General features: G+C 41.2%; 1 protein-coding gene and 1 long non-coding RNA gene across 2 annotated transcripts; both read right to left on the bottom strand.

Moving 5' to 3' along the window:
* Positions 1 to 408: 408 nt before the first annotated feature.
* On the bottom strand, positions 409 to 39705 carry LOC117526195 (golgin subfamily A member 7B-like). Its single transcript, XM_034188243.1, has 5 exons — positions 39633 to 39705; positions 38838 to 38963; positions 1246 to 1398; positions 1076 to 1177; positions 409 to 1002 (listed from the first exon to the last, which is right to left on the bottom strand). Exons 1-5 carry the CDS (start codon positions 39642 to 39644, stop codon positions 919 to 921), a joined length of 477 nt encoding a protein of 158 aa, XP_034044134.1. The 5' UTR covers positions 39645 to 39705; the 3' UTR covers positions 409 to 918.
* Positions 39706 to 44345: 4640 nt separating this feature from the next.
* On the bottom strand, positions 44346 to 47101 carry LOC117526238. Its single transcript, XR_004565237.1, has 2 exons — positions 47046 to 47101; positions 44346 to 45131 (listed from the first exon to the last, which is right to left on the bottom strand). It is a non-coding gene; the product is annotated as an uncharacterized LOC117526238 (long non-coding RNA).
* Positions 47102 to 50867: the final 3766 nt, after the last annotated feature.

Genomic DNA, 50867 nt, shown 5'->3' with positions numbered 1-50867 from the left:
TAATAAATGGAATAGTTTTGACTGTGGTGAATGTTTGGTCTGCAAAGTAAAGGTCAAACAAGGTCAACGTCCATTGGATTCTAACTATTCCTTTTTAAAACACAGCCAGTAATTTGCATCACTTTCTACCAAAATTAGAGCAACTTTACAAACTGAAATTGATCGTTGTCACTGTTCTTGCTGTTTTACCCCATAACTCCAGAACATTCAGGCACAGATTGTCCAAACTATACCTTTTTTAAATCTTTATGATCAGACAAATAACGTGGTGTACTTTTCAATATGATTGGAGCATCTCTTAATTTAGACCCCTGTGTAATTCTTCAATTGGCCCCTACCTTGCTGCCTACTGAAAATTCAAATGGCCAATCTTTTTTTTCCTTTTTTTAAAAGAGTAATGTCTAAGGAGTATTTGTGCCAAATTTGGTGCTTGTATCACCATTTGCATGATTCCTCTGTAAATATTCTGTTGTCTGCTGCACTGCAGGCAGCACACTTAACTTAGCCGTTAGCACTGTTGCCTAATAGGAATGAAACCAAAGTTCTGGTGGGGGTGGGTGTGGTCAGAAAGCAGTCATATGGTCAGGGTGTGGTCAACATGGGGTCAGGGTACAGATCTGCGGCTGCTGATTTGAAACTTTGGTTTGACTTGTCTCAGTGTTTCTTGTCTTTCTCTTTCCATCTTCTTGTCACCTCCCACATTTCACAGATCGCTATGGTAACTTCAACGAGAACAGGAAGCTACAATCACACAAAGTACTACATGTGAAATGAAGACAGTCATAGTATAATGGAGATAAAGAATCCGGGACAGGGATGTGGTGTTGGAAAGTACTGGGACCGGAGCAGCATCATTGTCCTAAATCCTCCTCTGGGGTTGTGAGGAACCAGGCTGACCCAGTACTGGACTGGATGCAATCATCGAGCAGAGGTACCGGACACAGAGCTGCTTCCTGAGGTGGATCCACTGGAGCCTCGGTCTTCATAGACGGAAATCTCGATCTGCGGACAGAGAAGTTAGGGAGCAGGACTCTGCCAGTAAACTACAGAGAAAATCTCACAGGACAAAGGATACTACGCGCATTCCATGTTCTATGGGATCAGTAAGGAGCAGACCTCGGGGAGCATAGATCTTCTGGTTCTGGTCCTGGATGTAAGTGGCCGTCTTGGTCAGCACCTGAAACACAAACAAACAGTGAGGGGTCCGTGTTGGCCCTCTGACGGACCACAGATGTGCCCTCTGACCTTCTCGTAAGTGGTCTCCATGCACAGGAAGACCAGATAGGCCGTCACACAGGCCAGACAGCCCTCGAGATAAGAGTGGCTGCTGATCGTCTCGGCCTCGGCATAGAAGCTATTCAGTGTCTTCACAGTGTCCTCAAAAAGGGTCCGCTCAATCTGCACACAGATTAAAAGGTCAGAAACTTAACTTTTAATTTTATAGTTTGGTGGTTCTGTGGCCTAAAGTTAAAGAAGGAGATCATATGCTCAGTTCCCAAATCCCCACGTTGACATCCAGGGACATCAAGTGATCCTGGATTAGAAACCAGAACTTCTCCCGCAAACAACCCAGATTTGGTTCTCAATTATTCCAACCCGTAGCCATCTGGGTTTCCTTTCTTGCAAACTCATGTGCTGTTTGGGTGTTTGTGTGTGTCTGACTGTGTCGGGCTGCCTCGAGTCACGACTACATCGACTACTGAAACCATCGACAACTAATTTAGTTATCCATGAGTCGTTTATTTTATTTAAGTCTTTGCTTTTCTTTCAATTCATAGTTTTAGGCAGCGAGTCGTCCAGCCGTCATCTGGACGTTCAAATTTCAAAAGATGGCTGAGTCAAACAGTGGCCGTCTTGTTCAAAGCCGTCTAAAATGCACAGTTTACTGAAGCAGCTGTCTGTGTGTGTGTGTGTGTGTGTGTGTGTGTGTGTGTGTGTGTGTGTGTGTGCGCGCGCGCGCAGAGTCAACCGGCTGCAAACTGTGAGCGAGGGAGGGTGGGGGATTCCTGAACGGAGGTACGAGACGTTACATTCTGCTGAGAACCATCAGTGCACATGAGACAGCGAGCACGGAGCAGAGAGAGGATTTTAACCCGAGTGAACATGTTAAAAAAAAACAACCAAACTGTGCAGCTCCCTTTACTTCTCTACCCGCACGGTTCTGATGGCACCGTCCTGTTCACACCATGTGCACATCATATACTGAATTTATGAGATCATGAGATGAAATAAACGGTCAAATATCCTTAAAAAATGAGAATATATAAATGAACTGAGCAAAAAAAAAAAAAAACCCTGATGTGGAGAAGCTGATGTTCAGAGGCACAGATCACAAAAAGCAGGTGAGAACTCTGAACTTTAACAGCTGTTATTTTCCAAAGGTATTTATTTGTTCAATCTTGAGCTTAATGTCATGTTTAAAAGCACAAAACGTGACTGATGAGGAGAAAAAAAAATGACTTCATCACACTAAAATGAACTGGAGTCAGAATAAAAATACAAGCTGCTGATTTTTGTTATTTTCCAAAGTTATTATAAGCTGCAGCTATATGTTTTATTCATTTCAAAGTGAGTTACCTCTTATTTTATTCTGATTTATTTATACAAAAAATATGGGGAGTCAAATCAGCCTGCATTGTTCTGTTCAGTTTATATCAAAGTTTGCCTGCACATGTCTGTGTATTTTTTCCTTCTTTCTAAGAGTTTGGTGTTTGTTCTACAAAGTTTTAAAACACAATAAAATGTTCACACTTTTCTTTATAGCAGTTCTGTAATTTCAGAAATGCAGCAGAAACAACCACAAACCAGAAAAAGTTGGGACTATATGTAAAATGAAGATAAAAATAAAAATGTTGCACTATTCCCGGTTTCTCCACTCACAGAAGCCAAACGTTCTTCCAGAGTTGTGTCTTGGTGGCTTCCCTCACTTGTCTCCTTCCAGCATGGACATTTAGTTTTTGAGAACTGCCTACCTGACACAGATTTACTATAAAGTACCACACTGTTTGTATTTCTGAATGACTGATGTAAATGAACAGTCTAAGAAATATTCACTGATTTGGAAACGTTCATGTTTTCATCCCCTGATGTTTCTCGGAAAATGCTGCAGACCTTAAATTAGGAAATTACATCTGATCCAACTAGTCGACTACTCACCAAAATAATCGTTGACTAGTCAACTAACAAAATAGTCATTTGTGGCAGCTCTAACTGTGTGTCTGTCTGATTGTGTGTCTGTCTATTTCTGTCTGTGTGTGTGTCTGATCGTGTGTCTGTCTGATTGTGTGTCTGATTGTGTGTCTGATTGTGTATGTGTCTGATTGTGTGTGTCTGTGTGTGTGTCTGTCTATTTCTGTGTCTGATTGTGTGTGTGTCTGATTGTGTGTCTGATTGTGTGTGTGTCTGATTGTGTATGTGTCTGATTGTGTGTCTGTCTGTGTGTGTATCTGTCTATTTCTGTGTCTGATTGTGTATCTGTCTGACTGTCTGTCTGTGTGTCTGTCTGATTGTGTATCTGTCTATTTCTGTGTCTGTGTTTGTCTGTCTGATTGTGTGTGTGTCTGATTGTGTGTCTGTCTGTGTGTGTGTGTGTGTGTGTCTGATTGTGTCTATTTCTCTGTCTGTGTTTGTCTGTCTGATTGTGTGTCTGTCTGATTGTGTATCTGTCTATTTCTGTGTCTGTCTGTCTGATTGTGTATCTGTCTGATAGTGTATCTGTCTATTTCTGTGTCTGTCTGTCTGATTGTGTGTCTGTCTGATTGTGTGTCTGATTGTGTATCTGTCTATTTCTGTGTTTGTCTGATTGTGTGTGTGTCTGATTGTGTATCTGTCTATTTCTGTGTTTGTCTGATTGTGTGTGTGTCTGATTGTGTGTCTGTGTGTCTGTCTGATTGTGTGTCTGTCTGATTGTGTATCTGTCTATTTCTGTCTGTGTTTGTCTGTCTGATTGTGTATCTGTCTGACTGTGTGTCTGTCTGTGTTTGTCTGTCTGATTGTGTGTGTGTCTGTGTATGTGTCTGATTGTGTGTCTGTCTGATTGTGTGTCTGTCTGATTGTGTATCTGTCTATTTCTGTGTCTGAGTGTGTGTCTGATTGTGTATCTGTCTGATTGTGTGTGTGTCTGATTGTGTATCTGTCTATTTCTGTGTCTGATTGTGTGTCTGTCTGATTGTGTATCTGTCTATTTCTGTGTCTGTGTGTGTCTGTCTGATTGTGTATCTGTCTATTTCTGTGTCTGAGTGTGTGTCTGATTGTGTGTCTGTCTGTGTGTGTGTCTGATTGTTTGTCTGTCTGATTGTGTATCTGTCTGATTGTGTGTCTGTCTATTTCTGTGTCTGTGTTTGTCTGTCTGATTGTGTGTCTGTCTGATTGTGTATCTGTCTATTTCTGTGTCTGTCTGTCTGATTGTGTATCTGTCTATTTCTGTGTCTGATTGTGTGTCTGTCTGATTGTGTGTGTGTCTGATTGTGTATCTGTCTATTTCTGTGTCTGTGTTTGTCTGTCTGATTGTGTGTCTGTCTGATTGTGTATCTGTCTATTTCTGTGTCTGTTTGTCTGTCTGATTGTGTATCTGTCTATTTCTGTGTCTGTGTTTGTCTGTCTGATTGTGTGTCTGTCTGATTGTGTATCTGTCTGTGTGTCTGTCTGATTGTGTGTGTGTCTGTGTGTGTCTGATTGTTTGTCTGTCTGATTGTGTGTCTGATTGTGTATCTGTCTATTTCTGTGTCTGATTGTGTGTCTGTCTGTGTGTCTGATTGTGTGTGTCTGATTGTTTGTCTGTCTGATTGTGTATCTGTCTGTGTGTGTCTGATTGTGTATCTGTCTATTTCTGTCTGTGTTTGTCTGTCTGATTGTCTGTCTGATTGTGTATCTGTCTGATTGTGTAGTTGTCTGATTGTGTGTGTCTGATTGTGTATCTGTCTGATTGTGTGTGTGTCTGATTGTGTGTGTCTGATTGTGTATCTGTCTGATTGTGTGTCTGTCTGATTGTGTGTGTGTCTGATTGTGTATCTGTCTATTTCTGTCTGTGTTTGTCTGTCTGATTGTCTGTCTGATTGTGTATCTGTCTGATTGTGTAGTTGTCTGATTGTGTGTGTCTGATTGTGTATCTGTCTATTTCTGTGTCTGACTGTTTGTCTGTCTGATTGTGTATCTGTCTGATTGTGTGTGTGTCTGTGTGTGTCTGATTGTCTGTCTGATTGTGTATCTGTCTGATTGTGTGTCTGTCTGATTGTGTGTGTGTCTGATTGTGTATCTGTCTATTTATGTGTCTGTGTTTGTCTTTCTGATTGTGTGTGTCTGATTGTGTGTCTGTCTGATTGTGTGTCTGTCTGTGTGTGTCTGATTGTGTATCTGTCTATTTCTGTGCCTGTGTTTGTCTGTCTGATTGTGTATCTGCCTGATTGTGTGTGTGCGTGTCTGATTGTTTGTCTGTCTGATAGTTTGTCTGTCTGATTGTGTATCTGTCTATTTCTGTGTCTGTGTGTGTCTGTCTGCTTGTCTGTCTGATTGTGTATCTGTCTGTGTGTGTCTGATTGTGTGTCTGATTGTTTGTCTGTCTGATTGTGTGTCTGATTGTGTGTCTGTCTGTTTGTCTGTCTGATTGTGTATCTGTCTGTGTGTGTCTGATTGTGTGTGTGTCTGTGTGTGTCTGATTGTGTGTCTGTCTGATTGTGTATCTGTCTATTTCTGTGTCTGTGTGTGTCTGTCTGATTGTGTATCTGTCTGATTGTGTGTCTGTCTCTGTGTGTGTCTGATTGTGTATCTGTCTATTCTGTGTCTGTGTTTGTCTGTCTGATTGTGTATCTGTCTATTCTGTCTGTCTGATTGTGTATCTGTCTATTTCTGTCTGTGTTTGTCTGTCTGATTGTGTGTCTGTCTGATTGTGTGTGTGTGTGATTGTGTGTCTGTCTGATTGTGTGTCTGTCTGTGTGTGTGTCTGATTGTGTATCTGTCTATTTCTGTGTCTGTGTTTGTCTGTCTGATTGTGTATCTGTCTGATTGTGTGTCTGTCACTGTGTGTGTCTGATTGTGTAGCTGTCTATTCTGTGTCTGTGTGTGTCTGTCTGATTGTGTATCTGTCTATTTCTGTGTCTGTGTTTGTCTGTCTGATTGTGTATCTGTCTGACTGTGTGTCTGTCTGATTGTGTATCTGTCTATTTCTGTGTCTGTGTTTGTCTGTCTGATTGTGTATCTGTCTGACTGTGTGTCTGTCTGATTGTGTATCTGTCTATTTCTGTGTCTGATTGTGTGTCTGTCTGATTGTGTGTGTCTGATTGTGTATCTGTCTATTTATGTGTCTGTGTTTGTCTGTCTGATTGTGTATCTGTCTATTTCTGTGTCTATGTTTGTCTGTCTGACTGTGTGTCTGTGTGATTGTGTATCTGTCTATTTCTGTGTCTGTCTGTCTGATTGTGTATCTGTCTGACTGTGTGTCTGTCTGTGTATCTGTCTATTTCTGTGTCTGTGTTTGTCTGTCTGATTGTGTGTCTGTCTGATTGTGTGTCTGTCTGATTGTGTATCTGTCTATTTCTGTGTCTGTGTTTGTCTGTCTGATTGTGTGTCTGTCTGATTGTGTATCTGTCTGATTGTGTGTGTCTGATTGTGTGTCTGTCTGATTGTGTGTGTGTCTGTGTGTGTCTGATTGTTTGTCTGTCTGATTGTGTATCTGTCTGATTGTGTGTCTGTCTGTGTGTGTCTGATTGTGTATCTGTCTATTTCTGTGTCTGATTGTGTATCTGTCTATTTCTGTGTCTGATTGTGTGTCTGTCTGATTGTGTGTGTGTCTGATTGTGTATCTGTCTATTTCTGTGTCTGTGTTTGTCTGTCTGATTGTGTCTGTCTGATTGTGTATCTGTCTATTTCTGTGTCTGTGTTTGTCTGTCTGATTGTGTATCTGTCTATTTCTGTGTCTGTGTTTGTCTGTCTGATTGTGTATCTGTCTATTTCTGTGTCTGTGCTTGTCTGTCTGATTGTGTGTCTGTCTGATTGTGTATCTGTCTATTTCTGTGTCTGTGCTTGTCTGTCTGATTGTGTGTGTCTGATTGTGTATCTGTCTGTGTGTCTGTCTGATTGTGTGTGTGTCTGACTGTTTGTCTGTCTGATTGTGTATCTGTCTGTGTCTGATTGTGTGTCTGTCTGATTGTGTGTGTGTCTGTGTGTTTGTCTGTCTGATTGTGTGTCTGATTGTGTATCTGTCTATTTCTGTGTCTGTTTGTCTGTCTGATTGTGTCTGTCTGATTGTGTGTGTGTCTGATTGTCTGTCTGATTGTGTATCTGTCTGATTGTGTGTGTGTCTGATTGTGTATCTGTCTATTTCTGTCTGTGTTTGTCTGTCTGATTGTCTGTCTGATTGTGTGTCTGTCTGTGTGTCTGATTGTTTGTCTGTCTGATTGTGTATCTGTCTGATTGTGTGTGTGTCTGATTGTGTATCTGTCTATTTCTGTCTGTGTTTGTCTGTCTGATTGTCTGTCTGATTGTGTATCTGTCTGATTGTGTGTGTGTCTGATTGTGTGTGTGTCTGATTGTGTGTGTGTCTGTGTGTGTCTGATTGTCTGTCTGATTGTGTATCTGTCTGATTGTGTGTCTGTCTGTGTGTGTGTCTGATTGTGTATCTGTCTATTTCTGTCTGTGTTTGTCTGTCTGATTGTCTGTCTGATTGTGTAGTTGTCTGATTGTGTGTGTCTGATTGTGTATCTGTCTATTTCTGTGTCTGACTGTTTGTCTGTCTGATTGTGTATCTGTCTGATTGTGTGTGTGTCTGATTGTCTGTCTGATTGTGTATCTGTCTGATTGTGTGTGTGTCTGATTGTGTATCTGTCTATTTCTGTGTCTGTGTTTGTCTGTCTGATTGTGTGTCTGTCTGATTGTGTGTGTGTCTGATTGTGTATCTGTCTATTTATGTGTCTGTGTTTGTCTTTCTGATTGTGTGTGTGTCTGTCTGTGTGTGTCTGATTGTGTATCTGTCTATTTCTGTGCCTGTGTTTGTCTGTCTGATTGTGTATCTGCCTGATTGTGTGTGTACGTGTCTGATTGTTTGTCTGATAGTTTGTCTGTCTGATTGTGTATGTGCGTGTCTGATAGTTTGTCTGTCTGATTGTGTATGTGCGTGTCTGATTGTTTGTCTGTCTGATAGTTTGTCTGTCTGATTGTGTATCTGTCTATTTGTGTGTCTGTGTGTGTCTGTCTGCTTGTCTGTCTGATTGTGTATCTGTCTGTGTGTGTCTGATTGTGTGTCTGATTGTTTGTCTGTCTGATTGTGTGTCTGATTGTTTGTCTGTCTGATTGTGTGTCTGATTGTGTGTCTGTCTGATTGTGTGTCTGATTGTGTGTCTGTCTGATTGTGTATCTCTCTGTGTGTGTCTGATTGTGTGTGTGTCTGTGTGTGTCTGATTGTGTGTGTGTCTGATTGTGTGTCTGTCTGATTGTGTATCTGTCTATTTCTGTGTCTGTGTGTGTCTGTCTGATTGTGTGTCTGTCTCTGTGTGTGTCTGATTGTGTATCTGTCTATTCTGTGTCTGTGTTTGTCTGTCTGATTGTGTATCTGTCTATTCTGTCTGTCTGATTGTGTATCTGTCTATTCTGTCTGTCTGATTGTGTATCTGTCTATTTCTGTCTGTGTTTGTCTGTCTGATTGTGTGTGTGTGTGATTGTGTGTCTGTCTGATTGTGTGTCTGTCTATTTCTGTGTCTGTGTTTGTCTGTCTGATTGTGTATCTGTCTATTTCTGTGTCTGTGTTTGTCTGTCTGATTGTGTATCTGTCTGATTGTGTGTCTGTCACTGTGTGTGTCTGATTGTGTAGCTGTCTATTCTGTGTCTGTGTGTGTCTGTCTGATTGTGTATCTGTCTATTCTGTGTCTGTGTTTGTCTGTTTGTGTGTCTGTCTGATTGTGTATCTGTCTGTGTGTGTCTGATTGTGTGTCTGTCTGATTGTGTGTGTGTCTGTGTGTGTCTGATTGTTTGTCTGTCTGATTGTGTGTCTGTCTGATTGTGTATTTGTCTATTTCTGTGTCTGACTGTTTGTCTGTCTGATTGTGTATCTGTCTGTGTGTCTGATTGTGTGTCTGTCTGATTGTGTGTCTGATTGTGTGTCTGTCTATTTCTGTGTCTGTGTTTGTCTGTCTGATTGTGTGTCTGTCTGATTGTGTATCTGTCTATTTCTGTGTCTGTGTGTGTCTGTCTGATTGTGTATCTGTCTATTTCTGTGTCTGATTGTGTGTCTGTCTGATTGTGTGTGTGTCTGATTGTGTATCTGTCTATTTATGTGTCTGTGTTTGTCTGTCTGATTGTGTATCTGTCTATTTCTGTGTCTATGTTTGTCTGTCTGACTGTGTGTCTGTGTGATTGTGTATCTGTCTATTTCTGTGTCTGTGTTTGTCTGTCTGATTGTGTATCTGTCTGACTGTGTGTCTGTCTGTGTATCTGTCTATTTCTGTGTCTGTGTTTGTCTGTCTGATTGTGTGTCTGTCTGATTGTGTGTCTGTCTGATTGTGTATCTGTCTATTTCTGTGTCTGTGTTTGTCTGTCTGATTGTGTGTCTGTCTGATTGTGTATCTGTCTATTTCTGTGTCTGTGTGTGTGTCTGATTGTGTATCTGTCTATTTCTGTGTCTGACTGTCTGTCTGATTGTGTATCTGTCTGATTGTGTGTCTGATTGTGTGTCTGTCTGATTGTGTGTGTGTCTGTGTGTGTCTGATTGTTTGTCTGTCTGATTGTGTATCTGTCTGATTGTGTGTCTGATTGTGTGTCTGTCTGTGTGTGTGTCTGATTGTGTATCTGTCTATTTCTGTGTCTGATTGTGTGTCTGTCTGATTGTGTGTGTGTCTGATTGTGTATCTGTCTATTTCTGTGTCTGTGTTTGTCTGTCTGATTGTGTGTCTGTCTGATTGTGTATCTGTCTGTGTGTCTGTCTGATTGTGTGTGTGTCTGACTGTTTGTCTGTCTGATTGTGTATCTGTCTGTGTGTGTCTGATTGTGTGTCTGTCTGATTGTGTGTGTGTCTGTGTGTGTCTGATTGTTTGTCTGTCTGATTGTGTGTCTGATTGTGTATCTGTCTATTTCTGTCTGTTTGTCTGTCTGATTGTGTCTGTCTGATTGTGTGTGTGTCTGATTGTTTGTCTGTCTGATTGTGTATCTGTCTGATTGTGTGTGTGTCTGATTGTGTATCTGTCTATTTCTGTCTGTGTTTGTCTGTCTGATTGTCTGTCTGATTGTGTGTCTGTCTGTGTGTCTGATTGTGTGTGTGTCTGATTGTTTGTCTGTCTGATTGTGTATCTGTCTATTTCTGTCTGTGTTTGTCTGTCTGATTGTGTATCTGTCTGATTGTGTATCTGTCTGATTGTGTAGTTGTCTGATTGTGTGTGTCTGATTGTGTATCTGTCTATTTCTGTCTGTGTTTGTCTGTCTGATTGTGTATCTGTCTGATTGTGTAGTTGTCTGATTGTGTGTGTCTGATTGTGTATCTGTCTATTTCTGTGTCTGACTGTTTGTCTGTCTGATTGTGTATCTGTCTGATTGTGTGTGTGTCTGATTGTGTGTGTGTGTCTGTGTGTGTCTGATTGTCTGTCTGATTGTGTATCTGTCTGATTGTGTGTCTGTCTGATTGTGTGTGTCTGATTGTGTATCTGTCTATTTCTGTCTGTGTTTGTCTGTCTGATTGTGTATCTGTCTGTGTATCTGTCTGACTGTGTAGTTGTCTGTGTGTCTGATTGTGTATCTGTCTATTTCTGTGTCTGACTGTTTGTCTGTCTGATTGTGTATCTGTCTGATTGTGTGTGTGTCTGATTGTGTGTGTGTGTCTGTGTCTGACTGTTTGTCTGTCTGATTGTGTATCTGTCTGATTGTGTGTGTGTCTGTGTGTGTCTGATTGTCTGTCTGATTGTGTATCTGTCTGATTGTGTGTCTGTCTGATTGTGTGTGTGTCTGATTGTGTATCTGTCTGATTGTGTGTGTGTCTGATTGTGTGTGTGTGTCTGTGTCTGACTGTTTGTCTGTCTGATTGTGTATCTGTCTGATTGTGTGTGTGTCTGTGTGTGTCTGATTGTCTGTCTGATTGTGTATCTGTCTGATTGTGTGTCTGTCTGATTGTGTGTGTGTCTGATTGTGTAGCTGTCTATTCTGTGTCTGTGTGTGTCTGTCTGATTGTGTGTGTGTCTGTGTGTGTCTGATTGTTTGTCTGTCTGATTGTGTATCTGTCTGATTGTGTGTCTGATTGTGTGTCTGTCTGTGTGTGTGTCTGATTGTGTAGCTGTCTATTTCTGTGTCTGTGTTTGTCTGTCTGATTGTGTGTCTGTCTCTGTGTGTGTCTGATTGTGTAGCTGTCTATTCTGTGTCTGTGTGTGTCTGTCTGATTGTGTGTGTGTCTGTGTGTGTCTGATTGTTTGTCTGTCTGATTGTGTATCTGTCTGATTGTGTGTCTGATTGTGTGTCTGTCTGTGTGTGTGTCTGATTGTGTAGCTGTCTATTCTGTGTCTGTGTGTGTCTGTCTGATTGTGTGTGTGTCTGTGTGTGTCTGATTGTTTGTCTGTCTGATTGTGTATCTGTCTGATTGTGTGTCTGATTGTGTGTCTGTCTGTGTGTGTGTCTGATTGTGTATCTGTCTATTTCTGTGTCTGATTGTGTGTCTGTCTGATTGTGTGTCTGATTGTGTATCTGTCTATTTCTGTGTCTGTGTTTGTCTGTCTGATTGTGTGTCTGTCTGATTGTGTATCTGTCTGTGTGTCTGTCTGATTGTGTGTGTGTCTGACTGTTTGTCTGTCTGATTGTGTATCTGTCTGTGTGTGTCTGATTGTGTGTCTGTCTGATTGTGTGTGTGTCTGTGTGTGTCTGATTGTTTGTCTGTCTGATTGTGTGTCTGATTGTGTATCTGTCTATTTCTGTCTGTTTGTCTGTCTGATTGTGTCTGTCTGATTGTGTGTGTGTCTGATTGTTTGTCTGTCTGATTGTGTGTGTGTCTGATTGTGTGTGTGTCTGATTGTGTATCTGTCTATTTCTGTCTGTGTTTGTCTGTCTGATTGTCTGTCTGATTGTGTGTCTGTCTGTGTGTCTGATTGTGTGTGTGTCTGATTGTTTGTCTGTCTGATTGTGTATCTGTCTATTTCTGTCTGTGTTTGTCTGTCTGATTGTGTATCTGTCTGATTGTGTATCTGTCTGATTGTGTAGTTGTCTGATTGTGTGTGTCTGATTGTGTATCTGTCTATTTCTGTCTGTTTGTCTGTCTGATTGTGTATCTGTCTGATTGTGTAGTTGTCTGATTGTGTGTGTCTGATTGTGTATCTGTCTATTTCTGTGTCTGACTGTTTGTCTGTCTGATTGTGTATCTGTCTGATTGTGTGTGTGTCTGATTGTGTGTGTCTGATTGTCTGTCTGATTGTGTATCTGTCTGATTGTGTGTGTCTGATTGTGTATCTGTCTATTTCTGTCTGTGTTTGTCTGTCTGATTGTGTATCTGTCTGTGTATCTGTCTGATTGTGTAGTTGTCTGTGTGTGTCTGATTGTGTATCTGTCTATTTCTGTGTCTGACTGTTTGTCTGTCTGATTGTGTATCTGTCTGATTGTGTGTGTGTCTGATTGTGTGTGTGTGTCTGTGTCTGACTGTTTGTCTGTCTGATTGTGTATCTGTCTGATTGTGTGTGTGTCTGTGTGTGTCTGATTGTCTGTCTGATTGTGTATCTGTCTGATTGTGTGTCTGTCTGATTGTGTGTGTGTCTGATTGTGTATCTGTCTATTTCTGTGTCTGTGTTTGTCTGTCTGATTGTGTGTCTGTCTCTGTGTGTGTCTGATTGTGTAGCTGTCTATTCTGTGTCTGTGTGTGTCTGTCTGATTGTGTGTGTGTCTGTGTGTGTCTGATTGTTTGTCTGTCTGATTGTGTATCTGTCTGATTGTGTGTCTGATTGTGTGTCTGTCTGTGTGTGTGTCTGATTGTGTATCTGTCTATTTCTGTGTCTGATTGTGTGTCTGTCTGATTGTGTGTCTGATTGTGTATCTGTCTATTTCTGTGTCTGTGTTTGTCTGTCTGATTGTGTGTCTGTCTGATTGTGTATCTGTCTGTGTGTCTGTCTGATTGTGTGTGTGTCTGACTGTTTGTCTGTCTGATTGTGTATCTGTCTGTGTGTGTCTGATTGTGTGTCTGTCTGATTGTGTGTGTGTCTGTGTGTGTCTGATTGTTTGTCTGTCTGATTGTGTGTCTGATTGTGTATCTGTCTATTTCTGTGTCTGTTTGTCTGTCTGATTGTGTCTGTCTGATTGTGTGTGTGTCTGATTGTGTGTGTGTCTGATTGTGTATCTGTCTATTTCTGTGTCTGACTGTCTGTCTGATTGTGTATCTGTCTGATTGTGTAGTTGTCTGATTGTGTGTGTCTGATTGTGTATCTGTCTATTTCTGTCTGTGTTTGTCTGTCTGATTGTGTATCTGTCTGATTGTGTAGTTGTCTGATTGTGTATCTGTCTATTTCTGTGTCTGACTGTTTGTCTGTCTGATTGTGTATCTGTCTGATTGTGTAGTTGTCTGATTGTGTGTGTCTGATTGTGTATCTGTCTATTTCTGTCTGTGTTTGTCTGTCTGATTGTGTATCTGTCTGTGTATCTGTCTGATTGTGTAGTTGTCTGATTGTGTGTGTCTGATTGTGTATCTGTCTATTTCTGTGTCTGACTGTTTGTCTGTCTGATTGTGTGTGTGTCTGATTGTGTGTGTGTGTCTGTGTCTGACTGTTTGTCTGTCTGATTGTGTATCTGTCTGATTGTGTGTGTGTCTGATTGTGTGTGTGTGTCTCTGTCTGACTGTTTGTCTGTCTGATTGTGTATCTGTCTGATTGTGTGTGTGTCTGTGTGTGTCTGATTGTCTGTCTGATTGTGTATCTGTCTGATTGTGTGTCTGTCTGATTGTGTGTGTGTCTGATTGTGTATCTGTCTATTTCTGTGTCTGTGTTTGTCTGTCTGATTGTGTGTCTGTCTCTGTGTGTGTCTGATTGTGTAGCTGTCTATTCTGTGTCTGTGTGTGTCTGTCTGATTGTGTGTGTGTCTGTGTGTGTCTGATTGTTTGTCTGTCTGATTGTGTATCTGTCTGATTGTGTGTCTGTCTGTGTGTGTGTCTGATTGTGTATCTGTCTATTTCTGTGTCTGATTGTGTGTCTGTCTGATTGTGTGTGTGTCTGATTGTGTATCTGTCTATTTCTGTGTCTGTGTTTGTCTGTCTGATTGTGTGTCTGTCTGATTGTGTATCTGTCTGTGTGTCTGTCTGATTGTGTGTGTGTCTGACTGTTTGTCTATCTGATTGTGTATCTGTCTGTGTGTGTCTGATTGTGTGTCGGTCTGATTGTTTGTCTGTCTGATTGTGTGTCTGATTGTGTATCTGTCTATTTCTGTGTCTGTTTGTCTGTCTGATTGTGTCTGTCTGATTGTGTGTGTGTCTGATTGTGTGTCTGTCTGATTGTGTATCTGTCTATTTCTGTGTCTGACTGTCTGTATGATTGTGTATCTGTCTGATTGTGTGTCTGATTGTGTGTCTGTCTGATTGTGTGTGTGTCTGTGTGTGTGTCTGGTTGTTTGTCTGTCTGATTGTGTATCTGTCTGATTGTGTGTCTGATTGTGTGTCTGTCTGTGTGTGTGTCTGATTGTGTATCTGTCTATTTCTGTGTCTGATTGTGTGTCTGTCTGATTGTGTGTGTGTCTGATTGTGTATCTGTCTATTTCTGTGTCTGTGTTTGTCTGTCTGATTGTGTGTCTGTCTGATTGTGTATCTGTCTGTGTGTCTGTCTGATTGTGTGTGTGTCTGACTGTTTGTCTGTCTGATTGTGTATCTGTCTGTGTGTGTCTGATTGTGTGTCTGTCTGATTGTGTGTGTGTCTGTGTGTGTCTGATTGTTTGTCTGTCTGATTGTGTGTCTGATTGTGTATCTGTCTATTTCTGTCTGTTTGTCTGTCTGATTGTGTCTGTCTGATTGTGTGTGTGTCTGATTGTTTGTCTGTCTGATTGTGTGTGTGTCTGATTGTGTGTGTGTCTGATTGTGTATCTGTCTATTTCTGTCTGTGTTTGTCTGTCTGATTGTGTATCTGTCTGATTGTGTATCTGTCTGATTGTGTAGTTGTCTGATTGTGTGTGTCTGATTGTGTATCTGTCTATTTCTGTCTGTGTTTGTCTGTCTGATTGTGTATCTGTCTGATTGTGTGTGTCTGATTGTGTATCTGTCTATTTCTGTGTCTGACTGTTTGTCTGTCTGATTGTGTATCTGTCTGATTGTGTGTGTGTCTGATTGTGTGTGTGTGTGTCTGTGTGTGTCTGATTGTCTGTCTGATTGTGTATCTGTCTGATTGTGTGTCTGTCTGATTGTGTAGTTGTCTGATTGTGTGTGTCTGATTGTGTATCTGTCTATTTCTGTCTGTGTTTGTCTGTCTGATTGTGTATCTGTCTGTGTATCTGTCTGATTGTGTAGTTGTCTGATTGTGTGTGTCTGATTGTGTATCTGTCTATTTCTGTGTCTGACTGTTTGTCTGTCTGATTGTGTATCTGTCTGATTGTGTGTGTGTCTGATTGTGTGTGTGTGTCTGTGTCTGACTGTTTGTCTGTCTGATTGTGTGTGTGTGTCTGTGTCTGACTGTTTGTCTGTCTGATTGTGTATCTGTCTGATTGTGTGTGTGTCTGTGTGTGTCTGATTGTCTGTCTGATTGTGTATCTGTCTGATTGTGTGTCTGTCTGATTGTGTGTGTGTCTGATTGTGTATCTGTCTATTTCTGTGTCTGTGTTTGTCTGTCTGATTGTGTGTCTGTCTCTGTGTGTGTCTGATTGTGTAGCTGTCTATTCTGTCTGTGTGTGTCTGTCTGATTGTGTGTGTGTCTGTGTGTGTCTGTGTTTGTCTGTCTGTGTCTGTCTGATTGTGTGTTTGTCTGTCTGATTGTCTGTCTGATTGTGTATCTGTCTGATTGTGTGTCTGTCTGATTGTGTATCTGTCTATTTCTGTGTCTGTGTTTGTCTGTCTGATTGTGTCTGTCTGATTGTGTGTTTGTCTGTCTGATTGTCTGTCTGATTGTGTATCTGTCTGATTGTGTGTCTGTCTGAGTGTGTGTCTGATTGTGTGTCTGTCTGAGTGTGTGTCTGATTGTGTATCTGTCTGATTGTGTGTCTGTCTGTGTGTGTGTCTGATTGTGTATCTGTCTGATTGTGTGTCTGTCTGTGTGTGTGTCTGATTGTGTATCTGTCTATTTCTGTCTGTTTGTGTTAAAGATTTTGTATATATGTTATCACTGTTAAACATTTGTACCTTTGTCTTCTTTCTTATGAAAACGTTATTGTGCTGTTTTGCACCAGTCTTAAGATAACCCTGAGAATGCACATATTATTCAACTTTGTTTTAGCATGCTGGGGTCAGGCTGAACTGGGAGTAAAGAACTGGAGGTTGTTTTGACTGTTGTGAATTTATGGCCCTGTGATATGTGATGCTTAGTGTGAAGAACAGGACACTCCAGGCAGATGCAGAACAGATGATAAGTGCAACAAACGAACGGGATGTGCTGACCTTCGACGATAAGATTAAAGGAAAGAAACTGTTTTTCCTTACAGCTGCACTTATTGACGTATGTGTTTATGTTACGGGAAGAAACTTGTCTTGCGTTGTTCCCCCCACCCTTAGGACAAGTTTTATGATGTGGTTAGGGCTTCTCCAATAAAAAGAGCAGGAGCGCAGGCCAGACTTTAGTGTAGCTTTGGTGTACAGCCTGACTGCACTCCTCGTGAGATAAATTTGACTTTCTGTCTCACTGGTGGTTCTTGACTCTGTTTGTCTTGTTAAAGGTTTTAAGAATGTTTGGAGGAGAAAATACCCAACATTGACTGGGGGCTCGTCCGGGATCTCAACAATACCGGAGGTGTCCGGCGGGGGTCGCCAAGTCCAGACGTAAATCCTTGGCCAAGGTCCGATCGATTGATCGTGTCTGCAATTGTCGACCGCCGGTGGCATCGTCTGGTTGACGAGATTTTCCCGAAGAAGACAGACGCCTTTCCCCCATGTTTTATATATTTCCACTCTTTCTGTCTGTCAGGTGGACTACAATTTACATGGTAGAAGGTTCATTTGCCTGGCTGGCCAGCTGATACCAAAGTTCACACTGCGCTGTGCACGCTCAGATGTGGCTGGTCGGTCCCCATGGGATCTTGTCTGTATGTAATTATCAGCATGTCATGAGAGCATGACAGGCCACCCACACATGTGCATTGCATGGAGTGTTATTCATGTTGATGGCATGACATGTGTTCTACAGCTGAGTTGCAAGTACATAGTGGTCACCTGTTCCAGCTGGACATTACAGCTGTCCAGATGTGCACTGCGCTGGACAGAGCGCTCACACTCCAGCCGCCTCAGCCGCACCTGATAATGTTGGTTCGTGGTGGTGGTGGGGGGAGAGACACACTCGCACCCCACATTGTGTTGTGGGGGGGGGGCACACACTTGCATGGCATATGTGTTGGTTGGTAATGGCACAGTCATGGGGCACTTTGTGGGGCCATTCACACAGCAAGCTCAAATGTGGTCGCCCACCCTCTACTGTTGTGCTGGCTGCGAGAATAGCGCCACCTTTGGAGTGGTGTTGGATGTTCATGGGTAGTACCTGGACTCTGGCCAACACCTGCTGAGAGGGGGTTGAATGGGCACTTGCTGGGGCACTCGCCATCTTTCAGCCAATTGTGTGAAGGCTGCCTCGATTGCACCATTCGGCCCTGGTGTGACATGGGTGGTTTTGTCCAGCATCGTGCTGTACCACAATATGTCCAACCTGCGATGTCCAACCTGCGTACGACATGCTGTGCAAATGCTGCGAACACGATCAGCTGACAATGCAGCCTCATCTTGCCCACCGTTCATATGGGTTACCAGTGCGAACGGCACGTGAATGGTTGTGGCGACAGCTGTACGAGGCATTTGAGGCATGCGATTTCTCCTTCGTGTGCAATGTGTGAAGGGGCCTTTAATGTTGGTGTAAACTTTGTCTAGTGTATTTTCTCCTCTTGTGGCACATTTGACATGTTGAAATACGGGGAGCACTGATTTTAATTCCACATGATTAAAACTGCCCGCGATAATGTGCCTCGCGTCCGTCGGTTCAGCTGGAGACTGATGTTGATGTGTAAAAGTCCGAGGGCAGAGCTAGCATTAGCATCTGGTGGACTGTAAATAGCAGTTAGCAAGACTCCAGTAAACTCCAGAGGAAGGTAAAACAGTTGGCATTTAATAGTCAAATATTACAGGTCTGGGAAACAGTGGCTGGCTGCCATCGCTGTGTTCTTACTCCAGTTGTTGTGGATGTACATACATAAGCCTCCTCCTCTGTTCTTACTGGAGTCACTGATTTTGTCGAGGCACCGCATTGAATAGCATGCTAACTTGATAGCCGAGTCCGAGTTGGACGAGTGTAGCCACGTTTCTGTAAAGACTAGGACACAGCAGTCTGTGGTGAAGTTATCCAAAGCCGCCTGCAGCCTCAATTCATCCATTTTATTACAGAGAGATCTTATATTGGTGAGGGAGAGACTGGGAAGTACTGAAAGTGAGAGCACAGAGGCGTTGTGTCTACACGCACCGCCATCTCACTACAATAATTGCTTAATACAAAAATTGCTGGACATCCAGCTTCTCACTGATGCAAAGCAATCCTCTAAGGATTTTATGTGGATGAGATTACCAGCAGTTATCAGCATGTACAACTGAATATCATCAGCATAGCAGTGAAAGGTAATCCTAAAATGCTGCAATATGTGCCTAAGAGGTGCTATATAAAGGGAGAAAAGCAGGGGGCCTAAGACAGACCCATGTGGAACCCCAAATTTCATGTCACTAAGGTTAGAGGAAGTGTTACTGTACAAAACACAGTGAGAACAACTGGTCAAGTATGACGTCAACCATGCAAGGGCACTCCCAGTAATCCCAAAATGATTTTCCAGCCTATCAAGTAGAATATGATGATCCACTGTATCAAATGCAGCACTGAGATCTAACAGCACCAGAACCGTAGTGGTGTCTGAATCCATTGTAAGCAGAAGATCATTCACCACTTTAGTGAGAGCCGTCTCTGTGGAATGATATTTTCTAAAAGCAGACTGCAGTGGCTCAAAGAGATTATTCTCAGTAAGATAGTCTACAAGCTGCCGTGACACCACTTTTTCCAGAATTTTAGAGCAAAATGATAGATTTGATATCGGCCGATAGTTTTTCTATACACTAGGGTCAAGATTAGGTTTCTTAAGTAATGGTTTAATCACTGCAGATTGGAAACATTTAGGAACAGATCTTGAGGTTAATGAGAGATTAATCATTTCCAGCACAGTCGGCCCAAGAGTGGACCACAGGTCCTTAAACAGTTCTGTACAGGATCAAATAAACAAGGCATGCGGGGATATGTTTAACCTGATGTCTTCGATTTTCTTCTCGAAGTAAAAAGTAAGTCCCTTCGGCTGCTCTCGTTTGCACTCGGGGTCCTCGAAGTAATCCAGGAAATCTTGTGCTGTAAAAGGAGAGGTTGTCATAAGTGTTGCCACCATGTCAAACAAGACCTTTGAATTATGTTTGTTTTAGCTGATCAAATCAGAGTAATAGGTCCACTTTGTAGCCAGTAATGCATGTTTATAGTCTAAGGCCTGGTTCACACGGTAGGATAATTAAGTCGATAACGGACCCAATCTTCCCCTTCCGACAATCTTAAGGACGCCCCGACAATCGTGATGACGCTAAAGATAATCTTATCAGATATTCCTGCCGTGTGTGGTGGGTTCAGAGCGCTCTGATCTGCTCGGAAGCACGTCAGGAGCGTTCCGATCGCAAATCGGGGATATTCAAAATGCTGGATTTTTTGGCCCAATATCACAGCGTGTGTTGTGTTCTCCGACCACAAACGAGCAGCCTGCTGAATGTGATGTGCAGCCAATCAGAAAGCGAGGTGACAGACGCATGGAACGGAAAATAAAATCAGAAGAGCTGTTCTGACTTACCAGAAAGTCCGGTGGTCGCGCTGTCTCCACTCTTCTAAAGAACGCCTTTTCTTTTTCTTTTTGTATTGTTTTTTTCCCTCTATTTTAAATAGTCCACAAAGTATCTCTGTTTGTTTACTCTGAAGTCACATTTAATCTCGAGAGATTTTGCGAGATTTCCTGTCTGAGCTGGGAATGTTCGTGTGTGAAATCTGTTCGTGTGTGGTGTTGTTGTCTTTACCGTGTGGCTGAACACCACACACTGTATGACCAACACTGTTAGATCTATGATTTTTTTATCTTCACGTGTGTGGTCTCTCAGGTTTTGGAAACCTAATTTTAAAATCCTGTTGTGTGAACCAGGCTTAAGATAGCATCATGCCACGCAAGGTGGAATACTTCTAATTTTGAACTATGCCATTTTCATTCCAGACCTCTAACCTTATGCTTGAGGCCATGCAAGTAATCAATGAATCACAGCAACTGTATTTTTTTTTTGGGGGGGGGGGGTGATTTTAAAATAGGTGGCGCAATCATGTTGAGTGTAGTTTTGAGTGCTGAGTTTAAACTGTCCACAAGACTGTCTACTGAATGGTCATTTTCCAAAAGTGAAGTGAAGATATCAGGCAGTCTGGCTCCGATTTCAGTTGTAGTTGAAGTGTTAACGTGTTGCCACAATGATAAATAAGGTTCTTGTTCCAGTAAACACGGCAGTGAGGCTGTAAACTTAATAAGTGAGTGATCGGAGACTACGGACGCAAGAGGCATTATGTCGATATCTGTCACAGCGATACTGCAAACGAGGACCAAATCCAGGTTATTTCCACTAATGTGTGTCAAGTCCTGAATGGATTGCTGGAATCCTAATGCATCCATAATGTCCATAAATGATTTGTAGAAGGGGTCAGAAGGCTAAATACAGGGAGTAATGAGCTGGTGATGAGGAACAGGTGTGAAGGAAAGATTCAGAGCAGGGAGTGGTGATCCATAATTAGATCATGTATTAAGAGTGATTTTGAGGACAGTGACCTTATGTTAATAATAATAAGGATAAGATAAGACTTTATTGATCTCACAGTGGAGAAATTCACGTTACGTCAGCTCTTAAAAAAACACACACAAGATGGGTGCGAGTAGAGGAAAATGTGCAAGGATAAGCAATAATAATAATTAGGGATGTCCCGATCATGTTTTTTTGGCCCCGATCTGATTCCGAGTCATCCGATTTTGAGTATCTGCCGATACGAGTCCCGATCCGATACTTTAAAAAACTGAATGAACAATGAACAAATGCTAAATATATACTATTTTCATTTTAATCACCTTATTTTATTTATCACTTAAACAGTGCACTTCTCCTTGAGGTAGCTTGAACAATCAAGTAATAATCTACCAGACATAAAAAAAATGTACAAATTTCTATGTTATTTTATTTGTCTAAAAATAAATGTCAAAGGTTCCTTATTTTAAACAAGAAATGGTCTCATCTGAAATAACAGGTGGTTTTAATTTATAGATGAAAGGTTTCTAAAGAACCATTTATTGGTTTAGCTATTTTAATTACAAGTGTTCTAAACTTTTTTAAACAGTAATCACTAATTTTGAGGTAACAAACAACAACAAAACATTTCCAAGGATTTTTCTTCAGATACGTGGTTTCTGCACTGATCTGTGGTTCAAATCCCCACCTGACTGGAAAATCACTAAGGGCCCTTGGGCAAGGTCTGTAATCCCCTATTGCTCCCGGTGTGTAGTGAGCGCCTTGTATGGCAGCACCCTGACATTGGGGTGAATGTGAGGCATAATTGTAAAGCGCTTTGAGCGTCTGATGCAGATGGAAAAGCGCTTTATAAATACAGCCCATTTACCATTTGTACAGATCAGTGGTTTCTGCCACTAGTCTTCTGTGTTTTGGCCCGATGCGTCGTTCCTATTGGACAGCACAAAGCTACGTCACAGCTCAGAGCGTCGAAAGTTCAAAAGTCAACTTGAAAAGTAAAAGCAAAAACAAAACTTACATTTGCGTCCTGACAGTCCTCAGTGTCCCTCTGACGTGTTATCAGTGTTCAACAAGTTCAGAGCAGCGCAGTGAACGTGAATGAAGACAGAAGCTCTTTAATACGCCCTCCTAAATGTGATGAGTATGCACGTCGCTCGTGCACACCATCTCTCGCTCCGTTTGGCAGACAAACGATCACAGGACAATTTGTTTTTTCTTTTTGTTAATCAGATGACAGATGGTTGTCCTGAGGACTTGGTCAGCACCGGGTCCTGCTGCGCACTGAGGGATGACTGAGCAAGAGTTTTGGTTTCCCACCGAAAGTGTCCATCATCCTCTTGTCGTTTCATCGAGGCGTCAGGCTGAGCGCGTAAACACACAAACAGCAGTTCTGTGAAAGAAACTTTGTACGCGTAACTCCCCCACCTCTGTCCAGGTTATAATTCCATCTCTTCTTCCCAAATTCACTGCGCAACTCTTGTTCCCTTTTCTCCTCTGGAATCAGTTTCAGCCGCACCCGTGTGCGAGAATGTCCGGTTGAACTTATGTTTTTTCTTTTGTTCAATTAAAAAAAAAAAAAGATTGGGTTTAACTTTGACCGCGTCAGCTTGCCAACAAGCGGCAACGTGCGCTTCCGTCAGAAGAGCTGCGTCAAAAGCCGAGCTAAGCGACGCTTCTGACGCCTCTAAAAAACAACGCGTCTCACGCCTCTGACGCTTCCGGCGCGTGAAAGGCCCATTAATCTGCAATAATGAGCTTGAAATAGTGCTGATCAAAATAATGAGGATAAAATCTATATAAGATTCCTGATTGGGATGCAACGTCCGATTTCGATCAAGTCTGAAACCACGTGATCGGGCCCGATTTCCGATATCGGATCAGGCCATCCCTAATAATAATACTTGTAACAATACAATAAAATAAGAAAATGAGGTAGAAATATATATACATATATATATACGTACATACATAAGTACATATGCATATATAAACATGATTGGGATTGAAAAGGAGATAGGAGCATCTTATTTACAATATGTGAAGTGGAATTTAGGTGTGATAAGGTGACAGTGCTGGCATTTGTAAATGAGGTGTTACTGCACATGATTTCTGGACATATTAATATTGCACGTGATTTGTGGACATATTATTGCATGTGGTTATAGGCGTGGAGGAGCCAAAATGGTTAAAGTAACTGTTTACTTCCTCTGCAAACCGAGAATCCCCATCTGCAGTCCTGCTGGCACCCTGCCCAAATCCGGAGGCGGTCTTGAGGCCTCTCCACACGTCCCTGACATTGTTCTGGGCCAGCTGCTCCTCCATCTTCCTTCCATACTCCTTCTTGGCTTCACAGATCTTCCAGTGGAGCTCATGTTGGACTCTACGCTGCTCCTCTCTGTCTCCCGAGTTGAAAGTCCTCTTCTTCTGGTTCATCAGGACCTTCAGCTCGGGGGTCACCCAGGGGTGGTTGCTGGGGAAGCACTGTACCCTCTGGGTGGGCACAGTGCTCTCCACGCAGAAGTTCATGTAGTCAGTGACACACTGGGTCAGGCAGTTGATGTCTTCACCGTGAGAGTTTTGAAACATGCTCCAGTCTGTGGTTCTGAAACAGTCCCTCAGCCTCTCAGTGGCCTCTTCAGTCCAGAGTTTCACTGACCTTTTCTGCACTGGTTGTCTTCTCACGCTGGGTATTGGGGGAGCAGATAGACGAGATTATGATCTGAGCGTCCCAGCAGGGGGAGGGGGTGGAGGTGTAAGAGTCCTCCACATTAGCATAAAAAGGTCCAGTATTCTCTTGTCCCTGGTTTTGCACGTGACGTACTGGGTGAACGTGGGGAGGGTGGTGGAGAGGGAGGCATGGTTAAAGTCCCCTGTGTGACTTTAACCACCTCTGCAGCCTCTCTGTCTCCTTCATATGTCTGCAGGTATGTCCAGGTGATCAGCATTGTGGGGACCCGGCCCACTGTACACAGAGTCTCTAATGGCCCAGTCACTTAATGAAGGGCAACGAAGCCCTGACGAAACAAGAAATCTGGACCTTCGTTGACTGTCGTTGGCATCGTTTAACCTTCGCGCAGCTTCGTTCCTGCAGCTGGTGCTTCATCATGATTTTTAAACTGTTGAAAAATTTGAACGAAGGGCAACGAAAACCTCAATTCGACTGTTTTTTTTTTGCTGTCGTTCTTGATGTTTTTTAATCGTTTGTTTAGTTTTTGTAATGTCATTGTTTAATTTGACTTCGTTGGAGCAGCTGAATGTTTTCACACAGCGCAGAAGCCGGTTTGTGAGCGCTGAGGCTGCTGCTGCTTCATGTACTGTTGGAAATTACAGGGCAAACTCAGCCTGCTTGCTTGGATTTTTTATCTGTGTGGGGGGGCAGCTTCAATGGGCTCAGGCACATTACATAGGACAGAATTAATCTTTTGTGTGGATACAATTAATTATTTTGCCACAAGCAACTGTTGAATTTGAAACAACAAAAAAGTTGTGTAATTTCCGACGGTACTTGAATGCAGCATCAGCGACAGTAGCAGCTCCTCCGTGCGCTTATTATTTTGCATTAAATATAACAATCTGAGTGTAGGAATGATAATCCAGTCCTTCTGTACATGTGGTAACAGGTAGATGAATCAACATGATATAAAGAGCTGTTCTGGAAGGAAGAATTCATGTTGTGGATCAGTGATCAGCTGGTGGAAATAACCGCACGTGAGTCAATGTGCACGTTCACATGCACTGATTAATTTACTGCTCTGATATATTTAATCATCTTTACACATATTTATATTTGTTCTCCCTTTAGACAGTTTTCTGTTATAAATAAATATATATGCTTAGAACATAATGCAGTGATACAGCAGTGACCACGGAACACGACGGAGCGCGCAGAGTGTCGACAGACAGTGTGGATTCTGATGATGATGGAGATGATCCCTCTTTTGTTCTGGACGAGGAACCAGAGAAGGTGGTCCATCGACATGCACACAGATTCTGTTTGCAGTTTCTCCAGGACTTAGAGATGCAGACACACTCTGCTCCAGCTGTGGCTCCAGGTGCGTTTCGTTGAGATCTTGAGCTTCGGTTTTGTTAAGTTCCTCTTTCGTCCCTTTTACGCTCTTGCTTCGCAGACTGTTTGGTGATAAAAGCTCTTTCGTCCACCTTTTCTCAACGAATTGTAACGTTTTTTATGTTTTCCCTTCGCTCAGGAATCGTTGTGTGCCGTGTGACTGGGCCATTAGTCCAAGCAGCTGATCCCGGCTGTAAACAATGGGACATCCGGAGCCGGGGACAAAGGGATTTCCCCGCGCTGCCTCAAAAACTGCCGAAAGAAGCAGAAAACTAAACACAAGAGTTGCAAAAGTGGGATTTCCGTGTGCACAGGGTACCGCCCACTGCAAATAAAAACAATAAAGCACGATGAAAAATATTAAAAACAGCGAAAGTAGGAAAAGAGCAGAGCTGAAGTAACAAGCAGCTGCATTGACAGTACCATCTTGAAAAAAAAAAGGGAAAAGTGAAATGCTGTTTGTTGCAGCGTTCAGATGCAGCAACAAGCTGACAAAGCATTGTGCTGTGAATTACATGTAATATTGATGTGGCGAAATGACTAAAACTGCTGAGTAAAGGTTACAAAATGATTTTTGTGTCGATCTGTATTCTGTAAAGTAGTGACTTCAGTTTTACTGCCTGCATGCTTTGTCTTGATGAATATTGCATCATTCAATTAGAAGTCTCACTTTCATAAGTCTCAATTTAGGCCTTTTTAATTAGTCTCGGGTTTTTCTTCACATCAGGTTTTCCAACTTAAGATAAGAGCAAATTCATAGATGGAAATGTTTATTCTCTCAATTTGGTGGGTCACATGACAGTTGCTTTGACACTATATTCTACTGATATAAGAATATACATGAATGAGATTAATTTCTCTATGATATACTCCATATTCATTCTAGTGTAGTGTTTTCAGATTTCTTTCAACTTGGTCCAGAAATTATTGAATAATCTTACTTTCACCCTGGCTGGTGTGGCTGTTTCATTTTATTTATTTTATTTGAAATTTTAGCAGAGAAGCACTCCGTAAAAGCAGTGCTGCAGGTGGGTTAAGAGCAGTCTTATCTTTATATGATGCGCTTGAATATGATACGAGCCTACAAACCTCTTACGTTCATCCCCGATTATTTCCCATCTTATTTCCCATTGACTTAACTTCATAAAGAAATTAAGGATGGCAAACCTGGTGTGTTTGACAAACTGATGGTATTATTTTTTATCTGGACTGGGATGAACAAATTCATTCAAGTCTATTATATAAATAGTCTGATCCTCTTCTGTATTTGTTTTGGCAAATAGTGGATGTACGAGGTCTGATAGAAAAGTATCGGACCTTTTTATTTTTTTCAAAAACCTGATGGATTTGAATCACGTGTGCTTGCATGTGCAAACCTTGAACCTTCGTGTGCATGCGTGAGTTTTTTCACGCCTGTCGACTGCGTCATTTGCTTGTAAGCAGCCTTTGTGTGGGACGTGCAGTGCACTCATTAGATTTTCATTTCAAGGAAAACGGCGGAACGACTGGAGCAGCGCCGCATCAAATTTTGCCACAAACTAGTGCCACAGCCAGGTGGAAACCATTCGGATTATCCAGACGGCTTTTGGTGACAATCCTCTGGGCATCACACAGATTAAGGAGCGGTACAACCGGTTTAAAGACGTCCGCACAACGGTGGAGAGCGAGCCACGCTCCGGTCGGCCATCAACATGCTGAAATGACCAGATCATTTCCAAAGTGAACGCTGTGGTGATGTGGGACCGTCGTGTGACTGTCCAAGAAATTGCGGAAGAGGTGGACATCAGCACTTTTTCAGCACATTTCACTGTGACAGAAGATTTGGCCATGAAAAGAGTTGCAGCGAAATTCATGCTGAATCTGACGGCGCAGCAAAAGCACCACCATGTTGAAGCCTCTCAGAACATGCTGTGACATGCCCACCTCTTCCACAATTTCTCGGATAGTCACACGACTGAAAAGCCACCGAAAGCCATCTGAATTTTGTGAATGGTGGAATCAAATCAAATCAAATCAATTTTATTTATATAGCGCCAAATCACAACAAACAGTTGCCCCAAGGCGTTTTATATTGTAAGGCAAAGCCATACAATAATTACGGAAAAACCCCAACGGTCAAAACGGCCCCCTGTGAGCAAGCACTTGGCGACAGTGGGAAGGAAAAACTCCCTTTTAACAGGAAGAAACCTCCAGCAGAACCAGGCTCAGGGAGGGGCAGTCTTCTGCTGGGACTGGTTGGGGCTGAGGGAGAGAACCAGGAAAAAGACATGCTGTGGAAGAGAGCAGAGATCAATCACTAATGATTAAATGCAGAGTGGTGCATACAGAGCAAAAAGAGAAAGAAACACTCAGTGCATCATGGGAACCCCCCAGCAGTCTAAGTCTATAGCAGCATAACTAAGGGATGGTTCAGGGTCACCTGATCCAGCCCTAACTATAAGCTTTAGCAAAAAGGAAAGTTTTAAGCCTAATCTTAAAAGTAGAGAGGGTGTCTGTCTCCCTGATCTGAATTGGGAGCTGGTTCCACAGGAGAGGAGCCTGAAAGCTGAAGGCTCTGCCTCCCATTCTACTCTTACAAACCCTAGGAACTACAAGTAAGCCTGCAGTCTGAGAGCGAAGCGCTCTATTGGGGTGATATGGTACTATGAGGTCCCTAAGATAAGATGGGACCTGATTATTCAAAACCTTATAAGTAAGAAGAAGAATTTTAAATTCTATTCTAGAATTAACAGGAAGCCAATGAAGAGAAGCCAATATGGGTGAGATATGCTCTCTCCTTCTAGTCCCTGTTAGTACTCTAGCTGCAGCATTTTGAATTAACTGAAGGCTTTTTAGGGAACTTTTAGGACAACCTGATAATAATGAATTACAATAGTCCAGCCTAGAGGAAATAAATGCATGAATTAGTTTTTCAGCATCACTCTGAGACAAGACCTTTCTAATTTTAGAGATATTGCGCAAATGTAAAAAAGCAGTCCTACATATTTGTTTAATATGTGCTTTGAATGACATATCCTGATCAAAAATGACTCCAAGATTTCTCACAGTATTACTAGAGGTCAGGGTAATGCCATCCAGAGTAAGGATCTGGTTAGACACCATGTTTCTAAGATTTGTGGGGCCAAGTACAATAACTTCAGTTTTATCTGAATTTAAAAGCAGGAAATTAGAGGTCATCCATGTCTTTATGTCTGTAAGACAATCCTGCAGTTTAGCTAATTGGTGTGTGTCCTCTGGCTTCATGGATAGATAAAGCTGGGTATCATCTGCGTAACAATGAAAATTTAAGCAATGCTTTCTAATAATACTGCCTAAGGGAAGCATGTATAAAGTGAATAAAATCGGTCCTAGCACAGAACCTTGTGGAACTCCATAATTAATCTTAGTCTGTGAAGAAGATTCCCCATTTACATGAACAAATTGTAATCTATTAGACAAATATAATTCAAACCACTGCAGCGCAGTGCCTTTAATACCTAGAGGTGGGCGTCATTTTTCTGAGTCCAGCATGTCCTGTGAGGCTTCAACACGGAGGTGGTTTTGCGCCGTCAGAAGCTTCAGGAAAGAATTTCACAGCAACTCTTTTCATGGCCAAATCTTCTGTCACAGTGGAATGTACCGAAAAAGTGCTGATGTCCACCTCTTCCGCAATTTCTCGGACAGTCACACGACGGTCCCACATCACTACAGCCTTCACTTTGGAAATGATCTGGTCATTTCAGCATGGTGATACCAACCGGAGCGCGGCGTGCTCTCCACCGTTGTGCGGACGTCTTTAAACCGGTTGTACTGCTCCTTAATCTGTGTGATGCCCATAGGATCATCACCGAAAGCCGTCTGAATCATCCGAATGGTTTCCACCTGGCTGTCGCCCAGTTTCTGGCAAAATTTGGTGCAGTCGTGCTGCTCCAGTTGTTCCGTCATTTTCCTTGCAATGAAAATCCGCCAAGAGCAGAACACGTCCTCACACAAAGGCTGCTTACCAGCAAATGACGCAATCGACAGGCGTGAAAAAAATTCATGCATGCGCATGAAGGTTCAAGGTTGGCTCATGCAAGCACACATGATTCAAATCCATCAGGTTTTTGCAAAAATTAAAAAGGTGATTTTTTTCACATCTGTGAGGCATTAATTTTGTTGGTTTGGAACCTAGATTTTGCTGGTTTACTAGTGTGATTGGGGTCATTGTCTTGTTGAAACACCCATTTCAAGGGCATGTCCTCTTCAGCATAAGGCAACATGACCTCTTCAAGTATTTTGACATATCCAAACTGATCCATGATACCTGGTATGTGATATATAGGCCCAACACCATAGTAGGAGAAACATGCCCATATCATGATGCTTGCACCACCATGCTTCACTGTCTTCACTGTGAACTGTGGCTTGAATTCAGAGTTTGGGGGTCGTCTCACAAACTGTCTGCGGCCCTTGGACCCAAAAAGAACAATTTTACTCTCATCAGTCCACAAAATATTCCTCCATTTCTCTTTAGGCCAGTTGATGTGTTCTTTGGCAAATTGTAACCTCTTCTGCACATGTCTTTTATTTAACAGAGGGACTTTGCGGGGGATTCTTGCACATAAATTAGCTTCACACAGGTGTCTTCTAACTGTCACAGCACTTACAGGTAACTCCAGACTGTCTTTGATCATCCTGGAGCTGATCAATGGGTGAGCCTTTGCTATTCTGGTTATTCTTCTATCCATTTTGATGGTTGTTTTCCATTTTCTTCCATGCGTCTCTGTTTTTTTTGTCCATTTTAAAGCATTGGAGATCATTGTAGATGAACAGCCTATAATTTTTTGCACCTGCTTATAAGTTTTCCCCTCTCCAATCAACTTTTTAATCAAACTACGCTGTTCTTCTGAACAATGTCTTGAACGTCCCATTTTCCTCAGGCTTTCAAAGAGAAAAGCATGTTCAACAGGTGCTGGCTTCATCCTTAAATAGGGGACACCTGATTCACACCTGTTTGTTCCACAAAACTGACAAACTCACTGACTGAATGCCACACTACTATTATTGTGAACACACCCTTTTCTGCTTTTTTTTTTTTTTACTAATAGCCCAATTTCATAGCCTTAAGAGTGTGCATATCATGAATGCTTGGTCTTGTTGGATTTGTGAGAATCTATTGAATCTACTGGTACCTTGTTTCCCATGTAACAATAAGAAATATACTCAAAACCTGGATTAATCTTTTTAGTCACATACAACCCCTGGCAAAAATGATGGAATCACCGGCCTCGGAGGATGTTCATTCAGTTGTTTAATTTTGTAGAAAAAAAGCAGATCACAGACATGACACAAAACTAAAGTCATTTCAAATGGCACCTTTCTGGCTTTAAGAGACACTATAAGAAATCAGGAAAAAAAAAATGTGGCAGTAAGTAACGGTTACTTTTTTAGACAAAGCACAGGGAAAAAAATATGGACTCACTCAATTCTGAAGAAAAAATGATGGAATCATGAAAAACAAAAGAACGCTCCAACACATCACTAGTATTTTGTTGCACCACCTCTGGCTTTTATAACAGCTTGCAGTCTCTGAGGCATGGACTTAATGAGTGACAAACAGTACTCTTCATCAATCTGGCTCCAACTTTCTCTGATTGCTGTTGCCAGATCAGCTTTGCAGGTTGGAGCCTTGTCATGGACCATTTTCTTCAACTTCCACCAAAGATTTTCAATTGGATTAAGATCCGGACTATTTGCAGGCCATGACATTGACCCTATGTGTCTTTTTGCAAGGAATGTTTTCACAGTTTTTGCTCTATGGCAAGATGCATCACTGAATATGACTTTCATCCAGTCATCCACAGTCCACGATTGCTTTTCCTTAGCCCATTGTAACCTTGTTTTTTTCTGTTTAGGTGTTAATGATGGCTTTTGTTTAGCTTTTCTGTATGTAAATCCCATTTCCTTTAGGCGGTTTCTTACAGTTCCATCACAGACGTTGACTCCAGTTTCCTCCCATTCGTTCCTCATTTGTTTTGTTGTGCATTTTCGATTTTTGAGACATATTGCTTTAAGTTTTCTGTCTTGACGCTTTGATGTCTTCCTTGGTCTACCAGTATGTTTGCCTTTAACAACCTTCCCATGTTGTTTGTATTTGGTCCAGAGTTTAGACACAGCTGACTGTGAACAACCAACATCTTTTGCAACATTGCGTGATGATTTACCCTCTTAAGAGTTTGATAATCCTCTCCTTTGTTTCAATTGACATCTCTCGTGTTGGAGCCATGATTCATGTCAGTCCACTTGGTGCAACAGCTCTCCAAGGTGTGATCACTCCTTTTTAGATGCAGACTAATGAGCAGATCTGATCTGATGCAGGTGTTAGTTTTGGGGATGAAAATTTACAGGGTGATTCCATAATTTATTCCTCAGAATTGAGTGATTCCATATTTTTTCCCTCTGCTTGGTCTAAAAAAGTAACTGTTACTGACTGCCACAATTTGTTTTCTTGATATCTTATAGTGTTTCTTAAAGCCAGAAAGTTTCCATTTGAAATGACTTTACAAGCAGAAAATATAAAAATTAATTATTAAGACAGGCAAAGAATTTGAAAGGAACGAGTGTCTATATAAATGAGCATCTAACGAAAAAAATGCAGATTTGCCAGGGAAGCAAGACTATTAAAAAAACAGAAACACATTGTTGGTACATGGATCTGGAATTGTAGGGTGTGGATTAGAGTGAAAGAAGGAACAAATGGTATACAAATCAAAAACATGGAGAACCTTACAAAATACAGACCTGAATAGACAATCAAATATGACGTCTGTTGGTAATTGGACCAACAAAAAATCAGATTAAACATGGAAACAGATGATAAAATATATGACAGACATTAATATTGATGAAAGTATATTTGACATAAAAATGATTGGTTGCGAGTATTATACGGTAGAACAGCTAAATAGTGAAAAAATTACACAAGATACCCTGTCACTCATGTGTTGTGAAATTTACAGATAAAATAACAGAATTATTCCATCAAATTAAAAACAAAATGCTTTATATGTGTGGAGACTTTAACATTAACATAGAAAGCTCCAGTTGCCAAAGAGTAAGTGATTTTGTGAATTCAATGTATAGTTTGGGGTTATTCCACTTGATAACAAAACCAACCAGAATCACATCGCAAAGTGCAACGGTAATCGATAATATATTTACAAATAGAACAGATGAAATAATCAAGAATGGGATCTTGATGACAGATGTTAGTGATCATTTACCAGTTTTTTCAATATTTAAATATAAAAATAGGTACAAGAAAAAAACTGTTATAAACTTTAAAAGAGATAAGTCAGTAAAAGCCTTAGAGGCATTAAAATATGACCTTAAAAATCAAAATTGGGAAGAAGTTTATGTCAGTGATGTTAATGTAGCATATAATTCATTTATGAAAATATTGATGAAATCATATAATAAAAACTGTAAATTAATAGAAATTAGTAAGAAAAGAGTAAATAAACCATGGCTGACAAAGGGAATAAAAAATGATTGTGCAAAGAAAAACTATTTATACAGGTGCTTTTTAAAAAATGCAAACAAAGGAAACAGAACACAGATACAAAAAATATAAAAATAAACTATTGACAATAATTAGGAAACAAAAAAATGATTATTATTACAGTGAGTGGTGTCCAAAAAATGAGGTGGGCTTCATAGATAATTGGCAAAGCTTCTGGGGAAAACCTGGTCTTGTTAGGAGAGACGGCATCCATCCCACTTTGGATGGAGCAGCTCTCATTTCTAGAAATCTGGCCAATTTTCTTAAATCCTCCAAACCGTGACTATCCAGGGTTGGGACCAGGAAGCAGAGTTGTAGTCTTACACACCTCTCTGCAGCTTCTCTCCCCCTGCCATCCCCTCATTACCCCATCCCCGTAGAGACGGTGCCTGCTCCCAGACCACCAATAACCAGCAAAAATCTATTTAAGCATAAAAATTCAAAAAGAAAAAATAATATAGCACCTTCAACTGCACCACAGACTAAAACAGTTAAATGTGGTCTATTAAACATTAGGTCTCTCTCTTCTAAGTCCCTGTTTGTAAATGATATAATAATTGATCAACATATTGATTTATTCTGCCTAACAGAAACCTGGTTACAGCAGGATGAATATGTTAGTTTAAATGAGTCAACACCCCCGAGTCACACTAACTGTCAGAATGCTCGTAGCACGGGCCGAGGCGGAGGATTAGCAGCAATCTTCCATTCCAGCTTATTAATTAATCAAAAACCCAGACAGAGCTTTAATTCATTTGAAAGCTTGTCTCTTAGTCTTGTCCATCCAAATTGGAAGTCCCAAAAACCAGTTTTATTTGTTATTATCTATCGTCCACCTGGTCGTTACTGTGAGTTTCTCTGTGAATTTTCAGACCTTTTGTCTGACTTAGTGCTTAGCTCAGATAAGATAATTATAGTGGGCGATTTTAACATCCACACAGATGCTGAGAATGACAGCCTCAACACTGCATTTAATCTATTATTAGACTCTATTGGCTTTGCTCAAAAAGTAAATGAGTCCACCCACCACTTTAATCATATCTTAGATCTTGTTCTGACTTATGGTATGGAAATAGAAGACTTAACAGTATTCCCTGAAAACTCCCTTCTGTCTGATCATTTCTTAATAACATTTACATTTACTCTGATGGACTACCCAGCAGTGGGGAATAAGTTTCATTACACTAGAAGTCTTTCAGAAAGCGCTGTAACTAGCTTTAAGGATATGATTCCTTCTTTATGTTCTCTAATGCCATATACCAACACAGTGCAGAGTAGCTACCTAAACTCTGTAAGGGAGATAGAGTATCTCGTCAATAGTTTTACATCCTCATTGAAGACAACTTTGGATGCTGTAGCTCCTCTGAAAAAGAGAGCTTTAAATCAGAAGTGCCTGACTCCGTGGTATAACTCACAAACTCGCAGCTTAAAGCAGATAACCCGTAAGTTGGAGAGGAAATGGCGTCTCACTAATTTAGAAGATCTTCACTTAGCCTGGAAAAAGAGTCTGTTGCTCTATAAAAAAGCCCTCCGTAAAGCTAGGACATCTTTCTACTCATCACTAACTGAAGAAAATAAGAACAACCCCAGGTTTCTTTTCAGCACTGTAGCCAGGCTGACAAAGAGTCAGAGCTCTATTGAGCTGAGTATTCCATTAACTTTAACTAGTAATGACTTCATGACTTTCTTTGCTAACAAAATTTTAACTATTAGAGAAAAAATTACTCATAACCATCCCAAAGACGTATCGTTATCTTTGGCTGCTTTCAGTGATGCCGGTATTTGGTTAGACTCTTTCTCTCCGATTGTTCTGTCTGAGTTATTTTCATTAGTTACTTCATCCAAACCATCAACATGTTTATTAGACCCCATTCCTACCAGGCTGCTCAAGGAAGCCCTACCATTATTTAATGCTTCGATCTTAAATATGATCAATCTATCTTTGTTAGTTGGCTATGTACCACAGGCTTTTAAGGTGGCAGTAATTAAACCATTACTTAAAAAGCCATCACTTGACCCAGCTATCTTAGCTAATTATAGGCCAATCTCCAACCTTCCTTTTCTCTCAAAAAGTCTTGAAAGGGTAGTTGTAAAACAGCTAACTGATCATCTGCAGAGGAATGGTCTATTTGAAGAGTTTCAGTCAGGTTTTAGAATTCATCATAGTACAGAAACAGCATTAGTGAAGGTTACAAATGATCTTCTTATGGCCTCGGACAGTGGACTCGTCTCTGTGCTTGTTCTGTTGGACCTCAGTGCTGCTTTTGATACTGTTGACCATAAAATTTTATTACAGAGATTAGAGCATGCCATAGGTATTAAAGGCACTGCGCTGCGGTGGTTTGAATCATATTTGTCTAATAGATTACAATTTGTTCATGTAAATGGGGAATCTTCTTCACAGACTAAAGTTAATTATGGAGTTCCACAAGGTTCTGTGCTAGGACCAATTTTATTCACTTTATACATGCTTCCCTTAGGCAGTATTATTAGACGGTATTGCTTAAATTTTCATTGTTACGCAGATGATACCCAGCTTTATCTATCCATGAAGCCAGAGGATACACACCAATTAGCTAAACTGCAGGATTGTCTTACAGACATAAAGACATGGATGACCTCTAATTTCCTGCTTTTAAACTCAGATAAAACTGAAGTTATTGTACTTGGCCCCACAAATCTTAGAAACATGGTGTCTAACCAGATCGTTACTCTGGATGGCATTACCCTGACCTCTAGTAATACTGTGAGAAATCTTGGAGTCATTTTTGATCAGGATATGTCATTCAAAGCGCATATTAAACAAATATGTAGGACTGCTTTTTTGCATTTACGCAATATCTCTAAAATCAGAAAGGTCTTGTCTCAGAGTGATGCTGAAAAACTAATTCATGCATTTATTTCCTCTAGGCTGGACTATTGTAATTCATTATTATCACGTTGTCCTAAAAGTTCCCTAAAAAGCCTTCAGTTAATTCAAAATGCTGCAGCTAGAGTACTGACGGGGACTAGAAGGAGAGAGCATATCTCACCCATATTGGCCTCTCTTCATTGGCTTCCTGTTAATTCTAGAATAGAATTTAAAATTATTCTTCTTACTTATAAGGTTTTGAATAATCAGGTCCCATCTTATCTTAGGGACCTCGTAGTACCATATCACCCCAATAGAGCGCTTCGCTCTCAGACTGCAGGCTTACTTGTAGTTCCTAGGGTTTGTAAGAGTAGAATGGGAGGCAGAGCCTTCAGCTTTCAGGCTCCTCTCCTGTGGAACCAGCTCCCAATTCAGATCAGGGAGACAGACACCCTCTCTACTTTTAAGATTAGGTTTAAAACTTTCCTTTTTGCTAAAGCTTATAGTTAGGGCTGGATCAGGTGACCCTGGACCATCCCTTAGTTATGCTGCTATAGACGTAAGCTGCTGGGGGGTTCCCATGATGCACTGTTTCTTTCTCTTTTTGCTATGTATGCACCACTCTGCATTTAATCATTAGTGATCGATCTCTGCTCCCCTCCACAGCATGTCTTTTTCCTGGTTCTCTCCCTCAGCCCCAACCAGTCCCAGCAGAAGACTGCCCCTCCCTGAGCCTGGTTCTGCTGGAGGTTTCTTCCTGTTAAAAGGGAGTTTTTCCTTCCCACTGTAGCCAAGTGCTTGCTCACAGGGGGTCGTTTTGACCGTTGGGGTTTTACATAATTATTGTATGGCCTTGCCTTACAATATAAAGCGCCTTGGGGCAACTGTTTGTTGTGATTTGGCGCTATATAAAAAAAAAATTGATTGATTGATTGAACAATTAAATAAGAGTAAAGATAATATGAGGGCAACATGGGGAATTATAAAAAGTGTGACTGAAAGTGATGGAGCGAAAGCAACTTTTCCAAATTACTTTGTCAAGGAAAATAAAGAGATTAATGATATAAAATAAGTTGTAAATTAGTTTAATGATTATTTTTCAAATGTGGGATCAAGTCTGGTGGGAAATAAACCAATAGTAGAAGATAAATTACATACACTTGTAAATGCGGTCAATAGTATTTTCCTGGACAATGTGGAAAAAGATAAAATAAGAAATACTGTAAAAAACTGTGTAAGCAAAAGATCAACTGACCATGAAGATTTAGACATGATGACTGTAAAAAGTATAATAGAAACTGTTATTGAACCATTTACTTATATTTGTAATCTGTCTCTGTCAGCAGGGATTTTTCCAGACGAAATGAAAATTGCCAAGGTAGTCCCATTATATAAAAATGGAGACAAACATCATTTTTCTAATTACAGGCCAGTGTTATTGTTTCCACAGTTTTCTAAAATTATGGAAAAGGTTTTTGTGACAAGATTGGATAAATTCATTGAGAAACATCATATTTTAAATAATGCTCAGTATAGATTCAGAACAAAACATTCGACAGCTATGGCAATTATGGAATTAATAGAGAAAATATCAACAGCAACAGAAAATAAGGATTATTTTGTAAGTATTTTTATTGACCTGAAAAAGGCTTTTGATGTTATTGACCACTCAAGATTGCTTCACAAGTTACAACAATATGGAATAAGAGGTATTGCACATCAGTGGGTAAAAAGCTACTTAGAAAACAGAAAACAGTTTGTTCAGATAAATAATATCAAATCAGAATTGTGTAACATTATTTATGGAGTACCACAAGGATCGGTACTTGGACCCAAACTGTTTATTTTGTATATTAATGATTTTGTGAATGTATCTAATGTGCTTGGCAGCATTTTATTTGCTGATGATACGTCGTTTTACTCTGGATCAGATAAACAGGAAGTAGCACAAGTGATAAATACAGAGTTGAAAAAAGTTAAACATTGGTTTGATATAAACAGATTGTCACTAAATATTAATAAGACAAATTTTATATTGTTTAATGACAGAGTGAAAAAAAATAATGTGTCATTACAAATAGATGGAATGGATATACAAAGGGTAAAAGAAATGAAATTTTTAGGAGTCATGATTGATGAAGATCTTACATGGAAGTCACACATAAATTACATAAAAGGGAAAATAGCAAAAGCCATTGCTGTTTTGCATAAAGTAAAATATTCATTAAATAGTTATGGTTTATTAATATTGTACAATTCATTGATTGTTCCATATTTAACTTACTGTGCAGAAATCTGGGGATCAACATATACAACTTATACACAACCTTTATTTATTCTGCAGAAAAGAGCTTCAAAAGTGATTAGTAACAGTGGTTTTAGAGATCCATCTAATTCATTGTTTATTAAGTACAGGGTACTTAAATTTCATGATTTAGTCGATTTGAAAATATTACAAACAATGTACCAAGCTAATAAAAATACTTTACCAACAAACATTCAAAATATGTTTGAAAAAAGAGTAAGTAGTTATAAACTGAAAGGAATAGAAGTCTTTAGAAAACCAAGATACAGAACCAGAGTAAAAGAACGGAGTATTGCAGTAAATGGTGTAAAATTATGGAACAATCTCAACAAAGAAATTAAAGAATTAAGGTCGCTTAAATTATTTAAAAAACGTATTAAACTAGATGTATTAAGTAAGTATGAAACTATGAAATAAGTCAGTGGGTTGTGAGAAAGCCAAAAAAGGTAATCTGTTAATAATGTTTAAAATGTTTTAAGTTTAAAATGTAACCTGTCAGAGATGTAATCTACTAAATAATGGTCATAATTATGAAATAAGTCAGTGGTATGTGACAAGTCAAAGAAATACAATCTGTTAAATAATGTCGAATAATGACGCTGGATATTGAAAGATTGTATTGTAAAAAGGGGCAGAAAATATAAGACTTGTTCTTCTCTCTGCTCCTTTTCATTCAGGTGATTTGTGATGCTTTATTTCTGCTTTTCTGTTTTTCTTTTAAATGAATGAAATAAATATTAAAGAAAGTTTTGTGTCATGTCTGTGATCTGCTTTTTTTCTACCAAATTAAACAACTGAATGAACATCCTCTGAGGCCGGTGATTCCATCATTATTGCTAGGGATTGTAGTACTACTATTATTCTGAACACTACTGTACAAATGTGGAGCTGAATTTAAATAAATGTAACGGCACAGTAAAAGCACAGAAAATGCAGCTTTATGGTGAAACTCTCTTGAAAACATTGATCATCGTCCATCGATTTCTATTTATGTCTGGTTGTCAAAGGCTAACCAAGATGGCAGCACTCTGGCAACAGTCAGCCAATGAGCGGATGAGCCTGGTCCTCCATCTAGTGAGTAAACAGAAATCGATGACACACACACACACACACACACACATACACGCAGCAGATGTGTCTCACCCTGCTCTCCAGCTCTGACGGGAACTTGGTCTGGAACCTGCAGGTGGTTCCCTCGCTGTAGTCCCTCTGGATGAAGACCTTGTTGGCCAGAGAGGCACTGGACCTCAACTCCTGCAGGTTGTGGAACTACACACAGAAGCAGACTCTGAGCCCACACATCCTGTCTGGTACCAGCAGACCCGAGACCACTTCACTGCAGCTCAAACACATCAATGAAGCAGAAAAACAGCTGCACCATGTGGATTGTTTATCAGGGGAGGTGATGGTCTGGTGGTTAAGCGTTGGACTTGAGACCAGAGGATCCTCAGTTCAAATCCCAGCCTGACTGGAAAAACATAAAGGGCCCATGGGCAAGGTCTTTAATCCCCTATTGCTCCCAGTGTGTAGTGAGCGCCTTGTATGGCAGCAGCCTGACATTGGGGTGAATGTGAGGCATAATTGTAAAGCACTTTGAGCATCTGATGCAGATGGAAAAGTGCTATATAAATGCAGTCCATTATTTTGATTGTTTATGATGACGCAAGTAATTGTGCATAAAGACATGACGTCATCCTGGTGCAGTCTCTGTCCACGGTACTGAATCAACAGACCAAAAAAACAACAGCTGAACAGAACCACTTACTGTCTTACTTACTGGCTTCCTGTCGATCCAACCCAGCCGTGCCCCCCCCCCCGCATCAAAATAAATGACGTCAGTGAGCCGCGTCCACATCAATTTACCCAGAGTGCACTTCTGCTTCCGTTATCCCGTCAAAATCAGTGTGTCATTTCATTTTGGTTCTGGTTCTGTCTTACCTCCGTGGCCATGATGCCATCGGGTTAGTGCGCGTGCTGAAATGTCTTTATGTGTCACGCGGACAGGACGGGGAAGAGGGGTGGGAGGAGCCAAACCGGAGGGCGGAGTCGGCGTCAGGTGACGTTAGTGGATTGGAGTGTGTTGTTTTTGGGTTAGACCCGGTGTGAACGTTTTAACCGGGTTACAAACGCTACCCCTCAGGGCCTGTGCTTACTTATAAAGTCATCTTTATAAGGAGTGATAAGAGTCTCGTTTATTGACATATTGGATTATAAATGCAAGAATAAACATATTTGGAACACGTTATATGAAAGGAGAAAATGACTCCAAGAAGGAAGATATCCTGGGACATCTTGTCATATTTTGTTCGGAGAAAAGCACGTTGTTACCATAGCAATTAAAGCAACAAGATAAGAGCTTTCACACACACATTATATATATATATATATATATATATATATATAAATCACAAATGCATCTCATATCATTTTTTTAGATACTAAAAATAAATGCAACTTCTGTAATGATGAATCTGATACAGTAATGCACTTACTCTATTATTGCATCCACTCTATTACATTTTGGACTAAATTAGAAAAAATAGATGTGTAAAATCAGACACCCTATTGTCATTTATGGTAAATCTGTTATTAAGAGAGAAGCATTGAATACATTATCAACCGTTCCATGTTTGGTAAATTCCATATTCATAAAGGCAGAGTATTGAAAAGCCCCCTCAGTTTACACAGACGTCTGGCTGAATTTAAACAATATATAAGCAGTATTAAACTTATAGACTCTCTTAAATGTCATAAAATTGTCAATCTGTATTAGGAACTTTTTAAAAATAATTCATGTTAAAGAATTCCTTTACTTTTGTCATTGTACAATTTACTGTATTTTTTGTCGTTTGTTTGCTAATGCATTTGTTGAAACAAAGCTTTGAAAAGAAAAAGGTTAGACCCAGTGTTCTGACGAAGCATCCGGCTGTGTTGAAATGTCAGGCTTTGGACTGACTCATAACCCTGATGTCAGGTTGGGGTTAGCAGGAGCAGAGGATGAGAGTCAGGATGAGACAATAACTTCATTGTGCTTCTGACTTTTCCACATTCTCTTGTTATCTTCTTCCTTGAATGTCCCAGTGTCTGTTCCTCACCGTGGTTGTCCTCAGGTGAGGAACATCGTCTGGGTCTTTTGATACCCCTATGTGGATGAAAAAAACTTTGAATTTGTTTACCGAGTTTATTGATGATAAATCCAAAATACTCTTATAACCTGAACAAATAATATTACGTACAGATTTTTAATTTCACGTTTGATTTGTTTAAATAGATTCTCAAAATAAGTTGTACCTTCATTTTGCATTTATTTACAGAGGATTATTTCCTCTGTTTCCTGAAGTTTAAACATCCTTCTCACACTGTTCAGTTCCATGAACCTCAATAAACGTGAGCTGGTGTCAAACTGGGATATGTGGACTTTGGATGGATTCATGTGTCATTTTGAAGTTGGACAAAAATGTAATTAATTAATGTCTGAACAGACAGATGAGCTCATCATCCCCTTGAACAGACCACAGAAAACTGGACATAAATATATGGTGTAAATAAATAAATGACTGCTCAGTGAAAAGTGAGGAACTTTCTGAACTGACGTCCAAACTAAAATAGAAAATTATTTCCTTGACATTTCTGATGATTTAAATGTACTCACTACTCACCTGACTGGAAGTGGACCTACAAGCAGGAGTGAGCCAGCAGCACCCAATTCTTGCGTGGAATTGCAATAATCCTCACAGATCATTTCATTTCCCAATCAGCAACTCTCAGGAAACGTTTGTTCAGTTAATAACACAGCAACTGACAGATATGGAACGCAGGCTCTTTGGCTGCTCAGATGATATCGTGGAGCTGCAAGCCGAGGTTTGAAATTGGAGAAAACTGTGGGGACTTTGCAGGAGAAATGTGTGGACATGGAGGGGTGTATGTGGAGGTCAAATATCTGCATATTGAATGTGGCCGAAGAATCCTTGTGTGTGTGTGTCTAGGTTACTCAGTGCTGAAGATGGATAAGGATGTTGATTGACAGATCACATCGCACTTTACAAGGTAAAAGAGCAGACGGCAAACCCAGAGCGATCATCGCTAAGCTGCACTACCTTCAAGATTGTGCTGACATCCTCCGCCAAGTACAAGAAGCTGGTCCACTCCGCTGCAACAGCTCACCCATCCTTATCTTTCCCAACTCCCCACCCAGCGTTGCCTGTGCCAGGTTGGCGTTTAATGACAGTAAGAAACTTCGAGGACAGTAGGGGGTGCACTACGGGCTTCTCTATTCCGCACGGCTGCGGATCACCCACAACGGTACAGAAGTCATTTTCTACAACCCAGCAGAAGCTATGAGGTATATCCAGGAGAACATCGTTTGAGGACAGACAAAATGAATGCTGGTAAAACTGCCCCATCAAATGCCTTTATTTTGTTTAGTGTATTACTACAGCATTATTGCTGAATTATATGATCGAAATGCATAACCCATTTAGGACCACGGAGCTCGTTCGTAGTATCTGTCTCTACTGTTTAGGCCTTAAAAGTCGTATTCCTGTTTGTTTTGTGACACACTCACCATAATATGAATTATCGTCATTTTTATTTATTATTTTTAAGTATTTTTTGTTCTTTCTTTAATATTACTATTTTCATACTGATAAAAGGACTTAACATTTTTAGATATATTCAACCTTTGTGCAGAGCCTTCTGTGAAGCTCGAGTTCTGATAAACATGCAAGGTGTAGATTTTGTTGTAAGGGCTTTCTTTATCACCATGTTCTTGGTGGTGACTTTTGGGGTTGGGAACCTGTTGCACCTAAACATATGTTACAACTGCCTGTTTTTTCTATGTCAGAGTGTAGATCATCTCCTGTAAGTTTTGATTTTGTAAATTTTACCAACATAAAAACAGTAACTTGTGGCTAGTCCATTGTTGAACTGGCAAATATTTGTTGGCGTGTGAAGAATGTGTTGTTTAATGCATCTAAAGTTGAAGCTGACCCAGCTGGGTGTTATATAATAGTAGAATAAATAACATGCCCGTGGTGCTAGCAAATATATAGGGTGTCCCCAAAAAATATACATTTAAAACACTCAGTTTGACCCTTAAATGCTACAAACTTAATCACTTGTTTCTTTTTTACTTGCAGAGACCCTGAAATTTATGTTGATGCCAAGCAAGACTCAGGAAAATGCCAAGATTAACCAAACTACAGCGAACAAAAATTGAGTTTTGGCACCAGACCAAGAGTGTCAAACAGGTGCAGCGACTTTATGCTAGACTGACAAAATGCAGGGCCAATATTGACATTGGTATGAAAAACCTTTCAGCTTTCTATCCAGCCATAAATTTATTTCCTAGACATATGCTTTGACCATTTTCTTTGCTGATAAAATGTTGCATATTTTTTGGGACACCTGACCATTTGTTTTTGACTGGACTTTTCTCTCGAATACCAAATATAGATACATACTGTTATGTGTCGGACGCAGCTCGGAGAACCGACCAGCGTTTGAAGGACCCAGTATGAAATAAGCAGAGCACGGTACAAAGGCTAACTGAATTTAATACATAACAGTGATAATATAACAACAAAAAGGTGCGGCCTGGCGTGGTGCGCTCCCAGCAGCGCTAACGGTCCGGAGCCAGAAGCTGTTTCGGACCCAAGGACCCCGCCGACACCCCCCAGGTGGCCGCAACAACCGAGTCTGTGAAAGAAGGAACCATTATGTGAGTCCACACTCTACACACAGAACACTTAAAGGTGTACAAACAGCAAACACTTCCTGGCTTGATTACTGATCAGCTTCCCAACCTGCAGGCATGGAACATCCAGTTCACAAAACTCCACCGCAGTGGAAGCTGATACATGACTAACAAACAGCTCAATATAATAAGGTGTGAGGGACACCACATTTACTGACTGTATAACTGTTAGTCACAAAATCTAACGTACCTCAGGAAGTGTGCTGACGAGCGTGAGACCTCACCCCCTCCTCTTTCACAGACTGTGCATCAAACCTGGACGTTCTCAGCATCCGCTGTTGATGAGATGGCTCCCGAGACGACGATCTCACCCGTCTGGTCACAAGGTCGAGTCTCTGGCAAATACACACTGTGCACTCCAGTCTTAAATGCCAACATGTTCCAATCCATCCAGATGCACCACAGCTGTGAGTCCTGACGAGTCGCAGGTGATCAGGGTGAGGTCCTGACAGCCTCAGCAACACAGCCACTCAGTCCCAAACGCACGCCACCTGGGAGGAAAACCAAAAGACAGAAACAAACCGGCAGCCAGGCCCCCCCAGCCATATAACAACATACCACCTCATTCTGAAAGGTGACATTATGTGTTATCACTGGCACTGGACCGAAGCTCACCAAAATCCATGAAGCCAACTCGGTCAACTCAAGTGGTTAACCAGCTTCTTAAAACCTATGGAATGAATGATGTCTGGAGATTCAGAAACCCTGGCCGCAGAAGTTGCTCCTTCTATTCACCAGTGCACAAAACATTCTCTCGAATGAACTACCTTTTTCTCAACAATAATCTACTTCCACTTGTTAGCAAATGTGAATATCTTTACTGATGACACTAAATATGGCAACTTTGTGTAATATGTACCGACCGTGGAGATTTAATACGCTTCTTCTGTCTGATACAGAGTTTACAAAATTTATTTAAAAAGAAATTAATGAATACTTAGTATCAGGTTTGAATGGCACAGCAGGCTGGACACTAGTGCAGGATGCAGAAACACAGCTCTGTAGTTTGTTCTAAACTAAAATGCAGATTCTGAAACAAAGGGCTCATCTTGGCACATTTCAGATGGCTCACATGGAATATGGGATGTATCTTCATGGATCTTGGAAGGCGAAGACGGACAGAAACAGGATTAATGATATTAGAAATGGGGAATGGGCCAGTGCACCTGGGAGTCATCTTTTTGGGAACCCCACGTAGTGACAGGTGACATGTTGACAGCCAGACCCGTTGTCCCGGAGGCGCCAAGGACCTCCTGCGATCCGTCGCTTTCCTGAAGCTTTCTGAAGTTCGCCGGGTCCGCTCTCAGGTTCGTCAACACCACATAATGAGTCCAAGGGCAGAGGGAACAGGTGATCACAGATCTGCAGGGGAAAACAGAGATGGTTTATGACCAAACACAACATGAAATTGGGAGAAACCAGAAGTTGAAGTGGGGAGACTGTTATGGGCAAGTTCAATCCACGGTAGTTGTGAAGACCAGGAGGATGGAAACTGTGAAGTTAGGATCCGGAGTCCTTTCTCTAATTCTTGATTGAGGCGTTCAGTTTGTCCATTCGCTTGGGGGTGATATCCTGAGGTAAGGCTGGATGTGAACCTGAGGAGAAGGCAGAACTCCCTCCAGAACTGCAAGACGAACTGCGGACCCCGGTCAGACACAATATCTTGTGGCAGACTGTGTAACCTGAAGACATGGGTAAGTAAAGCAACAGCGGTATCCTTAGCAGAAGGTAATTTAGGCAGGGGAACAAAATGAACCATTTTAGACAATATATCAATAACCGTCATAATTACAGAATAGCCCTTCAAGGGTCGCAATCCTGTTACAAAATCGACTGAAATGTGTGACCATGGCTGAACTGGAATAGGCAGAGGTAACAGAGCACCCGCAGGTGGATGTGTGGATGTTTTGTGCATAGCACAGATGGAACTAGCATTAACATATTTGGTAAGATCTGTTAACATTTGCGGCCACCAGAATCTTTGTTTAAGCAGGCGAAGATGAGGGATGAATTAAGCCAGCCGCGAGAGACTCCTGAATGTTTGTGTTCATTGCCACTCATTCGGGTGCAGGCAGAGAAAACAGCTCCCTGGGGGGGCACGAGAGAAGGTCAAAAGCACAATCGTACTTGCGGTGTGGAGGGAGAGACTTAGCCTTAGCTTTGCTGAAGACTTCAGCAAGAGCTGACTTGTTAACACTAGATGAGACTACAGGCTTGGTCAGGCAGGAATTTGTTTATTTTGTTCTCATTTGTTATATTATCTGTTGTGCTTTGGTGTCAGGTTTTATTACATTCTGTTTTATTTGTGGTTTGTTTTACCACTCTGTTTTCTTCGTCAGTCCAGTTCAGTTTTGTCTTGGTGTCTTCTCTCAGTTCCCATGTTCATGTCTGGTTTGCTATTGCATTATAGTCTGCCCCTGATGTCCATTTTAGCTCTGTTCTGCTTTTGCCATTTGTTTCCACTCCGCACCTGCCATCAGATCTTTGTTCCTCGTCTCACGCCCAGTTATTTATGTTCGCTTCACATCACTGCACCTGCCCCATGTCTGTCTCCCACCTTGTTTATGTCTGCTTTGTGTTTCCATTCACTCTCGCTCTTGCACCTGCTCCCGTGTCTTTGTCCACTGGGCTCACTCCCTTTAGTCACACTCTTGACTCCTGTTCACACATCTTTGTCTTTTCTTCTCTCCATCTTGTGTTCTCTTCCCTCACTGTCTTGCACAACATAGTGTCTTTGTTCATTAGCCGCGCCCCCTTTCTGGTTCCTTCCTCTCACATGCACCTTGTTAACACCACCTGTTCCTAATTAGTCCACATGTATTTAAACCCCACAGTTCTTCACTTCCTTGCCAGATTGTTGTCTTGTACACTTTCCAGCGCGATTTTGTCTTGCCGTGTTACGAATCCTGCTCTGTTGTCTTCGACCATGCTTCTTGCCTCATCCGGGATGTCGGTGTTAGTTCGTGCCTCTGAACCCTGCTCGTTTATCACTGCGTCTCAGCCTGACCCTTCTTGTATCACTGCGTCTCAGCCTGACCCTTCTTGTACCTCTGACGCGCTGACTGATTACATGTGTACCAAACCTGATGCTGGAATAAAGACCTTGATTACCTCCACACCTGAGCCTAGTCTGTATTGCGGGTCCAGCCACTCCTGGTGACGGCTCCCGCCTGCCCTGACAGCAGGTCCCTATGACTCTACCTTTCCCTGAGATCAATCTGGACTGGATTTGTGGCATTGTAACCAGGGCTGCCCCAGAATCACGGAGTGAGTCATCCTATCAAAAATATGGAAACTGATATCTTCAGAATGATTGTCTGGAATAGTCATATGCGCTGACTGAGTGCAGTACACTATCTTCCCCAAATCACTACCATCTAAAATATGTACCACCAGGGGGCGTGAAAGCCGGTACAATTTAAGATGGAGGGACCTAGCGAGAGAGGATAACATAATTCAATTCAATTTTATTTATATAGCGCCAAATCACAACAAACAGTTGCGGCAAGGCCATACAATAATTACGTAAAAACCCCAAAGGTCAAAACGACCCCCTGTGAGCAAGCACTTGGCGACAGTGGGAAGGAAAAACTCACTTTTAACAGGAAGAAACCTCCAGCAGAACCAGGCTCAGGGAGGGGCAGTCTTCTGCTGGGACAGGTTGGGGCTGAGGGAGAGAACCAGGAAAAAGACATGCTGTGGAGGGGAGCAGAGATCAATCACTAATGATTAAATGCAGAGTGGTGCATACAGAGCAAAAAGAGAAAGAAACACTCAGTGCATTATGGGAACCCCCCAGCAGTCTAAGTCTATAGCAGCATAACTAAGGGATGGTTCAAGGTCACCTGATCCAGCCCTAACTATAAGCTTTAGCAAAAATGAAAGTTTTAAGCCTAATCTTAAAAGTAGAGAGGGTGTCTGTCTCCCTGATCCGAATTGGGAGCTGGTTCCACAGGAGAGGAGCCTGAAAGCTGAAGGCTCTGCCTCCCATTCTACTCTTACAAACCCTAGGAACTACAAGTAAGCCTCGGGTCTGAGAGCGAAGCGCTCTATTGGGGTGATATGGTACTATGAGGTCCCTAAGATAAGAAGGGACCTGATTATTCAAAATCTTATAAGTAAGAAGGAGAATTTTAAATTCTATTCTAGAATTAACAGGAAGCCAATGAAGAGAGGCCAATATGGGTGAGATATGCTCTCTCCTTCTAGTCCCCGTCAGTACTCTAGCTGCAGCATTTTGAATTAACTGAAGGCTTTTCAGGGAACTTTTAGGACAACCTGATAATAATGAATTACAACAGTGCAGCCTAGAGGAAATAAATGCATGAATTAGTTTTTCAGCATCACTCTGAGACAAGACCTTTCTAATTTTAGAGATATTGCGTAAATGCAAAAAAGCAGTCTTACATATTTGTTTAATATGCGCTTTGAATGACATATCCTGATCAAAAATGACTCCAAGATTTCTCACAGTATTACTAGAGGTCAGGGTAATGCCATCCAGAGTAAGGATCTGGTTAGACACCATGTTTCTAAGATTTGTGGGGCCAAGTACAATAACTTCAGTTTTATCTGAGTTTAAAAGCAGGAAATTAGAGGTCATCCATGTCGTTATGTCTGTAAGACAATCCTGCAGTTTAGCTAATTGGTGTGTGTCCTCTGGCTTCATGGATAGATAAAGCTGGGTATCATGTTGTGTGGGCCGCTGAAGAGGAAGTACTGCTGGCCCACCACCACCAGAGGGCGCCCTGTCTGGAGTGCGGGCTCCAGACATCGGAGGGCGCTGCCGCCTCACAGGAGCAGCCAGGGTGACAGCTGTCACCCATCACCTGAGACAGCTGATATCAATCACCAGGGAGGTATATCAGCAGGACGGCATCTCCACCTCATTGCCGAGATATCGCTCTACTAAGGAGGTAACGAACTCAGCCAGTTGTGTTATTCAGAGAAGTAATACTTTGTTGCTTGTGCTTAGGTCAGCTGAAGACCGTATTGGACGTGGTTGGATAAGTACTCACATTCCAATCCTACAGTACTATTTTTGAATAGAGGTGGAGGTGGTGTTTCCACCCTGTGTGTTGCTGGGTGCGGCCGCACCCACACCTGACTGTTTTTGTTCCTTGCCAGCAGTACCGGATCCGACGAGCGGAGGCAGTGGCCACCTGGGAGTTCGGGACTTGGCGGCTCCAGTATTCCCGGGGCTCGGTGGCAGAGGAAATCGTGTGGTTCCGGTTCGACTCGGACAGACGTCTCCTATCGTCGAGCCTGCCCACACGACACCATTGGAATTCGGCTTACTGCTATAATTGTAATCTGTTGTGTTTGTTGTGCGTGTTCACAACAGTAAAGCTTTGTGATTTGACTTCCTCCATTGTCCGTTCATTTGCGCCCCCTGTTGTGGGTCCGTGTACCTACACTTTCACAACATATCATCTGCGTAACAATGAAAATTTAAGCAATGCCGTCTAATAATACTGCCTAAGGGAAGCATGTATAAAGTGAATAAAATTGGTCCTAGCACAGAACCTTGTGGAACTCCATAATTAACCTTAGTTTGTGAAGAAGATTCCCCATTTACATGAAGAAATTGTAATCTATTAGATAAATATGATTCAAACCACCGCAGCGCAGTGCCTTTAATACCTATGGCATGCTCTAATCTCTGTAATAAATTTTTATGGTCAACAGTATCAAAAGCAGCACTGAGGTCTAACAGAACAAGCACAGAGATGAGTCCACTGTCTGAGGCCATAAGAAGATCATTTGTAACCTTCACTAATGCTGTTTCTGTACTATGATGAATTCTAAAACCTGACTGAAACTCTTCAAATAGACCATTCCTCTGCAGATGATCAGTTAGCTGTTTTACAACTACCCTTTCAAGAATTTTTGAGAGAAAAGGAAGGTTGGAGATTGGCCTATAATTAGCTAAGATAGCTGGGTCAAGTGATGGCTTTTTAAGTAATGGTTTAATTACTGCCACCTTAAAAGCCTGTGGTACATAGCCAACTAATAAAGATAGATTGATCATATTTAAGATCGAAGCATTAAATAATGGTAGGGCTTCCTTGAGCAGCCTGGTAGGAATGGGGTCCAATAGACATGCTGATGGTTTGGATGAAGTAACTAATGAAAATAACTCAGACAGAACAATCTGAGAGAAAGAGTCTAACCAAATACCGGCATCACTGAAAGCAGCCAAAGATAACGATACGTCTTTGGGATGGTTATGAGTAATTTTTTCTCTAATAGTTAAAATTTTATTAGCAAAGAAAGTCATGAAGTCATTACTAGTTAAAGTTAAAGGAATACTCGGCTCAATAGAGCTCTGACTCTTTGTCAGCCTGGCTACAGTGCTGAAAAGAAACCTGGGGTTGTTCTTATTTTCTTCAATTAGTGATGAGTAGTAAGACGTCCTAGCTTTACGGAGGGCTTTTTTATAGAGCAACAGACTCTTTTTCCAGGCTAAGTGAAGATCTTCTAAATTAGTGAGACGCCATTTCCTCTCCAACGTACGGGTTATCTGCTTTACGCTGCGAGTTTGTGAGTTATACCACGGAGTCAGGCACTTCTGATTTAAAGCTCTCTTTTTCAGAGGAGCTACAGCATCCAAAGTTGTCTTCAATGAGGATGTAAAACTATTGACGAGATACTCTATCTCACTTACAGAGTTTAGGTAGCTACTCTGCACTGTGTTGGTATATGGCATTAGAGAACATAAAGAAGGAAACATATCCTTAAACCTAGTTACAGTGCTTTCTGAAAGACTTCTAGTGTAATGAAACTTATTCCCCACTGCTGGGTAGTCCATCAGAGTAAATGTAAATGTTATTAAGAAATGATCAGACAGAAGGGAGTTTTCAGGGAATACTGTTAAGTCTTCAATTTCCATACCATAAGTCAGAACAAGATCGAAGATATGATTAAAGTGGTGGGTGGACTCATTTACATTTTGAGCAAAGCCAATTGAGTCTAACAATAGATTAAATGCAGTGTTGAGGCTGTCATTCTCAGCATCTGTGTGGATGTTAAAATCGCCCACTATAATTATCTTATCTGAGCTAAGCACTAAGTCAGACAAAAGTTCTGAAAATTCACAGAGAAACTCACAGTAACGACCAGGAGGACGATAAATAATAAATAAAACTGGTTTTTGGGACTTCCAATTTGGATGGACAAGACTAAGAGTCAAGCTTTCAAATGAATTAAAGCTCTGTCTGGGTTTTTGATTAATTAATAAGCTGGAATGGAAGATTGCTGCTAATCCTCCGCCTCGGCCCGTGCTATGAGCGTTCTGGCAGTTAGTGTGACTCGGGGGTGTTGATTCATTTAACCTAACATATTCATCCTGCTGTAACCAGGTTTCTGTTAGGCAGAATAAATCAATATGTTGATCAATTATTATATCATTTACTAAC

The sequence above is a fragment of the Thalassophryne amazonica genome, chromosome 15 (assembly GCF_902500255.1).
Source record: "Thalassophryne amazonica chromosome 15, fThaAma1.1, whole genome shotgun sequence".
NCBI classification, from domain to species: Eukaryota; Metazoa; Chordata; class Actinopteri; order Batrachoidiformes; family Batrachoididae; genus Thalassophryne; species Thalassophryne amazonica.
This window is presented reverse-complemented; position numbering and strand designations above follow the sequence as displayed.

Excerpts from the sequence above, each read along its gene's own strand:
- LOC117526195 (XM_034188243.1), bottom strand. Across the intron at positions 1,178-1,245 it reads TGGAGACCACTTACGAGAAG|GTGCTGACCAAGACGGCCAC; the intron begins GTCAGAGGGCAC and ends TTTGTGTTTCAG. Across the intron at positions 1,003-1,075 it reads TAGAACATGGAATGCGCGTA|ATCGAGATTTCCGTCTATGA; the intron begins GTATCCTTTGTC and ends CTCTGTCCGCAG.